The sequence below is a fragment of the Bos javanicus genome, chromosome 4 (assembly GCF_032452875.1).
Source record: "Bos javanicus breed banteng chromosome 4, ARS-OSU_banteng_1.0, whole genome shotgun sequence".
In the NCBI taxonomy this organism is placed as follows: Eukaryota; Metazoa; Chordata; class Mammalia; order Artiodactyla; family Bovidae; genus Bos; species Bos javanicus.
In genome coordinates this window covers 100124438-100196526 of record NC_083871.1, presented here as the reverse complement: position 1 = coordinate 100196526, position 72089 = coordinate 100124438, and the positions used below count along the sequence as shown (strand labels likewise).

At 45.0% G+C, this 72089-nt stretch overlaps 1 protein-coding gene and 1 long non-coding RNA gene across 2 annotated transcripts in view; both read left to right on the top strand.

The window, feature by feature from the left end:
* The first annotated feature begins 28692 nt into the window (after positions 1-28692).
* On the top strand, positions 28693-43942 carry LOC133246464 (uncharacterized). Its single transcript, XR_009736047.1, has 2 exons — positions 28693-29152; positions 41085-43942. It is a non-coding gene; the product is annotated as an uncharacterized LOC133246464 (long non-coding RNA).
* A 25743-nt stretch (positions 43943-69685) lies between these two features.
* Positions 69686-72089, top strand: part of FAM180A (family with sequence similarity 180 member A) — a 16342-nt gene continuing 13938 nt past the window's right edge. The window contains exon 1 of the mRNA XM_061414822.1: positions 69686-70007. Coding sequence (XP_061270806.1) covers positions 69932-70007 — 76 coding nt within the window. The 5' untranslated portion in view covers positions 69686-69931. The remainder of the gene's footprint in view (positions 70008-72089) is intronic.

Here is a 72089-nt window from a genome sequence, read left to right as displayed (position 1 = left end):
TGGTTTTTCCAGTAGTCATGTATGGATGTGAGAGTTGGACTATAAATAAAGCTGAGTGCCAAAGAATTGATGCTTTTGAACCGTGGTGTTGGAGAAGACTCTTGAGAGTCCCTTGGACTGCAAGGAGATCAACCAGTCCATCCTAAGGGAGATCAGTCCTGGGTGTTCATTGGAAGGACTGATGTAGAAGCTGAAACTCCAATACTTTGGCCACCTGATGCAAAGGGCTGACTCATTTGAAAAGACCCTGATGCTGGGAAAGATTGAGGGCAGGAGGAAAAGGGGATGACAGAGGATGAGATTGTTGGATGGCATCACCGACTCAATGGACATGAGCTTGGGTAATCAAGCTCATGAGTTGGGTAATCAAGCTCCAGGAGTTGGTGATGGACAGGGAGGCCTGGCGTGCTCTGGTTCATGGGGTCACAAAGAGTTAGACACAACTTAGCAACTGAACTGACTGACTGACCCTTAACCAAAACTTGCTGCACAAAGTTCTCAAATGCCTTACGATGGCGTGACTGATGCGTCATCTGATAACACTGAGAAGCTGTCTAATCCAGCTGAAGGTTAACATTGCGACACTGTTGAGTCTGCATTAAATTTAAGCTGATTATTGACCATATTAGAATAATTCTGTATTGTGGGCTGCCCAGGTGGGTTTGATCCCTGTGTTGGGAAGATCCCCTGGATTACCTGGAGTAGGAAATGGCAACCCACTCCAGTATTCTTGCCTGGGAAATTCCATGGACAGAAGAGCCTGGTGGGCTACAGTCCTTGGGGTCTCAAAGAGTCAGACATGACTGAGCACACACATTGTAAATTTACTACAATACTTACTTTTAATAACTATAGTACTCAACTCAGCTGAGTCATATAATGTATCTGCTTATACATGGTGATGGTTAATTTCATGTGTCAGCTTGACTGAGCTAAGGGATGTCCAGAGAGCTAGCAAGACATTATTTCTGGGTGTGTCTATGAGGATGTTCCCAGAAAAGATTAGCATTTGAATCAATACACTGAGTAAAAATGATCGTTCTCACCAATACAGGCAGGCCTCTTGCCATCCATTAAGAGCCTGAATAGACCAAAAAGGCAGATGAAGGGCGAATTTGCTACCCTTCTCCTGCCCTCTTGTATCATGCTGCTGACTCTCAGGCACTGGGACTCAGATTGGGACTTACACCATGAGCTCCCCTGGTTCTCAGGTGTGTGGGCTAAAACCATAGGACCAGTTTCCTTGGGCCTCCACCCTGCAGTTGGCAAGTCATGGGACTCCTCAGTCACCATCATCCATGGGGCCCTCCCCTCATAATAAATCTCTCAGTGTATCTGCCCACACGTGATTCTGCTTCTCAGGAGAAGCCTGGTTGATGCATACATGGAGCTGCCATGCGCAGGCGCAGTTCTCTGCCTGCACCACCTGAGCCAGGAGATGACTCAGGCCTCCCACCTTGCTTCTTTATTTGAAGCATCTACAGTCAAAGCTATGGTTTTTCCAGTAGTCATGTATGCATGCAAGAGTTGGACCATAAAGAAGGGTGAGCGCCAAAAAATTGATGCTTTCGAACTGTGGTGCTGGAGGAGATTCTTGAGTCCCTTGGACAGCAAGGAGATCCAACCAGCCCATCCTAAAGGAAATCAACCTTGAATATTCATTGGAAGGACTGATACTGAAGCTGAAGCTCCAATACTTTGGCCACCTGATGCGAAGAACTGACTCGCTAGAAAAGACCCTGATGCTGGAAAAGGATGAGGGCAGGAGAAGGGGGCAACAGAGGATGAGATGGCTGGATAGCATCACTGCCACAGCGGACATGAGTTTGAGCAAACTCCAGGAGATACAGTGAAGGACAGGGAGGGCTAGTGTGCTGCAGTCCATGGGGTCACAAAGAGATGCGCATGACTGAACAACAACAACAACACAGTGAAAAACCGACTGTGAAGAAGCCATAACCCTCGAGAAGGCAGAGGTGCACTAGTAACCCTCCATTATGACCTTCTCTGTCCCCTGTGGCCTCAGGCCAGCTGTACAAGGTATGCTCATGAGAATTAGGTCAATGAAAAGAATGAACTAAATGTTGGAGGGGAAGGGATAAAGCTGAGTACTAAATATTGGGCTGGCCAAAAATTTTGTTCAGGTTTTTCTGTAACATCTTATGGAAAAACCCAAACGATTTTTTGGCCAAACCAATAAAGGGGACTTTACTGGGCTCCAAAGGGACAGCATCTGAAATGTTAATACCTCCACATAGGTGACCCTTGGGGTGCAAATTTAGCCCCTAACCTGGCTCCCAGGAGTAGAACTCCCATATCTCCCCTCAAAGCATCTCCTTTCATCAAACCTCCCCAGTGGGAATCTCCAATGACCCTTGAGAGAACCCAATCTCTGTGCATCAAAAGGGACCACGATGCCACCACCATCTCCTTTCTCCCACCCCTCCAGTACATTTCTCAGGGCTGAATCACCTAGCCTGGAGAGGGTCCTGGACTTCTCCTAGATTAGCCAACATCCACAGACCCCCAGATCCCACAAGCATCCAGTGGGCATGGTTTTGGGATGCCTGCTTTCCTTTGGGTCCAGAAGGACCTTATGGGTCAGATTGCCTTTGTGATCTCGCATCTGAATGGTTACAGGCATGACTGTTTCTTTAGCTGTTGCACCTGTTGAAACAGGTCCACTCACACGCACACACAGAACAAACATTAATTCTCAGAGACAGTAGCTTCTACTTGTAGTTGCTGTTTAGTTGCTAAGTCGTGTCCAACTCTTTGAGACCCCATGGACCAGAGCCTGACAGGCTCCTCTATCCATGGGATTTCCCCAGCAAAAATACTGGAGTGGGTTGCCATTTCCTTCTCCAGGAGATCTTTCCCATCTAGGAATCGAACCCATGTCTCCTGCACTGGAAGGTGGATTCTTTACTGCTGAGCCACCAGGGAAGCCCCAGCTTCTACTAGGAAGGAAATATTTCCTGTTTAATAATCTCCAAGGTGCCATCTCCACCCACAAGATTAGAAAATCCTATTTTTTTTTTTTTTCTCCACCATGAATCCTCTGCAGGCTTACAGAATGGGAAACAGAGTATGTGTTCCTTACAGCTTTTCCCTCGGGTGCGACAGAAGCTTTTAATTGACAGTTCTGATGAGGACTCATCTAAATTCTCTGCCATCGCCTTGCCCTCTAGAGACTGGTCACTGAGGGATGGGAAGGCTGTGAGACTCACTTTCAGTTCCAAGTGTTACATGTTCTCACAACACAGAAACATCAGCATTTTCTAGAGATACCAAGGAGGCTTCATGGGTGAGGTGAGGGCTGGGTGGAACCTTGCAGGGTCAGTGGGCTCAGCACAGGTGGAGTGGAGATGAGCAGAAGGGCAGGTGGGCAGGGAAGTGGCAGCGAGAGGCACAGACTGGCAAAGGCCCAGAGCCTGGCCCACGCCAGAGTGTGTGGGAAATGGTATTGTTGTTATTGTCCAGCCACTGTCATATCCGACTCTTTGCAACCCCATGGACTGCAGCATGCCAGGCTTCCCTGTCCTTCACTATCTCCCAGAGAGATCTCCCACGCTCAAACTCAAGTCCTTCAAGTCGGTGATACCATCCAACCATCTCATCCTCTGTCGCTAGGCTGGTGCAGGTTATAGGGCTACTAAAGGACCAGACAGAGCTGGGCTTAGTCCAAAAGTCCTTGGAGAACCACTGGATTTCCTTGAGTAGAGAGAAGGGAACTTAGAAGTGAAGTGTGTTGGGGACAGATAAATCTGGCAGCGGTGGGCAGGATCTGGACTTGAATTTAAGAGTCACTGTAATAATCCAAGTGATGAAGTGTTATTGCTAGGCTTTAGTTCCATATGGAAAGCGCTGTATCACTTGTGATAAACCCAAAGTCCATGCAGGAGTTGTTCCTTTCTTCACCTAAACAGGCTGAATAATGTCTGGTTACCAGGAAGTGTCAATAACAGAGCCCAGGGAAGGATGATAAAGGTCCCTCCCTATATTCAGATAGATAGCACTCCTACACACATCTGGCTCAAAGAACCATGATCCTCTGTGTTCTTTCTTAATGAAAATATGTCACCAGAATCTCTCAACACTTTCCCAATCTACTCCCAGTAGCCTAGAACGACAGAAAGATGAGGGAAGAGGTTCCATCACTCCTAGAATCTCCAGGTGACAACACCTCTGATGGCGCTCACATTCTATGCCAGGACAACTCTCTATGGCCACAGTATTGTTGCATAAAAACAACCACAAAATCTCAGTGGAGTGCGACCTTTCTTTCTGCTCCTGAGCAGATGCATTGCTGGGCCATCCTGCAGGTCAGCTGAGGACTGGTTGGTTTAAGAGGGTCTTGGCTGCTGCTTCAGCTCCATAGCCTCTCATCCTCCAGGAGGCTAGTCCAGGTGTGTTCACGTAAAGAGGCGGGAGTTGGAGACGGAGGAGAAAGCGGGCAAGTGTTTCGTACATCTGCACTTTCATCTGGTTTGTTCCTGCCCTGTTGGCCACAGCAAGCTCTGGGTCCCAGAATCAGAGTGCATGGAGGCTACACAGCTTCCCAGCAAAGGGCAGAGATACAGACAGAGCACTCACAGGGGCCAGTCATGCCATCAGTGTCACAAGAAAAAAGGCTGGAAGAGATTGGAATCAAGGGCAGGTGGAGATCTGGATTGAGGAAGGGAACTGCCACAGTAATGTTAGGAAGGAAATGACAGGGCTGGTCCTCAGGACACATGAGCCTTACGTGTCCGGAAGGCTGAGGAGTCTCAAACTGACCCCATGGCCCATTCTTGCCTTCTCTACACCTGTGAGCTGTAAGATCTTGGGTGAAGGATGGCTATTTTGTCTTCACTACAGGCAATCACAAATACTTATGCTTTCCCTACCAACTGGATCCTTCTCTTCAGCATTCAGATCTGATCTGTTCACCTTGAATAAACTCTCCCTTGATTTCATGTGCCTCTCCAGCTACTGGCTGTCTTGAAATAGAAGGACTAGATGGGAAGCAAGGAATACTGGCGACCTTACATGGCAGTTCCCTTCAGATCAGCCTAGTAAGAAAACTTGGAAGCCGAAGGACTTCGTCAGGACCAGGCAGAGAGAGGCAAGGTGGGGTCTTGGTCTATCTACGTCATTGACAAAGGCTGCAGAGGTTAAAACTGTGTACTGTGTACATTTGACTCTGATGTCTGGCATAATCTGACATGCACAGGATGTCGGCAGCCTCCTCAACATTTAACAGAGAGATGAGAGATTCATTTCATGAGATTCCCAAGACTCTGCTTCCCCAGGGTGATTCCTGCTGAGAGGGCGATGCTGAGACCTTTTGGAAGGTGCTTTGTTTGCTGGTGAGGCAGAGGAACAACTTGAGAGGAGCTGGGATAAGCAAAGGGTTTGGGGAACAGGACCAGAAGTGCCCAATGGGCAGGTGAGGAAACTGGGAGCCCAGAGACGGGCAGAACCTCTGGCGAGGACGGTGGGAGCAGGCTCAGCTCAGAGAAGTGAGGAGACCGAGGGGCCGTGTTCAGGAGACAACGCTGGAGGTGACAGCTGGAGGGAACGCTAGCCAGGCCAGCAGGACAAGTGACCTCCAGCAGAGGTGGTCAGGAGCGAGAGCTGGCGTCTGTGAGTGCAACGGGCCAAAGGGCAAAGATGGCCTCAGGCTTGGGGGTTCAGGCCCGGTGGGCTGCCAGGGAGAGGGGGAACTCCAGGGCCTGCCTGAGGAGACGACTGACCAGAAAGCTCAAGTGGATGGCCAGGGCTCACATCACATCTGCCCTGTGGTGTACCTCATCTGATCAGCGCCGCTTCCTTCTAAGCCCTGCAGCTCACAGCAGGATTTCATCAAGGCTGTGAACTGGTGATGTGCAGAGGGCGGAAGGAGGGACCCCAGAGACGAGGGGAGCAGGAGGGGACCCTGGGTTCAGAAGCACGCTCTCCAGAGATCTCTGACATCTTCTTTACCTTCCATTTGGAGACAGAGGAACCCTCTGGTTCCTTAAGAGAACTAAAGGCTCAGTTAGAATTTCCTCTCCTGGTGGGATGATTTGAGAGAATAGCAGTGAAACACGTATATGACCAGATGTGAAATAGATCACCAGTCCAAGCTGGATGCATGAAACGGGGCACTCAAAGCCGGTGCTCTGCGACAGCCCTGAGGGAGGGGACGGGAGGGAGGTGGGAGGGGTTTTCAGGATGGGGGACACATGTAATGTACACCCATGGCTGATTCATGTCAGTGTATGGCAAAAACCACTACAATATTGTAAAGTAATTAGCCTCCAATTAAAATACATTAATTTTTTTTTTTTAAAGAATTTCCTCTCCTTCGTTGGTGAACATAAGACTCATCAGCCAGGGGCCACACCCCCCACCCCACCTCCACGGCTGGGAGTTTTCTGCTCCTCTTCCTCCAGGGGCAGAAATAATGAACGCGGATTCACAGGATCACAGAGACGGATTTGCAAGGCAGCGGGCCAGTGACTTTAACCTTAGCATTGCTCAGCTCAAACCAATTGCGCTAAGGCGATAGATTACAATGTGCATATGAGCCCAATTCTCCGCGGCTCGTCGGCGGTGAGCATTTGTCTGATAGTTCCCGTCTCTTGAGAAGAGAGCGCCACCTTGTGGGGAAATACTGAAGTTCAGGATGTGCCGGCCCATTCTTTTCTATGAAAACTCGACTTCACCTACTTTCTGTTAGGTCTGTACCCTCCCGTTTCATTTCCAGAGTGCACTGAGATGTCGGGTTATAAGAAACAGTATATTAAGCTATTTCCAGGTTCAAAAGGTAACACGAAAGATGTACCTGGTCCCCGGAGGGTGCCTTTCAAGTGTAGTTTTTAAGACCTGTCACTTGTCTTCCTCAGTTTGGAACTGAGAATCCCATAGACAGAGGAGCCTGGCGGGTGACAATCCATAGGGTCGCACAGAGTCAGACACGACTGGAGCAATTTACCACACACACAGAAGTGGATTGAAGGCGAAAGGAGAAGGGGGCAGCAGTGGACGAGAGGGTTGGATAGTATTACCGACTCAATGGACAGGAGTTTGAGCAATCTCTGGGAGATGGTGAAGGACAGGGAAGCCTGGCGTGCTGCAGTCCATGGGGTCGCAAAGAGAGGGACACGACTTTGTGGCTGAACAACAACAGAAGTGGAAAATCTGCCTACCTGAAATTCTCCATTTAGCGCATGTCTGTGAATTAAAGGTTTCCTACAAGCACCTCCACTAAAGTCTGGAAAAGCCTGTTGAGTTTTATCCAGCCCCTGAGTTGCTGTGAGCAGGCCAGTGGGGGGTCGGGAGGCAGCCGACCAACTGGCAGGGAAAGAGGGGCTGGTCCTAATTTGTAGAATCTGCTCTCTTCCATGCTGCCAAATAGTTCTGTGATGGCTGATCTCAAGGTTCAGACCGACAGAGGAGATGCAAACCGTGAGCTCCGGCAGGGGGCGCAAGCCGGCTCCAGCACACCACCATCTCCTGGACTCGTGTCTCACTGCTCATCTCTGGAGTCCCGCTCACTTCTCCAAGTGAGCTCCAAGGTAATTATCAAAAAGGACAGACGGGCTGATGCAAAAAGACCAGATTTGGGGACCCAAAGATCTGCATAAGTGCCGGGCAATGCCAGAAGCGAGTTGGAAAGCAAAGAATTTTTTTTTTTTTTCCCATCCTTTGTCAAAGACACAGAATTCTGGTGACAGGGTCTGGGATGCTGTGTCCCAGAAGAGTTGATTTTCACCAGAGCAATAACCCGTGGAGATGCTTCAGACAGTGCCTAACATTCAGGAAGGGCTCAATAAGTTGTCCTTTCTGATGTTCAAATTGCAACTTTTGGAACTTCCCTGGTAGTCCGGTGGCTAATGCTGTGTTCCCAATGCAGGGGTCCTGGGTTCAATCCCTGGTCAGAGAACTAAACTTCACGGGCTGCAACTAAAGTATACATATATACATATATATTAAATCCCACATGCTGCAACTAAGAAATGGCACAACCAAATAAGCATAAATATATATAGAGAGAGAATATAGAGAGAGAATATAAATATATATATATTTTTTTTTTAAAGATGGCAACTTTCTGGAATGTCCCAATAGGCCACATATCTTAATTTCTTATTTTCCTCAATTGAGCTTCAAGGGAAATCATTGTATCTTTTTCCTCCTCCAACAGATATATCCTTGCCATTTCTCGAAGGCCCTATTTATTTTCACTTGAAAAAGGGCCAAAAATGAGATTGGCAACCACTCCTTCAGTCAGCCAACTCTCCTGGGAAAATAGCATCTATGGAGCACCTAATATATGCCATCTGATCAATATCAGGTCTCATTTCTTTCTCACAGCCATTCTGTAAAGGGGGTGCTATCATATTCCTTTACAAATAAGGAAACTGGAGTCTGAGATGTTATGAGAGTTTTCCAGGACCATTTAATGGGATGATGACAGAAACAAAGGGATTCAAATTGGGATCTTCTGGGCTCAGAGCACATCACCCTCTCCATGCCTCCATATTGCCCTCAAATAAGAGAAGGCAGAGCTCAAAGAAAGCAATTTCATCCGGCAAACCCCATTTTTCATATCACATCACAGTCCATGTGAACAGGACCCTGGATTTGTGCAGTGCACACTCTGCACACTACCATGGCTGTATATGTATTTCTCTTCCCTCTTCTTTTTCACTTGTACCATGGGGCCATCTTCTCTTCCCCAGGTTACACCAAAGTGGAAATGAAAGGCCAAAGAAATCACTGACTTCCACTTAAATAAGAGATAAATATTTCCTCCTCAGAGGCCTAGGAGGGGGAGAGAATAGATGGTGGCCACTGAACAGGAGTGGAGGGCGGCCAGGACTCTGGAGGGATGAGGAGCACTCCAAGCAGAAGAAAGACCCTTCTATGAGAGAGGTCCAGAGGGGAGGACGAGCTGCCCCAAGTGGAAAGGCTTCTCCAAGATCACCTGAATGACATCCTGACATAGGTAAGTCCCTCTGATCTGCAGGTGGAGAGCTGGGCTGAGGGAGCCCTTCTGTGGGGCAGAAAGGGATAACTGGGTCCCTGACCAAGGGGTGCCTGAGCAGAATCAGAGGCGGGGTGTCCCCGTGAGCAGGGGCAGCATGGAGCCCCCAGCGACCTTACAAGAACTGCAAACCCCACCATGTGGGCAGGAGACTCACTGTATGGATGGTATAACTGATGCTGGGGATAAAACTATCATCTTAAACAGCTGCCACCACCCCTCTTCAGGAAGAAACTCCTTGTCTGGGAGAGGAAGCTGGTGAGGACTCGGGCTGCATATTGAGCCCGTGAGAGTGGGGGATATAGGGGGTACACGAGCGTCCAAGGAGGGGACCCAGGGCTGTCTGCTGGGCGGGGGAGGTGGATGGGGTGTGGGGGAATGGAGGGGAGGAGGGGAGATGGTGAGAAGTCATAAGATGGTAGGAGGCTGTGCAGAGAGGTGAGACGCCCCCTCTCTGCAAGCGCCCAACTCTAGGAACCATTCAACCAGGCTCAGTGGGGCTTTCTGGTCACTGGAGCCGTGGCTGTGGTCATATGTGGGCACCTGAGCTGAGGGCAGGGATACATCCAAAGACTTGGGGGCCTGGAGGCTGCAGTGACCCCGACCGACTACATCATCCCGTCTCCCTCCTGGAATTTGAAGAATTGGGAGATTCCAGCCAAGGGCTGTGGTGTGACACTGGGAAGCCCCAGCAGGCCCCCGCTTCGCAGAGGGTTCCATGACAAAGGGAGAAATGTAACTTCCACGTGGGAGGTTCCGAGAGCACGTCCTGGAGCAAGCGTTGACTTAGCATGTGAGCTTCCTTAGGCTACCCACTCCAGTATTCCTGCGAGAAGCCCATGGACAGAGGAGCCTGGCGGGCTACAGTCCGTGGGGTCGCCAAGAGTCGGACATGACTGAGTGACTAACACACACTTCGGGACACACTCTCAGAGGCCCTTCTCCCCACCTCACCAACTGGGTGCCACCCCACCTCTTTCCTGTGGAGATCGGCAGAGAAAGGGAGAGGAAGGCAGCTTTCTCCCTGGTTCTTCAGAAAGTATGGAAGTGCTCAGGGAGAAACGGGGGTGAACAGTAGAGATTATTCTCACACTAAAAGGAAGCCTGGTTGGGTATGTTTGCCTTTAATCAAATGACAAGCTAGAGGGCTGTTTATCTTACCGCTTACAAATGATTGGGGAAATATTTAAATTTTAAAGACTCAGGGATTGAGAATTTACTCCCATGCTGTTGGAATAATTTGACTATTTTGGCAATGTCTACATATAAGCACTTTAAGACACTTGTCCGCCTGAGACTAATATATTCACTGTGGTATAACTAGCACTGGATCCATTAACTCGGAAATGCAACTCCAACCAGTTGGCTGATGGCAAGGTTAGCCCATGGTTGGCACACTCCACACATTTGTGGAGGGAGGGAGTCCCCATGAACTGAGATTGACAGCGATCATGAACTTGGAAGAAAACTCAAGGGTTTTGAAGGCAGAGGGCACTGTCCCACAGGAGACAGAAGATGGCGCTTGAACAGAGAACTCCTCTGCTTGGCTGAAACTGCTGAAGCTGGAATAAGGGGCTCAGATCCAAGCATCCACAAGGCGCCCAAACCTTCCCAGCCAGCACAATGGTCTTCTTTGGGTCTCTTGTTTGCTTTCCTTTGATTCTGCCCTTCAAAGGAAATAGGGTGTGTTGATGTTCTGGATAAAGAATGTGCCTTCTGGGTGATCTAATTCATCCTGCAGTAGAATGAAAAGGAAATGAAGGGGCAGAAAGAAGCAAGGCTCGTGGAATATATCAGTAGAGTGAAAACCTGTGAGTTTGTTACACTGCTCTGTGCACATGGACAGGTCCTGCAGCTGTGCTTCAGCCCCTAAACCAGGGACAACAAAACAACTGGTGTGAAGAATAAATGTTACATGGGATCTGGATGAGGGGTGAAACAAGAGGGCCTGATGTGCTTGACACAGAAAAGAACTAATACACACCCTATCTCATTTAATCCTCACACCAGCCCAAAGGTAATGGTATGTAAGCAAATAAAAGCAAAACATACCAAAACAGGCTCACAAAGAAAACAGGCTTCACACCACTGAGAAGCATTAGGCTCAAGACTTGGGGGTCTCCTAATGCCAGAGCCCCTTCTCTTTCCACTGACTCCCAAAGCAACAAGCACTCTGAAAATTACAAAGAGCACTGGAAGTCCCCTGTCTATTGCCCAGAGGCCAAAGATGCTTACTCCTGAAAATCACCAGCTTAATAGAGGTCTCAGATCTTCAGAAGATGCAGTATAGATGAGATGTTTTCAGCTAGCTACTTCTACTGGTCTACCAGGCTATACTTTTCCAGTTTAGCGATGGACAGGGTGAGTCACGGGATTTTGCTTTTAAGAAGGTTAAATTTCCACAACTAAGTAGCTGTGGTATGTCGGGCTAAGGGAGATGTTTTGCCCAAGAAAGCTGGTTACTGGGGCCATGCAAGTTGATACATGCCTCTGAGTCCAGAAGCTTGAAGTAGACAGGTGCCCGAGAGGCAGGTATTAGATTCTGCCCATCCCCCCACCCCACCCTCCTACCCCCTACCTCTCCACCTCAACCCTGTTCTTATTTTATTCAACTTAATTGGTCTTTAGTCAGCATCTGTGTTGATACAGAAATGCAGACTCTCTGTAGCTTTGACAACAGTCAGCCATTCAACCTTCTCTCCAAATGCCTGTGGTCTCTGCATTTGCTGAGTGGGTCACCTTCATCTAAATATGTGGGTCTCTGTATGTTTAATGAACACAGGTGTTAGGGTTCCCTTAGAGTCAAACATGTGGGTCATAAACCATTGAGGACATGCACACAGTTGGTTTTTCACTCAGATATTTGACACTGTGTAAAGACTGCTTCCCAGGTGGCGCTAGTGGTAAAGAACTGCTGCTGCTGCTGCTGCTAAGTCGCTTCAGTCGTGTCCGACTCTGTGTGACCCCAGAGACGGCAGCTCACCAGGCTCCCCTGTCCCTGGGATTCTCCAGGCAAGAACACTGCAGTGGGTTGCCATTTCCTTCTCCAATGCATGAAAGTGAAAAGTGAAAGTGAAGTCATTCAGTCGTGTCCGACTCTTAGTGACCCTATCGACTGCAGCCCACCAGGCTCCTCTATCCATGGGATTTTCCAGGCAAGAGTACTGGAGTGGGGTGCCATTGCCTTCTCCGGGGCAAAGAACTAGGAGATGTGAAAAACATGGGTTTGATCTCTGGGTCAGGAAGATCCCCTGGAGGAGGAAATGGCAACCCACTCCAGTATTCTTGCCATGGACAGAGGAGCCTATAATCCATAGGGTCACACAGAGCTGGACATGATTGAAGTGACTTAGCATGCGCACACAAAGACATTTAAGCATATTCCGGTCTTCTTAAGACTGGAAGTGTAAGCAAAGACCTGCTCCACTCAAAACTGCTAGAAAGTTCCTCAAAAAGTAAAACATAGAATTACCATTTAAACCAGCAATTCCATAGCTAGGTATACACCCCCAAAGAACTGAACACTGGAATTCAAACAAATACTTGTACGCAAATGTTCATAGCAGAACTGTTCACAGTCCAGTGCTCACCAGCAAAGGAACGGATGAAGAAAATACGGTGTCTCCACACAATGGATAATGATTTGGCCTTGAAAAGGAATGACGTGCTGATACGCGCTTACAACACAGATGAGGTTTGAACACATGCTAAGTGACAGAAGCCAGACACAGAAGGCCATATATTCTAGGGTTCTATTTGTATGAAACATCCAAAATAGGCAAATCTATAGAGACAGAAAGCCAGTCAGTGGTTGCCAGGGACTGGGGGTGCCAGAGAATGGGGAGTGACTGCCTAATGAGTACAGGGTGTCCTTTGGGGTTGGGGGAAATGTTCTAGGACCAAAGACAGGTGATGGCTGCCCAACACTGTGAATATACTAAAAGGCACTAAACTGTACATATTAAAAAGGTTACTTCTGTGCTACGTATGTCTTGCCTTACTTTTTCTTCTAAGTGCTGGGAGCATGGAGTAGGGAGCAGAGAATAAATGGATGGATGGAAGGCATGAGAGAAAACAGCACCATGGTGAGAGAAGCCAGAGACCAAGATACAGATGACAGCAACTTTGCTACAAGCTGTGTGATGGTGGGCAAGTCACCCACCCGCTCAGGGCCTCCCTTCTCTCCTCTGTGAGAAGGAAGAGGCTCGGGACAGCCAGTTCTGAGGACACGCTGTGTCTGTGTCAGTGTCAGTTAGGGTTGCAAATACACTTGTTAATTTCATGGATATACACATTCTTCTCTAAGGACCTTCTCCTAGATGCATTCTATTGTTGTTGTTTTTTAAATATACCCTTCTAATCATTTTTTAATTTTGTTTGTTTCATCACTGCTGGATGCAGACTTTCTCTAGTTGTAGCCCCACCCCCACCCCACTACTCTCCAGGGCTTCAGTAGCTGTGGCTCATGAGTTTCGTTGCCCCACAGTGGGTGGGATAGTCCTGGACCAGGGATCGAACACATGTCCCTTACATTGGCAGGTGGATTCTTAACCACTGGACCATGGAGGAAGTCCCATCCTGGTTTTTAAATCAGTTCACTCATTCAACCTTCACCAACTTCCAAGAGAAAACTCAGAGAATCCAGAAGAACCTGCTGTGCTGATTTAAAAAAAAAAAAAAATTCTGTGTTGAACAGGGGGATGTGAAAGGCAGAGTAGGGCCTGCAGTTAGTGAATACAGGGAACAGATGACATTAATGCTTCTGGCCAAGGCTGTTAAAGAAATATACACTTTCACTTCACCGCCCTGCAAAGTTAAAACTACCCACTATGTGTGATTCACTATGACACTGCATGTAATCCTGAGGCCATCTACTCCAAGGGAAGATCTGATTTGTAGCCAGGGGAGCATCATGGCTGAGCACACTGGCCGTGATGAAGCCAGTGCCCCACCCCTGCTGGGTGCACCCAAGGTGAGAGCCATGCTGCCAAGGAGGCTGCGGGTCTGTCTTCTCCATGACCACAGTCCAGATGGGAAGGGCTACAGGCACTGGAGGCCCTGCAGGACACAACCCAGGGGGCTGTGATCAGCAGGACATCCCGGGCTGTGGTGTGACACTCTGCTCCACCTTCCAGAGAACAAAGCACCAGTCTCCCCTCTTTTGGGCCACCCATTAAGGGAGGGCCCCAGCTCCCCTGAGCAGCGCTGGCACCAGCAAGCCAGCAGGGCAGGGCAGGCCACAGTTGGATGGGAGGCTCCCCTGGAAAGATGAACCTGCTCCAGGGTGTTACCCACTCTTGGCTGCCAAGAGAGCACTAGCCCTGGGAGCTCCGTGCACAGGGAAGAGAAATGCACAGACTCATTCATCTAGGTGTGTTCCCCTGGACCAGTGGTCCCCTACCTTTTAGCACCAGGAATGGGTTTCATAGAAGACAATTTTTCCATGGACCAGGGTGTATGGGGAGGAGGGCGGGGGGAGGGGTGATTTCCAGATGATTCAACTATATTACATTTATCGTGTACTTTATTATTATTACATCAGCTCCATGTCAGATCAACAGACACTAGATCCCAGAGGTTGGGGACCCCTGCCCTAGACCCTGTACCTTCTGATGCTGCCTACACAGGCTTTGCCTTGACCAAAGAACTCTCCTATAAGGCAGAAACCCAAGCACAGTCACCTGGGGTTCACGGTGCATTCAGTCTTCTCAGTATGCCAACTCTTATACTGGCAAAAATGATCCGTAGGTGTCCACTTCACAATCAAACACTTATCAGTATGAGCTGTGTTAGCACACTTCTGCTCAGTGCAGCGAGAGGTTCATAATAAACAGAAGGCCAGTTCTCTGCCTTAGGGACTTTAATTTGTTCACTCATTGATTCACTCCATTTTTGAGCCATTCATCAAGTTTCAGGCACTGATTCCATCTTCAAAGTCAATGGAGAGGAAAACTGCTCACATATAAAACAGCTAGAGAATAATCCCAGACAGACATAGAAAGTAAGAATTTTAGTCGCTCAGTTGTGTCCAACTCTTTTCAACCCCATGGACAGTAGCCTGCCAGACTCCTCTGTCCATGAAATTCTCCAGGCAAGGATACTGGAGTGGGTAGCCATTCCCTTCTCCAGGGGATCTTCCCAACCCAAGGATTGAATGCAGGTCTCCTGCATTGCAGGCAGATTCTTTACTGCCTGAGCCACTAGCTGCTGCTGCTGCTAAGTCACTTCAGTCGTCTGACTCTGTGCAACCCCATAGACGGCAGCCCACCAGACTCCCCCATCCCTGGGATTCTCCAGGCAAGAACACTGGAGTGGGCTGCCACTTCCTTCTCCAATGCAGCAAAGTGAAAAGTGAAAGTGAAGTCACTCAGTCGTGTCCAACCCACCTGAACCACTAGGGAAGCCCCCAAATAGACATAGCATGGAGGCAAATCATGACAACTGCTGACACTCAGTATAAGTTTAGCCATTCAAGTTTATCTTTATATATGCATCCTTATATATTCAAGTTTATCCTTATATATGCATCTACTTTCAAGCTAGAAAGAGTCCAAGTCACCACTGGGTCCAATGGCATGGTACCCTACCCAGGGACTGACAATTCCAGGATCTCCTGGACAGCTTATTAAATGTACAGATTCCTCAGGCCCATCAGGGCTGCAAGGATGTGGAGAAGCTGGGGCTCTAAGGCAGTATTGGTGGGAACGTAAAGCAGCGCAGCTGCAGGAGAAAACACTTTGACGGTTCCTCAAAAAATTAAAATTACCATGTGATCCAGCAATTTCACTTCTGTGTATGTCCAAAAAAGCTGAAAGTAGGGTCTCAGAGAGATGTATGTACACCCAACTTCATAGCAGCACTATTTACAATAGTCAAAAGGTAGAGGACTTCCCTGGTAGCAGAGTGGATGGAATCTGCCTGCCAAAGCAGGGGACACGAGTTCGATCCCTGGTCTGGGAAGATTCCACGCGATGAGGGGCAACTAAGCCAGTCCAAGGCTTACCTTGGACACCTAGAGCCCAAGCTCCAGAGCTCTCAAGCCGCAACCATTGAGCCCATGTGCCACAACCACTGGAGCCTGCGTGCTGAGAGCCCAAGCTTCGCAACAAGAGAAGACGCCACAATGAGAAGTCTGAACACTGCAATTAGAGAGTAGCTCCCACTTGCCACAACTCGAGAAAGCCCATGCAAACCCAGTGCAATGAGAACCCAGCGCAGCCAAAACTAAATAAAAGGTAGAAGCAACCCCAATCCCCACCAACAGATGAAAGAATAAACAAATGTGGTCTATACCTAGAGCAGAATGCTGTTCATCCTGAAAGAGGAAGGAAATTCTGACACCTGCTTCATGATAAACCTTGAAGAGCTTATGCTAAGTGAAATAGGCCCAGCATAGACAGACAAATGCCATATGATTCCAGCTATTATGAGAGTAGTCAGAGTCACAGACACAGGTGGTTTCCAGGTGCTGGGGGAGGACAGAATGAGGAGCTGTTGTTTAATAGATACAGGGTTTCAGTTTTCCAAGATGAAAAATTTCTGGTGATTGGTTGCACAACAATTTGAATATACTTACCATGACTGCACTGAATTAGTAAAAATAGTCCAAATGGTAAAATGTGTGTCATGCATTTCACCCCAATCTTTAAACACACAGGTTCCTGGGCCCTGGGCCCAAAGATTCAGACTCGGCCATCTGGAGAAGGACTCTGGAATCTGTGTTTCTAAGGCTTCCTGGGAGTTGCTGACTTGTGGCCAGTTTGGATACCTCCAATCCAAGTTCTTATTTTAGAGATGAGGAAACTGAAGTCCGGGGAAGTAAAGTGATTTGCCAAAGGTCACTCGGCTCCCCGGTGATGCCTTAGGACAAGCCCAGACTGGCACTGCCTAACCCTGGCTGGACATCTGAGTCATTCACCGGGCCCCAACCCAGACCCACTGAACGAGGATGTCTGGGGGAAGCGGCCTGAGCAACCAGAATTTGTAAACACTCCATCAGTTCTTAAAATTTTGACGTGTGGCCAGAATTGAAGATGCCTGACCCAGTCTTCTGGTTCTTTTTCACTCTCACAGGCTGGACACCAGACGTTGGCTGGAAAGTGGGGACCATGTGTCTGCTGTTTGAGAGGGCTGCTACCGGCAGAACTTTCAGCCAAACTTGGTGGTTTAGCAACGGAAGTTTCTCTCTGTCGCATGTTTTGCATGTTTCGGGGTCTAGTACATTGACTCTCTCTTCTCAGTGCAGAGGAGAACACAGCCCCCTGGAAAAAACACGTTGAAGAAAAGGCAAAGTGTAACCACGGTGCTTCACTTCACTAGTCAGGGATGCAAAACAAAGTCACGTCTCTTATGAAGTCTCAAGCCCCCAACTGCCCTAGTAAGAAATCAATACCCACTTCCAGAACTTCCTTCCAAAAACCACTCCAAAAAACCCCAGGCTTGCGTATGCAAACCAAAGGGTAGCCCCTCCTACACTCAGCACAGAGTGACAAGACATACACCCTTCCCGCTTCAAGCAGGTCCAGTTCCAAAGGGCCGTGAGTCTAAAATGAAGAAGCCACCTCTGGATTCACTGCCACCAATAGGACTGTGACTCAACCACGCAGAGCTTTAACACCACTTGTGGATGACATGTGTCCTTTGGGGCAGTCTTCTACAGAAGAAGTCATCAAAAAGATAAGAGATAATGAGTGTTGGGAGCCTGTGAAGAAAAGAGAACCTTTGTGCACCTCTGGTGGGAAAGTGAATGGTGCAGCCACCATGGAAAACAGTATGGAGGTTCCTCAGAAAAATTAAACACAGAACTACCATACAATCCAGCAATCTCATTTCTGGGTATACATCCAAAGGACGTTAAAACAGGATCTCAAAGAGGTATCTGTACCCCCCTGTTCACTGCAGCATTATGTACAATAATCAGTACATGGACACAACCCAAATGTCCATCAACAGATGAACAGATAAAGAAGATGTGGTGTACACACACACAATGGAATAGTATTCGGCCATGGAAACAAAGAAATCCTACTGCTTGCTACAACTTGGGTGAAACTTGAAGGCATTATGCTAAATGAAATAAGTCCAGCAGAGAAAGACAAATGCTATATGATCTCCTTTACATGTGGGATCTAAAAATGCTGAACTCAGAGAAACAGAGAGTGGAATGGTGGTTACCAGGGGCTGGACATGGGGAAAATAGGGAGGTATTGATCAAAAAATACAGACTTCCAGTTATAAAAGTAACAAATTCTGGGGATCTAATACCTAGCATAATGATTATAGTTAATGATACTATAGCATACATCAGATATTGCTGAGAGAGTAGATTTAAATGTTCTCATGACTAAAAAGAAATACTAATTTTGGGGGATGAAAGTATTAGGTACTACTAACATGGTAATTATTTTGCAATATTTAAGTGTATCAAAAGAATACATTGTGCACTTTACCTTTTTTTTTTTTTTAACTTTGAAAGGAACAAGATTTAGTATTTACAGGTCCTGGAAATTACACAGGATGCCTGGGGGCCACACAGCAAGGTTGCAGGTAGAGAGAAGGTGTCATTGTACACATTAAACTTATACGATGTTATATGTCAATTACATCTTAATAAAGCTGGAAAATAAATACATAGGCCAATATTACCCACACCAAACACCTGTTGAGACAGGTAACCTACTCCCCCCCACCACCATGATCTCTGCAAGTATCCTAAGAAAATCCTCAGCATCTGTGGTCTTCAGGCCAGTGTGTCTGCAGTCAGCCCCTCAAATTCACTCTGTGATGTGAAGCAGATTGAGCAGGCCTTAAACCTACGGGCCACATGTGGCTTGTGATGGTTCAGCAGCAGCATTTTTTACCACCTATTGGCTTTAAGGTCCTGAACAAACTCCTAGCTCTCATCTGAACCAACGTTAAGCCACGACTTCCGACAATGGTACTCCTCCTTTCATCACAGCAGTAAGTGTCTTTGATTCCATCAGTCACTCTTCTTGCTCTCCTTTGACTTGGCAAATACCTCATGTGTTGCTTGATCTATGCTTTGTCCTTCTAACCGTCCCTACTGTCTAGAAATAATTCACTCTACATACACAAAACACACTAAACAGAAAAACAGCATGGCTGCTATGCAAGGGCCTCGTCTGATCACCTCTCCTGCTACCTGTTGGGGGCAGGCAGAGCTGGTGCACTCCAGTTCTGAAGCAGGGTTCTGCAGGTTGGAGGTTTCTCTGGAGATGGAGAAGCATCTATGCTCTTCTCAGTCCCCCAATATCCTCATTCTCCATCCTTGATGCCTCTGCTCCTAAAACATGTCATCACCTCCAATACAATGGGCCTGGCGCCCAGAACAGGCTCATTCACCCCAGGAGTCACCAGGGGATGCTGTGAAGGCTACAATCCACAGGAAGAAAGGCAGCCCTAGGCACAGCACTCCCTGCAGCTGAGTACTATGGAGGGGTCCCCCAGCCCCCAGCCCCACACCCAGCATCCCACGGAAGGAGCGTAGCAACTTGGACTTCAAATGTTATAGGTCCAATAACCCACTCTTGCCATCTATGCATGTAGGAAGATACACACACATGTACACACGGTTGTTTCTTTCCCCAAAGTCACATTCACGGCTTCGTAAGAGTTAAACCTAGAGGAGTTCCTAAAAAGGCCAAATACTGTAACCTCTCTGAGCCCTAGGCTAGACTCCCTAAACCCTATGTGAGCTTCCTCTCAGAGATGTCTGTTATTCTTCTTGCCATCTAACCTGCTGGGCAACTGAGTTTGTAACTTATAACAACATTGAATTTCCTAAAGAGGGGATTAGGGTCTCAAACCAGTCCCTCCTTAGTAGACACCTGTGCTGCATATGTAAATATGCCCAGGGGTTCTCTGGTGGCTCAGTGGTTAAGAATCTACCTGGCAATGCAGGAGACATGGGTTTGATCTCTGATCTAGGAAGATCCCACATGTCCTGGAGCAACTAGGCCTGTGCACCACAATTACTGAGCCTGTTTTCTAGAGCCCTGAAGCTACTGCAATGAGAAGCCTTCACACCGCAACTGGAGAGTAGCCCCTGCTCACCAAAACCAGAGAAAAAGCCCGTGTAGCAAGAAAGACCCAAAGCAGCCAAAAATAAAATAAATAAATAAAATTTAAATATATATATATATATATATATATATATATACACACACACACACACACCCACCCAAACTCTCCCCATTACAATAACCTTACTCTGCACAGGTATTGCTGAAGAACCATTCCATTAACTTTCCTATCACAAGACAAAAGAAAGTCTTTTGAGACTTTAAAGAGATATAAAGAGATATAAAAACAATTGGAAAGGAAGAGGAAAACATCACCATTTACAAATTCTATGATGATATACCAGACAACCCCCAAAAAGCCGACAGAGAAACTATCTCAAAACAATAAGAATATTTAGTAATGTAGCAGGCTCCAGAACTAATAAACAATAAACCTCTGAAGATAAAATGGGGAAAACAGGCACCATTTACAATAGGAACTAGAAAGAAAAAAGATAAAATTAACCAAAAATCTCAAAACCTATAGGGAAAAAAACCTTGAAAACAGTTCTGAAAGGAAACAAAAGAGGATCCGAACAAAGAGAAAGGAATACTGTGCTGTGATATGTCAACATTCTGTAAAGGAATTCATAAGCTTAATATATCAACATAAATACCAACAAACTTTTTTTTCTGGAGTAAGACAAGACGATTCTAATGTTCTCAGAGAAAATTCTGGAAAAGGTAATGAGTAGTATTTATATTTGGAGAAGGCAATGGCACCCCACTCCAGTACTCTTGCCTGGAAAATCCCATGGACGGAGGAGCCTGGTGGGCTGCAGTCCATGGGGTCGCTAGGAGTCGGACATGACTGAGCGATTCACTTTCACTCTTCACTTTCATGCACTGGAGAAGGAAATGGCAACCCACTCCAGTGTTCTTGCCTGAAGCATCCCAGGGACGGGGGAGCCTGGTGGGCGGCCGTCTCTGGGGTCGCACAGAGTCGGACACAACTGAAGCGACTTAGCAGCAGCAGCAGTATTTATATTAGTATTATTAATTATCACAGTAGTATTATTAAACTTCAAAATTTTAATTTAGTAGTACTAGTGAATAAATAAGCAGAAAGACTAGTGAAATGGTAGAAAATCTAGAAATAGTCTGGAGAATACCCAGAAATAGTCTTCCTTCCAATGAAGGAATTTGGTATATCAGAACGCTGGAAAATCTGTGGGGAAAACATGGACTTTTTGAATAAAGGTGTTATTACAACCTGGTAGGCCATCTGGAAACAATTTGTAAACCATACCTTCTGCCAAAAGCCAAGAAAATTTTTAAGTGGGTCAAGATTTAAATGTGATGACAAAAAAAAAGAAAAAAACATCAAAAAACATGAGAGAAATCTTGCACAACCTTAGAATGGTTAAAGCATTTCTAAAATGATTCAAAATCCAGATGAGAAAAAAAGGTTAAAATTGTTTACTTCATAAAAATTGAAACTTCTGCATGGATAAAAACAAACAGCCAAATGAACCATTATAAAACCAAAGACCAGTGACAAATAGAAAAATATTTTCAGTTCACATTCCACAGATAAAAAAGGCTCTTACAAAATGACAGGTAAAAAGATCAATGGCCCAAAGTTACATGGGTGAAGGATAGCCCATAAAAAGGAAATACAAATGTTCTACCTCACTCATAATAAAAGATGTAAATGAAAGACACTGAAATACCATTTTCTTAATTAACAAATGGACAAGAATCCTAAAGTTTAATAAGGCAGAAGACTGTAGAGGAAGCAGGATCTCTCACTTATGGCTGGTAGAGGTGTAAATTGATACAATCTGTTTGGAAGTAATTTGGTAATATTTCTTAAAGCACAAAAGTATGTTCCCTTTGATCCAACAATTCTACTGTCAGGGATTTATCCCTGAAAAGTTGGATCCCTTTGATCCAACAATCCTACTTTCAGGGATTTATCTCATTCTTTAACACATGCAAAATGAACCTGTGTACAAAATTATTGACTGAAACGTTGTAGGCAACAGTGAAAGATTAAAATCAACTTAGATTGGAATCAACTTTAATCAACATCTAAGTTGATTAAATAAGTTAAATGCAGGAAACGCAGGTTCGATCCCTCAGTTGGGAAGATCCCCTGGAGGAGGAGATGGCAACCCACTCCAGTATTTTTGCCTGGGAAATCCCATGGACAGAGGAGCCTGGTGGGCTACTGTCCATGGGGCCACAAAGAGACGGACATGACTGAGCACATTTATAGGAACTAAAAATACACACATTCACAGTTAAAGCAATTATGAACAATAAGATACAAGAAAGCCACAAGCCAATTGCCACTTCAGAGGTGCTGGGAGCAAAAGCAGGGAACTGCATGTGATCCCTGCGCACAGCACCACCATGAGGGCAAACAGACCACCTAAGCCACCCCTCTCGCCTGACCCACCAATCTGCCTCTACCTTCGCCCCACGAACCTGCCCTCCTTGGAGGGCAAGCAAGGGCGCCTATTACTTGTTTTCACTACCTCGTGCTACAACACGAGTCCCAGGAAAGCCTTGCCTGAATTTTTCATCTTGCCTCTTATCAATTTCTACTGATGAAAGAGTCTAAGGACCCAAGTCAGTAAGACAGCCACTAAATGGAATATTATACAACTCCAAAATGGAATGGAAAACTCTTAAGGAACTGCTATGGAAAAGTCTCCTAGAGAAGACATTAAGAGGGAAAATTAAGGTACAGAGTGTAGTGAACACTGTTGGTTGTTTTTAAAATTTTGGAGAGGAAAGCCTATATATTCATATTTGTTTGCACCTGCTTTAATAATACATCTTAAAGAATGTTTGTACCTATTTTAATAATACCTCTTAAAAATACTATGGGACAGCTGCTGGAGGAAGAGAAACTGGCAGGACAAGGGAGAGAATGGGGAAGGAGCCATTTTACTCTATTTAGAGTTTTCATTTTTGAACTATGCAAATGTATCACCTGTTTTTGAAAAACAGTAATTTTTTAAAGAACATGCTGAACAAGGGGGATTAAATGGTATTTCCCTTGATTAACAAAGGTCGTTAAAGCCACTCTCATGAAGCTTCCTGCTACAAACATCAATTAGACTACTCTCTGCATAGTGCATAGGGGGCCACTGTGCAATTCCACTCCCAACCTACGGGTTTCAGTCCCCAGGGTGGGGACATTGAACGGTCAGCCAAACCCCAACCATCCCTGAATTGGTGGGAAAAAAAATAAAGAATGCAAAAATAGATAACTTATTTCCCAAACCATACAGTAAATGTTTAATGCTGCTGCTGCTGCTGCTTAGACGCTCAGTCATGTCTGACTCTCTGCAACTCCATGGACTGTAGCCCGCCAGGCTCCTCTGTCCATGGGGATTCTCCAGGCCAGAATACTGGTATGGGTTGCCATTTCCTTCTCCAGGGGACCTTCCTGACCCAGTAAATGTTTACTGAGTTAATGCAAACTCAATATTCATTGTGGAGATACAACAAAATAATCTGTGATTATATTTTAAGATAAAAATTGCTTTTAGAGGCAAAATACAAAAGAACATACAGCCTAAATACATCTGACGCCACCCACTGGTTCACCATAATTGTTCTTTTATACATGATGGTGTGTGCTAAGTCACTTCAGTCATGTCCGACTCTTTGTGACCCTATGGACTGTAACCTTTCCAGGCTCCTCGGTCCATGGGATTCTCCAGGCAAAGATATGAGAGTGGGTTGCCATTTCCTCCTGCAGGGGATCTTACCGACCCAGGGATCGAACCCATGTCTCTTATGTCTCCTGCACTGGCAGGCAGGTTCTTTTCGACATGTAGCACCTGGAAAGCCATACATGAGGAGGCCGACAATTCTCTCAGAAGCAACATGTCAGGCTCTACTACTTGCCCACTTACTATATGATCTGTTAAGCTCAATTCTTATCTCAGAGACACCATGGGCATAGACAGATTTTTAAATTACTTTCTTTCCACTAGAACTGTGGCTATTTAAGCAACACTATCACTCTCTGAGTTAAAACAAAGAAGTGGGGGCCCTTCCTGCCTGCCCACTGTTGACGTATCTATTCCTCTGACTTGTGCGCAAAGCAAGAACGTGTTTGGAAAGGAGACTTTGCTCTATTTTCTGGGTGGCTAAGCTCCTGAATACTGCCTATATTCTCAGCCAGACTGGAAGCTGTGCCTTATTTATCTGAATGCTCAAAGAATAAGACGTATAAACTGGCACACAGGAGGTGCTCAGCAAAGATTTGGTAAATGAATGATAAGGTCAGAGAAAGGAAATTGAGCTACCAGTGGTTAGAATACAGCAGAGTCCAAGCCTTTCTTCTACTCAGTTCAGTTCAGTTCAGTTCAGTCGCTCAGTCGTGTCCGACTCTTTGCGACCCCATGAATCGCAGCAAATACAGGAGGGTTATTTAGGAAGCCTGAGAATTCTCCAGGGACACGGGCAATCCATGCAATTCAGTCAGAGAAGATGTACCCAGCGTGGGTGAAAGAGCTCAGAAGACTGGGAAGGAAGGTGCTACTAATAGCAAAGATCCCAATGGGAAGCTGAGTCTCAAAGAAAGGAAGTTCAAGGCCTGGATTATTGGAGAATGGAGGGAAAGAAAGGACAGAGGCAAATGGCAGAGTGGGTAGGACAGTCACAGCGGTGGACATGAGCCTCCATTTCCCTACCACCTTCCTTCTCTTTCCCCTGCTCCTCCCTTGAAAAGCTGGGCTGTGAGCTAGAGGGGGATCCTAATGTTGAGAAATAAAGTCCACACAACAGGTAACCACAAAAAAATTAAGATGAACAGGTAGAGCAAGAGCCATCCAAGGAAAATCGGGTGGAGGTGGCAATAGGGAGCTATTATGAGTTCTTGAGTAAGGAGATGACAAAAGTGATGGTTTGATAAAATCAGTTTGACCAGACATGCGAGATTTACTGGGGAGACTGCCAGACTGATCAAGCAGGATCCATGAATCGTTGGTAGAATGCTGAGAGCTGGAGTAAGAGTCAAGGCAAATGTTTCATTTCTAAGGAAGAAGACAGTTGCTGCCTGGAGGATCAGGTGTGAAGTGCAGGGAGATTATCATAGAAGACTCTGAGACATCTGAAAAACAGACAATGAGTTCCCCTGGTAGGAACTGGGTAACAGGGAAAAGAAGCTAGGATTCAGGGTGGGAAGATGATCAGTGAGGTTTACTAACGAGATGAGTAAGATTGTGGGGAGGAGCCCATTGAGGGGATGGCAGAATCATCTTCCTAAATACCCTCATGCAGATCTTCAGCTGGAGGGGGGTGCCCGTCCTGTCTTTGTGGTCCCACGGTACTGGACTTCCCCACATCAGTACATGTTCTCATATTTCAACTCAATGACAACTTCTATATTCTATGATAAGTCCATTGTCTGTAAGCTCGGGAAAGGCATAAAGGCTGTCACTTGGGAAGTCCCTTTTCTTGAAATCAGGGTCATCGAGTTCAGTGAACTTGAGACTTAGAAGACCTAAATGAGCTGCTTTCAGGTGACTCTACTCGCCAATCTGCCAAGGGGTCCATTTCCCTGGTAGCTCTCCCATAATAACTTTGCCTGTCTGAATTTGCACCACTGACAGGACCCAGCCTTTGACTGAATTGGTTTTGAGTCAGGTGCTCAGACTTGGTAGAACTCATGAATCTTTCCTTACTGAATGTCTCACTGAAGATAAGTGTTTTCAAGTTGCCTTCCTTGGAAGGAAAAGGCCGCTCAGAATAGAAACACACCACAAATCGTCTTCATCCAGAAATACGCTCCCCTCCCCGAATGAAGTCGACTTGCAGAGGGAGTCCCTGGAAAGCGCAGGGCCCAGGGTGGGACGTGGGTGAGGCGGAGGCTATTTTTGGGCGCTGATGTCGCCTCCTGACGGGCATTAGCGTCAGTGGGCGAAGGAGGGCCGGCCCATTGGACTGCGTCCTGCAGCCCACATCCCAGGAGCTGCTGGCTGACAAAGGTTCTTTTCTGCAAGGAAAAACGTACTGTGCAGATGAATAGTGGGTCTGTCTGAGGACTTGCTGGAGGGTGTTGGTGTGTTTCAAAAGCAGTCCTGGCTCGGGGACTGAAGAGCTTCATTCCCAGGCCAGCCTGGGTCTCCTCCCATCACACTCCCCCATCTTCCCACCTTCCTGGGCCTCCTTTGCTTTCTTTTGTCACCTGTCCTCCTTCCTTCCTCATGCCACCGGACAGCTGCCTTGGCAAGGAGGGAAGGGGCGGTGGTGAGGGGGCGGGGGTGGAGAATGCATTAGCCCCTCACCAGGAGGCAGGAGCAGCTGGGCCCACAGTTTTCAGGATCCCTGCCCAGACATGTGGCCAGAAACTGGGTCTTTCAGGACAGGAAGGACTGGATTTACTGCCTTTCACCCTGCTTGAACCCAGCGTGTTCTGGTGCACCTCTCAGATCATGTCCTAGTTTTTGAAATAAAAGGTATGTTGGTATGATGTAGATACAAGATTAAAAAAAAAACAAACCTGGAATCAGGGGAATTGATTGGAACAAGACTAAATTCATGTCAAGCTATCGAATTTGAGTTTTCCGAGTCCACCCTTCCTTGCCTCAAATAGGCCTCGTCCAACCCCAGAGCCCAGCAGTGAGCTGAGAATGGAGGTGGAGACCATCAGCTGGCCTCCCTGTCGGGAAGGCAGAGTTTGGATGGTCAGGAGTTCTTTGTGATGCAGGCAGTCCTGAGGACGCCTGCGCTCCTGACTCAGGGCCCCCTCATGGCTCAGAAAAGCAGGTAAGGGTCCTCTTGTCAAAAATGGTAGGCAGCCGGGGGCCTAGCCTAGCCTATAAAGGTTCATCTGCAAAATATCTCAGCACATATATGTATGCCTGAATGAGACCTGGTTTGGTTTTTGCAAGTCTGCAAACATTATGGAGTCATGTGTTCATTCATGAATGGTTCCTTTCACTCAATATTGTTGCTGAGGGTTTTTCCCCCAAGTTAATGCATGAGCTGTCGTGCATTCATTTTTTGGTACATATAGCACAGTTTATGCATTCATTTTCTCCTGGGTGGATATTGATGTTGTTTCCAGTTTTTTTCTTTTGTTTTTAGCAAGAGTTCTGCTACAAAGATTCTTGCACTCCTCTCCTAGAGTTCATATGGAGGAATTTCTCTAAGGGGTACACAGTGGAATTTCTGCGCCATGCAACGTCTTCAGCTTTTCTAGACACAGTACTTTTTCCCCAAAGTACTGATTTACATATCCACCAGTAGGGCTTTGCTCTCATCCATAGTATTGTCTGAATTATTCATTTCTGCCGGTCTGGTAGCATAAAATCATCATCTCCTCCTTGTTTTAATTTGCAGTCCATGTTTAATCATGAAATTAAGCAATTTTTTAAAATATGTTGTTGTCTGTGTTTCCTTTCCTATAATGTTCCTGCTCTCATATCTTTTGTATTTGTATAGTGTGGTTTAGCTGTTTCTTAGTGATTTTTGTAAGTTTTTTGTATTATATATTCTGGATAATAATCTCTTTTGTTTATATGTGTGACAAATACTTTCTCCCTGTTTGGAGCTTTTATTTTCACTCTTTTTATAGTCTTATAGCAGTTCTTAGGCTTCCAGGTGGCACCAGTGGTAAAGAACCTGCCTGCCAATGCAGCAGACGCAAGAGACCTGGGTTCTGTCCGGGGGTCGGGAAGATCCCCTGGAGGAGGACACGGCAACCCACTGCAGTATTCTTGCCTGGAAAAATCCCATGGACAGAGGAGCCTGGCTGGCTACAGTCCGTGGGGCCACAAAGAGTCAAACACGACTGAGCACTTGTCAGCAGCAGCAGCACAGCAGTTCTTAAGGAGGTAGAGTTTCCAATCTTTTCCTTGCTGCTTTGCACTTTTATGTAACATTTAAAAACTCCTCCCCCCTACCCTGATGTTCGATGTTTTAAAGATTAAAGATGTTCTATGCTTCTTCTAAAAGAGCTTAACATTTTGCCTTGTACCTTTGAGCCCTTAATCACTCTAAAATGATTTTTATATATGGAATGATATAGAGTTCCAATATCATTTACTTTCCATATGGATAATTACTGAAGGAAATTGCAACCCACTCCAGTATTCTTGCCTAGGAAATCCCATGAACAGAGGAGCCTGGCGGGCTACAGTTCATGGGGCCACAAGAGTCAGACATGACTTAGCAACTAAACAGCAATGAAATTATTGAATGGTGTTAACACTTCCCCGCTTTTCTGTAATGCCCCTTTTGCCAGATCAAATTTCCAAAATTGCTTAGGTCTATGTCTGGGCTGTTTTGTTCCAGTGGTCTTTCTGTCTCTCCCTGAACTAACACCTCACTGTCTTCATTATTATTTTATAATGAAGCTTGACACCTAAGAAGACAAATCCCTTCACTCTGTTCTTTTCCCTTCTAGACAGTGTTGGCTAGTCTCAGACTTTTGCCCTGCCACATAAAAGTCAGAGCCAGCTTGCCAACTTCCATGAAAAACTATGTTGGTATTTTTATTGGAAATGCTTTAAATCTCAAGTTCAAATTTGGAAAAATGCACATACTTTCCTTACACTTGTATTGCTATTATAAATGATAGCTTTATCAAATTAACATTTCCAAATGTTAACTGGTGTATAAAAATGCAATTGCCTTGTTTACACTGTGTTTATAATTGGCAACCTTGCCAACTTTTATTATTCCAACACACGGTCTATGAATCTATGCAAACAATCACATCATCTGTGAGTAATGACAGTGTGGTTTCTTCCTTTCTAATCCTTTACCTTATAAATCTTTCTTTTTCCCCTACTGTACTGGCTAGGAAGTGGTAAAAGCAGAGATTCTTGCTCATTCCTGCTTGCTAAAGGATCTGCTTTTTCAATTTCATCATTAAGTGTGATATTTGCTGTAAGGTTAGTTTTTTTTTTTTTTTCTTTGTACACTGATGTTCTTTATCCAGTTCAAAAAATTCCATTCTATTCCTGATATGTTGACTCTTTATCCTAAGTTGACGTTGGATTATATCAAACAGTTTTCTGCTTCTACTGAGACAATTTTTGTGAAAATTCATGTGAATTTTTTCACTGGATCTGTGAACATGGTAAGTTATATCAGTCTATTTCAAATGTTGAACCAGTCTCGGATTTCTGGGTTAAGTCTTTATTCCAATTTAGTTATGAATTGTTGCCTTATATATTATTCATTCAGTTTGCTAATATTTTGTTTAGGATATTTTTATCTGTGTTCACTGGGTAAAATCAGCCTACAGTTTTCCTTTCTTGTATTGTCCTCATCTGCTTTTGGTTTGAAGATTTTTTTATAGTTACATAAATTGAGCTGGGGAGTGTTCTTTCTTTTTCTATTCTAAGAGTTTGTGTAGTATTTTAATAATCTATTTCTTTAAGTCTAGAGAAACCTACCTATCAAAGTAGGGCTGGCATTTCCTAATGGGAAGATTCCCTATTACCAATTCAATTTATTTGATTCAGTGAGTATAGAGCTATTTCATTTTTGTATCACTTTAAAGTCAGTTTCAATATGTTATATATTCCTACTACTTTTGGTATGAATTTGTTCATAACAGTCTCTTACTATCTTTAATCTCTGCTGTATCTGCTACACATTCCCTTTCCTATTCCTCGTATCTGTTTCTATCTTTTTGCTTTGTCTCATCAACCTTTCTGGAAGTTTGTTAATTTAGTCATATCAAAGAACAAACTCTTTGTATTGATCATCATTTTATTCTCTATTTTACTCTATATTTGTTTTACTACTTCATTAATTTCTTCTCATATCTTTGTTGCTTTCTTTATTCAACTTTCTTTGAACTATTTAATGTTCTTTTACTAATTTCTTAAATTGAATGCTCAATTTCTTGATTTTTAGCCATTCTTATTTTGTAACATAAGCATTTAAAGCTATAAATTTCCCTCCAAATACCTCCTTACCTGCATTAACAAATTAAGATACGTAATACTCTCATTAGTTACAAGTCAACGTGTGTACTTCATTTTTCACAAAGCAGCCTATAGTTCAATGATTTTTCTACCAAACAAACACTCAAGTAACCATCAATTAGGTCAAAACATAGAATATTACTTGTATTCCCAGAAACCCCAGTGTTGGTTCCCAGTCACAGCACTATCCCACTCGACCTAGGCTAACCATTATCGTGACTTTTATGGTTATCTTTTTTCCCTAGTTTTAACTCCAAGGTGTTTGCCTCTAAACACAACAGTTTTGTTTTGTCAAACTGTTTGGTTTTTGTTTGTTTGGGTTTGTTTAAGATGGCTTCAGAGACCACATTCTTTTGAATTTGGTTTCTTTCAGTCAACATTAGGCTTGTGAGATGCACCCACTCATTGCTTATAACTGGAGTTTGTTATAATTGCTATACATCTCCATTGTATAAATACATCATGGCTAATCATCATTCTACTCTTAATGAATATCTGAGTTATTGCCAGTTTGGGGCCACTATGAATAATGTTGCTATGAATAGCTTTGAAAGTCCCTGAATGAATACATGTCTGTATTTCTGTTAATTATACACTTACCAGTAGAATTATAAACTCAAAGGGGGTGAAGAGCTTCAACAAGAGTAAATAATGACAGTTGTTTCCTAAAAGTGTCATACCCAATTACATTCCCACCAGTAGTGTAACAACTGGTCTATAATAATATATATAATGGGAAGAGGTAATATTTAAGAGATATTAATAGAATTTTTCAAAGAATTGATGAAAACCACAAATCCTGAGAATTAGGAAGCCCTATGAATTTCAAGAGATGTAAATTTTAAAAATCCACTTTGAGATTTTTTTTTTTAAGTCAAAGAATACTGAAGGAAAAAAAAGAAGATCTTAAAAGCAACCAGAGAGAAAATAAAAATTACCTATGACAGAATAACTATTAGATTTATTTGACCTCTTAATAGCAACAAGTGAACCCAGAAGACAGTAGAATATCTTCAAAGACCTAAGAGAGAATCTTAGAATGTCAACTTAGATAGTATATCCAGTGGTAGTTCCTTTCACGAACAAAAATGAAATAAATGTATTTCAGACCAAAAAAGACTGAAAAAATATACCAACAGCAGACTCTCACTAAAGCAAAAGACCAGATCACTGGTAAATTGTTGTGGAAGTCATTAAAAAACAGGAAATTCAAAGGAACCAAAATAGAAGCTATTGTAGATAACTTTGAAGTATCAACTCAATCCTCCTCCCCTTTATTCTGAAAACTGAAAAAAATATAATGTTCAAAAAGTTAACAACATGCCTCTCATACAAATACAAAAAAATAAACATATGTCAAGATGTGCCCAATTTGTTTCTCAGGAAATGAACAGGATAGTGAAGCTAGTTCAAAGGAAAAGTCATTAAATACACAGTCATTAAAGTAAGAAAATATTGGAATAAGATTACTAGGTTAGGTACAAAACTAGTTAACATGATTATTTTTTTTTATTCAGTGCTATTCTCCCAAATCTTCCCACCCTCTCCCTCTCCCACAGAGTCCATAAGACTGATCTATACATCAGTGTCTCTTTTGCTGTCTCGAACACAGGGTTATTGTTACCATCTTTCTAAATTCCATATATATGCGTTAGTATACTGTATTGGTGTTTTTCTTTCTGGCTTAATTCACTCTGTATAATAGGTTCCAGTTTCATCCACCTCATTAGAACTGATTCAAATGAATTCTTTTTAATGGCTGAGTAATATTCCATTGTGTATATGTACCACAGCTTTCTTATCCATTCATCTGCTGATGGGCATCTAGGTTGCTTCCATGTCCTGGCTATTATAAACAGTGTTGCGATGAACATTGGGGTACACGTGTCTCTTTCCCTTCTGGTTTCCTCAGTGTGTATGCCCAGCAGTGGGATTGCTGGATCATAAGGCAGTTCTATTTCTAGTTTTTTAAGGAATCTCCACAATGTTCTCCATAGTGGCTGTACTAGTTTGCATTCCCACCAACAGTGTAAGAGGGTTCCCTTTTCTCCACACCCTCTCCAGCATTTATTGCTTGTAGACTTATGGATTGCAGCCATTCTGACTGGCGTGAAATGGTACCTCATAGTGGTTTTGATTTGCATTTCTCTGATAATGAGTGATGTTGAGCATCTTTTCATGTGTTTGTTAGCCATCTGTATGTCTTCTTTGGAGAAATGTCTATTTAGTTCTTTGGCCCATTTTTTGATTGGCTCATTTATTTTTCTGGAGTTGAGCTGTAGGAGTTGCTTGTATATTTTTGAGATTAGTTGTTTGTCCGTTGCTTCATTTGCTATTATTTTCTCCCATTCTGAAGGCTGCCTTTTCACCTTGCTAATAGTTTCCTTTGATGTGCAGAAGCTTTTAAGTTTAATTAGGTCCCATTTGTTTATTTTTGCTTTTATTTCCAATATTCTGGGAGGTGGGTCATAGAGGATCCTGCTGTGATGTATGTCGGAGAGTGTTTTGCCTATGTTCTCCTCTAGGAGTTTTATAGTTTCTGGTCTTACGTTGAGATCTTTAATCCATTTTGAGTTTATTTTTGTGTATGGTGTTAGAAAGTGTTCTAGTTTCATTCTTTTACAAGTGGTTGTCCAGTTTCCCCAGCACCACTTGTTAAAGAGATTGTCTTTAATCCATTGTATATTCTTGCCTCCTTTGTCAAAGATAAGGTGTCCATATGTGCGTGGATTTATCTCTGGGCTTTCTATTTTGTTCCATTGATCAATATTTCAGGTGAAAAATTGAAAGCATTTCCTCTAAAGTCAGGAACAAGACAAGGGTGCCCACTTTCACCATTACTATTCAACATAGTTTTGGAAGTTTTGGCCACAGCAATCAGAGCAGAAAAAGAAATAAAAGGAATCCAAATTGGAAAAGAAGAAGTAAAACTCTCACTGTTTGCAGATGACATGATCCTTTACATAGAAAACCCTAAAGACTCCACCAGAAAATTACTAGAACTAATCAATGATTATAGTAAAGTTGCAGGATATAAAATCAACACACAGAAATCCCTTGCATTCCTATACACTAATAATGAGAAAACTGAAAGAGAAATTAAGGAAACAATTCCATTCACCATTGCAACGGAAAGAATAAAATACTTAGGAATATATCTACCTAAAGAAACTAAAGACTTATATATAGAAAACTATAAAACACTGGTGAAAGAAATCAAAGAGGACACTAATAGATGGAGAAATATACCATGTTCATGGATTGGAAGAATCAATATAGTGAAAATGAGTATACTACCCAAAGCAAATTATAGATTCAATGCAATCCCTATCAAGCTACCAACGATATTCTTCACAGGGCTAGAACAAATAATTTCACAATTTGTATGGAAATACAAAAAACCTCGAATAGCCAAAGCTATCTTGAGAAAGAAGAATGGAACAGGAGGAATCAACCTACCTGACTTCAGGCTCTATTACAAAGCCACAGTTATCAAGACAGTATGGTACTGGCACAAAGATAGTTAACATGATTATGAGCAATAAAGTCATAATCTTTGGTTATAATCTCTACAAGATAAAATTAACTGAATATCTACAGATAAACATTTATCTAAAAGTTTACCATGTAACTGCAGAATCTGGGTCTTGCATCAGTAGTAGAAAGTGAGTCATATAAATATACATTCCTCAAGATAATTAAAGAACCCTAAGGTGGTTAAGGAAGACTCCAATGTGACATTAAAAGGACAAGTTATCTTTCTTTTGCTTTTATTTCCAAATGTGAGATAATTATTCTTAACAGAATAAATCCCCACCTTAGTTAGAGAGTTTGGGATGGGCATGTACACACCACTATATTTAAAATGGATAATCAGCAAGGACCTACTATACAGCACTATAGTTAAAATATAGCCATTTTGTGGCAGCCATATTTGTCATTCTTATGCCAAAGAAGTATAAGCTGGTCTACAGACACAAAGAAGCATGAATCAGTCTAGAGAAAGAAGCAAAGAGTCCAGCTGGCCACAAGTGTGAGAGAGAAAAGTGAGAATGAAATACCTCCTGGCTCTTGATGGCTTTGCACCCACTTCCTAGTCCCAGGCCTTCATGAAGCTCAAGCTATTGTCTTGGCCTTGGATTCTTGAGATATTCCAATATTCATCCAATAAATTCCCTTTTGTGCTTAAAGTGAGTTTAGGGAGCTTAAAAATACAAGCAAAAACAAAAGAGTAACCCATATTTTGAAAACCTAGAGAATCAAGACAGAGAGCAATAAAAGACTTTGTCCAAGCAGTGCAGATCCACAGATCCTGGTGCAAGACCCCCTTCTTATGTCAAAAGACATCAGTTCTTATGTGTTTCTTGTTAGCCCAGGGTAAGGGTTCTCTGCTATGCGGCTAAGTACCATGCAGTAGACAATTAGTTAGGACTTACCATGAGCCAAGAGCTGCACTGGGCTAAGCCCGTGAACATATTTACATGACGTATGTGGCAGATCAAGGAGGACTGTCACATCTCTGTACTTCCCAGCACCTTATCAGCCAGACAGCTTATAGCTGAAATCTCACAGTCTGTGGCATGTCCTCTCTTGTCTACATTCATATGAAGAAAAGCACAAGAAAATCTCCGTAGCTCTTTGGTTTATCAGGTTAACTCAGGGGGTGCAATTATGAAATTAAAATACCAATATCTCCAGTAGGAATTTTCACTTTTATATTGGATTTTTTTTTAATATGTTCAAGCATTCAAGCTAATACTAGACACTAAGACCTCTCTAGAAAGATGCAAAGAAAAAGGAGAGAGAGTCACAGGGGCCAGAGAAGGCAGGGCAGTGATGAATGGATGGGAAGGTAGCTGCAGTGGGATAGGCCCCTGTGAGAGAGGGAAAGTGGGGCTGAAATGGCAAAAATTAAATCCGTTAATCTATGACAAACATGGGAAAACCAGACACTACTAATTGCTTGCTCTGCGTAAATCTTTATAAGTTTACCCTGGTGCATGTGATAGCAAATAAGAACCTAGAGAGGGGCTTTTATGAAAAAGCTTTTCTGAATACGTGAAATAACAAAAGGTCCAGTTCTCCACCTCAGCTCTTTTGTGCAATCACATCAAATAGAAACTCAGCAGGCCCGAGGGCCACTGCTGCTTCTAATTAAGGCCTCAAGGTAAGGCAGCGCTTTAGGGGGTATCTTCCCAGCAAAACAGAAATTCCACCTCTGTCTCTAGCAGCAGAAGGCTGTGTTTGTTCTCAGCTTGCATTAAAAGTGGCAGGCTGCACCTGCCTTCCAGACACCCTGCAAGCAAGCTTATTCTAACGCTGATGCTCTTGTTAAAACAACTCAAAGCCCGGGTAACAGATGTTAGATAGAGGAGGAATGAGAAGCAAAGCATTTTTCCTTTTTCTGTGTATTTTTTGTGTGTCTGTGTGTGCTGGGGAGGGGTTTCATACGTGAAAGAATTACTATTGCCTTCCTTGGCAAAACTGATACACCATCTGTCATAGAGGTGTCAACACTGAAATCCTGGGTGCTGGTGGAAGGACTTATTTCAGTCACCAGTCTCGAGAAGAGGGGTTCTCAAATGTCAGTGATCATTAGAACCACCAGAAGAGCTTATTCAACCACAGGTCAGCAGCCTTACCCTCAGAGTTGTTTTTTTTTTAATTTTTTTTTAACTTTTTGTTTTATATTGGAATATAGCTGATTAACCATGTTGTGAAAGTTTCAGGTGGACAGCACAGCAGCTCAGCCATGCATATACATGTATCCATTCTCCCTCAAACTTGCCTCCCATCCAGGCTGCCATATAATACTGAGCAGAGTTCCCTGTCCTATACAGTAGGTCCTTATTGGTTATCTATTTTAAATACAGCAGCGTGTATATGTCCATCCCAAACTTCCTAACCATTTCTTGCCCCCCCCCTTTCTCCCCTGACTCCTTCACAAGTAATCTTAAATTCATTCTCTAAGTCTGTGAGTCTGTTACCCTGAGAGTTTTTTATTCTGTAGGTCTGGGGTGGTATCCATGAATTAGCATTTCTAACAATTTCCAAGGTAAGGCTGATGTTGCCAGTTCAGGAAGCTCACCTTGAGAATCACTGTTCTAGGAGGGCAAAGAGAAAGCGAAAAAGTGAAGAATCATCGGCTATGGCAGCGCAGACCAGACTGATTGGTTTTTTGAGACACAGGTGGTAGACAAAGAGGAGACAGCTGTGTTTGGATCTGAGCCCGTCTGTGAAAGGGCAGGCTGACAGCAGGCAGAAGAGAGTTTTGAAATGATCACCAAGTGTGGAACAGCTCGTCCTGACAAGAGGATACTGAGCCAGAGAGCGGGATACACATTTGTTGTAGGAGGGGGCGGGGGTCTCCTTAACCCCTGCCCCAGCTTCCTAGGCTTCTATCAGGCCGTGGGTGGGGTCTAGCTCTTCTTTTCTCTCTTAGAGAGTGTGGGTGCCTAGGCTCCCCAGGCCCACCCCACCCCACCCCTCCACTTCCCTGTTACTGCCACCACTCTTGAACCTTGTAGGAAAACTGGGCTGGTGAGAAAGGATCCTCCTTAGTTTGGCTCCTAGTGATGGACGGCTGAGAAAGCATCTGGGTTTTGCTGTTTGGGCCTGAGCCACAGGGCACCGTCTGCCTCCAAACTCATGCCCTGCCAAAAGTCCCTCACAGTCAGTCCGGCCCGAGGTGGTCCTTTTGTCAATAGTAGGGGGGTGAGGAAGGGGTCCTGTCTTACAGGGGATGTTAAATGAATTAAACAAGGAGGCTGTTAGATTGAGGAGGCCCTAATGCAGAGGGTAGCCTACTTAAGCAAACCAAAGTCTAACCTGTAAATGCCTGAAAGTCAAGACGCTGCTACTGCTGCTTCTGCTGCTAAGTCCCTTCAGTCGTGTCCAACTCTGTGCGACCCCAGAGACGGCAGCCCACCAGGCTCCCCTGTCCCTGGGATTCTCCAGGCAAGAACACTGGAGTGGGTTGCCATTTCCTTCCAATGCATGAAAGTAGAAAGTGAAAGTGAAGTCGCTCAGTCGTGTCCGACTCTTGGCGACCCCATGGACTGCAGCCTACCAGGCTCCTGCGTCCATCGGATTTCCCAGGCAAGAGTACTGGAGTGGGGTGCCATTGCCTTCTCCAGGTCAAGACGCTAAGGACCACCATTCACAAACAGCTAACCAGGCTTCACGTTACAGCCAATCAGCCAAGGCTTCACACTATAGCCAATCACCAACCAGGCTTCAAGTTACAGCCAATCGGCCAACCAGACTTCACGTTACAGCCAATCAAATAGTTTCCTTACTTTTCTTCCTCACTTTCTCTCTCTGTCTCTCCTCAGCTCCTGCAGGTCAGAGGGCTCCTAACCACTTCCAGTTTGGTGCTGCTTGATTCCAGTCGATTTTTATTCAAATAAACTCTTAAGAGTCTTAATGTGCCTCAGTTTATCTTTGAACATGGGAATCAGAAATACAGCATTCATTTTCCCACATGGCTTCCCTTCCTCGCTTTCTTCCTCCCCCCACTCACCACTTTGCATCAGTCCTCAGTGAGACAGCACAGGGCTGTACTAAAGAAACAGCCTCGGCCCCTCATCTCAACCATGAGGCAGGAGTATGAGTGAGTCACAGCATAGCTGCCTATGTAATTTTCAGGCCCAGTATAAAATGAAAACGCAGATCCTCTTTTTCAAAAGTATTAAGAATTTCAAGATGACGCCAGCAGAGCTTTAAACCAAGCTTGAGGTTCCTCTGTGTACCGGACCTGGTCGTGAATCGTCTGTGGAAGCCTCAGCATGCAGGTAACAAGCTCCAAGCTTTCCCTGCTGCCCCCCACTGGGCTGGAGGGAGCCTCTCCCGTGGAAGGAATGGGAAGGGGAGTGAAGTCAAACAGGAAGCACAGTCCCTGTGACCTCTGAGACTTTGCGGGACCCTGGGAAGGCAGACACCAACTGCTAAAGAATAGATTATTGGAACAACTTCCCATGGCCAACACAATGTGGCTGACCATCTATATATCTGACTCTGCTTGCTGGCATTTTTCCAGCAAGGTTATCCAGGAAAGGTAAACACAGGAAACCCCTCGCTTTCAAGGGCAGGAAAGCAAAACTTAAACTAGGAGGCCCAGGCACTTTCTACTGTAGGATCACGGGGCATTTTTGACATCAGTTTCTGGATTCCTCTTCCAGTACTCAGAATTTTCATGTGCACATCAGACAGCTGAAGTACCTGGTCTCTAGTCTCTCCCAGTCCTATGAATATGTGCCCAGCCCTCTTTATAACAAGTTCCAAGTATCTAGCAGGGATAACAAACTACCCTAAACTTTGGTGACTTAAAACAACCACTCTGTTACTATCTCACAATTCTGTGGGCTATAAATTCAGAGAGGGCTCAACCATTCAAGTTTTCTGTTCCACATGGTATCAGTAAAGGACCCAAGGTGGCTACACTCACATGTCTTCATGGGGATGGCTAGAAAGCTGAGCCCAACTGCGACTGTCCTCTGGAGCACCCATACGTGGCCTTTCAAGCCTGGGGAACTCAAGGTAGTGAATTTTTAGATGGCAGTTCCCATGAGCTTCCAGAGCTCAGGGCTCCCAAAAGAGCATTCCAAGGTGCCCAGAAGGGAGTTTCAAGTCTAACCATGGAATTCCCAGAATGTCACTTCCACTGTGTTCTGTAGGTCAAGAAAATCACCAAGGTAAGCTCAGATCCAGGTAGAGGAGAATTGGGCTCCACGCTTCAATGAAGAAGTAGCAAAGGATCTGTGGCCATTATTGATCCATTGTGGATGCTGATTATACAAGAAAGAAAATAGGAAACTCCAATCAGTATCCCCCAGGTCAGAGAGAAAAGTCTAAGTTCAACAATGAAATATTAGTCCTGAGCTGTGCTCAGTTGTGTCCAACTCTTTGCTACCCCATGGACTGTAGCCTGGCAGGCCTCTCTGTCCATGGGATTTTCCAGGCAAGAATACTGGATTGGGTTGCCATTTCCTCCTCCCAGGGTTCCTCCCAACTCAGGGATTGAACCCGCGTCTCTTGAGTCTCCTGCATTGGCAGACAGATTCTTTACCACTGAGCCACCCGGGAAGCCCAAAATGTTAGGGAATGTACATTTTATCTTTTAAATTACAGTGCTTAAGTTACAATGCTTAGGTCCTATTTTTACATTGATTTGTCAACATTTTTATTTTGACCAATTGTATGAAATAAGAATCTCTACTGTAAGTTTCTAGAAATTCAAGAACTTAGCTCCATGACAATTTCTTATTTGTCCTTCAGGATTGAAAGCACAAAGCACAGGGTGTGCTTGCTAATTTAGTGCAAAAACAAGCAAACAAAAAAAACAGGCACCCATTATTTTTGCCCTGGAGCCTCCTGCTACAGCCTCCACAGTTAATATTGTGAGGCACCAGTCCCTAGAGCTAAGTCGCCTTTGTTGTCGGCCATCTGCTTGTCTTCTCTCCACTTTATCCTGGCAGAACCTGCCATTTTCCAGAGCACTCTTCAGCCCCATTCCTCTCAAACACAGAGACTCTTTCTCTGACTGCTTCTAACTTCAGCTGGGTAACGTGCCTCACTCCAGAATTCCAAGGAAAGCCAACATTTTCCTGAGATTTTGAAATAGCCACCATCTACCAACCCCTCCATGAAATTAAAAGACACTTGCTCCTTGGAAGAAAAGTTATGACCAACCTAGACAGCATACTAAAAAGCAGAGACATTAGTTTGCCGACAAAGATCCATCTAGTCAAAGCTTTGGTATTTCCAGTAGTCATGTATGGATGTGAGAGTTGGACCATAAAGAAAGTTGAGTGCCAAAGAATTGATGCTTTTGAACTGTGGTGTTGGAAAAGACTCTTGAGAGTCCCTTGGATAGCAAGAAGATCCAACCAGTCCATCCTAAAGGAAATCAATCCTGAATATTCATTGGAAGGACTAATGCTAAAGCTGAAACACTAATACTTTGGCCACCTAATGGGAAGAACTGACTCATTGGAAAAGACCCTGATGCTGTGAATGATTGAAGGCAGGAGGAGAAGGGGACAACAGAGGATGAGATGATTTGATGGCATCACCGACTCAGTGGACATGAGTTTGAGTAAACTCTGGGAGTTGGTGATGGACAGGGAGGCCTGGCGTGCTGCGATTCATGGGGTCACAAAGAGTCGGACACGACTGAGCGACTGAACTGAACTGAACTGAACCAACCCCTCTGGGCTTTCCCGGTGGCAAGTGGTAAAAAAAATCCACCTGCAATGCAGGAGATGCAGGTTCCATCCCTCCCTGGGTCAGGAAAATCCCCTGGAGGAGAGCAGGGTAACCCATGCCAGCATTCTTGCCTGCAGAATCCCATGGACAGAGGAGCCTGGCGGGCTACAATCCATAGTGTCTCAAAGAGTCAGACACGACTGAAGTGGCTGAGCACGCATGCACACCAACCCTGCTCCTGAAGATGTTACTGGTCGGGCCCCTGACAGTCTGGCTAATGATCTCACCCCAGAGGCCATCCCACCCTCAGCTCCTGCTGACCCCATCAATGGTTCATCACGCCCTGCACGCCTCAGAATCCTCGCACCCTCTGTTGCCCTGGTAACCATCTCTGGGCTTCCTCACCCCTTTCCTCACGCCTAGAGTGCCTTCTCCAATAGTCTTTGTAAAATTGTACCTCCACTTTTAGACTATCCTTCCCCATTAAGCCTTTTCCAGTTAGCCTCGTGACTACCCTTGCCTCACTTTAAACCCCAACACTCCTGCCTGTGCTCCACGCCACCTCTCTCCCTATGGCCTGTGTATCCCATGAAGGCTGTTTCTGACTTGTCACACATGACTTGTCATTTCCCTCCAAAATGCAAACACTCTGAGACCAGAGACCACGGTTTGTGTGTGTGTGTGTATGTAGTTTTTATTATTATTATTAATATGCAGTACAGAGAATAGGATCGGGCTTCACAATATATGCTCTAAAGATGCATATCGAAATTAAAATGTCTAAAAAATGTTTTATAAATTGTGCCAGACATGTTATTCAATTCACACATTTAATTCTCATCTATCCCACTCATTAATTCTTCCTCTCAGGTCTAATTTTAACAAAATTCCACCAGAAGGAAAGAATTTGGATGCCCACACAGTTTATTAGAATGGGATTTGGCATCTGGGACAAGTTCGCGAGGCTCAGCACGTCAGATAAAGACATGAACATTGTCAAATGGGTCAGTGGCAGTGGTTGCCTGATATGTGAGCTGCAGTTGCATTAGGAAGAATGGAGAAGGAAACAAAATCGCCTGAGCCATGGGAACCAGGCATTTGTGAGCCCCAAGAAGTCTGTTTCCTGTTCTGGAGGAGGGGAGCTGTCCTGTGGAGGAGTTGTGAAGGAGGAAGTTGTGGAAGTGAGGGGTAGACCTCCAATCTCACACCCTCACAAAGGTCACACTTTAATTATTTTATTGTATCTTTTACAAAAACTGGAACCAGACAGAATGAGAACAAGCCACAGAAACTCAATCTTGGCTCCTCTCAGGCAACTGAGCCCCAAACCACAACCCTAAAGTCTATTTGCTATTGAACAGGAGATTCAAGGACCAAAAAGCACTGGCACATCGAGTGGGCTCGTTGGCTCAGTTGCCGAATTGGAGACTTGGGGACATTTGCCAACAGCCTGCTCCGGAACACTCTGTCCCTGCCCAAATCAACTGCAGTAATTAGCTTTGGTCATTAGTTTCAAGTAAATAATCTCCTTGTCACAGCTGGGATCCTTTATCAGAACGGCGGACATGAGGGTTTGCAGAAGCAAATGATTTTTCTTCCCCTCTGAATTCCCCGGAACACTAAGTCATGACCCAGAGATCTGAATAAGGCATAGAAACTCCCAAAGATGCCTAAAATTTGGAGGAATAGCTCTGCCTAAAGGGCGGAATCACCGGGTATTAACAACAAATGTAAAACAACAACAAAACTTTTGAAATGGTTATTGATCTTTTCTTCGACTCAAAGCTCAAGTTCAGATCAACAAACTTGCTGAAGTATGTGCTGTATACATGCCAGGAAATGTACTTGCTACATGCCAGGCTCCCAAGGAGCCTAGGAGGAGACTGACAAGGAAACTGGTAATAAGTGCACTGGTGATGTACTCTGATAGCAGAACGCAGAGAGGGAGGGCGCCCTAACCCAGCCTGCTTCTTCAGGGAAGACTTCCTGGACATGTGACTCCAACACTGATTTAAGAAGGGAAGTAGCCATCAGGAGCACTTCTGTAAGACTCACATAGGAGGGAGGCATGGGGTTGATTCTGAGCCTTCTGAAACAACTGGCAAAACACATGTTCTCAACCTTCTATGCCTTGGTATCCCATCATTATGGGGCTTCCCAGATAGTGGGTTAAAAAAAACCCGCTGTCAATGCAAGAGACATAAGAGACTCAGGTTCGATCTCTGGATCAGGAAGATCCCCTGGAGGAGGGCATGGCAACCCATTCCAGTATTCCTGCCTGGAGAATCCCATGGACTGAGGAGCCTGGTGGTCTACAGTCCATGGGGTTGCAGAGTCAGACACGACTGAAATGACTTAGCAAGCACACATGCATGCATCCCATCATTATGCCCATTTCAGAGAAGGAGGAAGTGAAAAGAGAGACTTCAGCTCTGTCCTTGGATTGCCTGTGGGGATGGAGTTAGAGGCACAGTGCTGGTCGTACCCCCACCAGCCTCAGGAGTGCCCATGGTGGCAGAATGGCTGGTCCCTGAAACTTTAAGGTCTGTCCCCACCCCCAAGCACTGCCAGGGGCATATGCTGCACCCTTAGTGCCAGGGGTATGGTCATTGCCAAAGAGAGGGCCAGATAGCTTAATACCTCAAAGCCTGCCTGGGCGACTTCCCTGGTGGTCCAGTGGCTAAGACTCCACACTCTCAGTGCAAGGGGCTTGGGTTTAATCCCTGATCAGAGAACCAGATCCCACATGCTGCAACTAAGACCCGGCACCGCCAAATAAATAAACATTTTTTTAAAATAAAAAGGACATTAAAAAAAAAAAAACCTCCCTGGGCCAGAGCACAACACCAAAGCCCAGTCTCCTTTCAGTGCAGCATAGGCTCACTGTGGGATTCAGCCCAGGGCTGCACGACAGAAGAAAAGAGACATGGATAGTTAGAGGGCAAAAGGGACGAGTGGTCTCTTATGTTGATTGGAAATCACAAGTTGGGGAAAAAAGGCAAAGAGGTTAGTAATTCCATGGTGGTTAAGAGTATGGGTTTTGCAATCAGACAGCTCTGAATTTAAGCCCCAGCCCTGCTACTTCCTGGTCTTCCCCGGTGGCGCAGCAATAAAGAACTCATCTGCAATGCAGGAGACACAAATTCAATCCCTGGGTCAGGAAGAGTCACGACTGACTCGTAGCGACCCCATGGACTGTAGCCCACCAGGCTCCTCCATCCATGGGATTTTCTAGGCATAAGTACTGGAGTGGCTTGCCATTGCCTTCTCCGGGAGAAGGGAATGGCAACCCACTATTCTAACTTTGGAAATCCCATGGTTGGAGGAGCCTGACAGGCTACAGTCCGTGGAGTCACAAAAGAGTTGAACACAACTCAGCAGCTAAAACAACAAGCTGTAGGGATACATCCCCCCCATCTCCCTGCACCTCGTTTCCTTATCTGCAAAGTGGTGCAATAGTAGTTACCCAAGTGGGTTGATGTGAAAGTTAAATGCAGTAACACATGTGAACACTTCATGCAATGTCTGGAACATAGTAGCTACTCAGTAAATACTAACCATTGCTTATTCTATCCATTTTCATTCCCCACGACCACACACAGGATGCCTGAGTTCACTAAGTTTTTTACCAGAATCATCTGGATGATTGCCTTCTTTTGATAAATTTGGAGACAACCAATGATATTTCACACTAACATATTTTTTTGTAATAAAAAAATGAAAAATTACTTTCTAGTAGCAAAGAAGTTGGATGTCATCACCGACTCAATGGACATGAGTTTGAGCAAGCTCCAGGAGATGGGGAAGAACAGGGAAGCCTGGCGTGCTGAAGTCCATGGGGTTGCAAAGAGTTGTGCATGACTGAGTGACTGAACAACAACAAGCAAAGAAGAGTTCCTGGAGAAGATCAGAGCTAGAACAAGGGTATCCAACCAGGAAGTGGTTCTCATGTCCTTTGAGGCAGAAAGGACTCCTTCAATTGGACTGTGCCTTACTGGTGGCCAGCCCTGGCTCACAGGCACATTTAGTGATGTGTAATGTCTTAGAACAGATAACCTCTTTGAAGAGTCTGGCTGGACCACAGCAATCCTAGTCCTGGGGTGAGATGAAACAGGGCAAAAAAGACATTTGCCATTTGTTCATCTGAACTAATTCATATCACTTTTACTTTGATTAGCACCTGATCCATTCAAGGCACTGCTTCAGAAACCACTGTCTTGGTCAGGGACAATCAGGGGTCAAGCTGCCAAATGGACTGTCCCTTGATTATGAAATTAACCCTCTACATCCACAGTTGTGATCACAGTCAGCAATCTATACTTATTTAAGGCTGTGTAATAGGTCAGCACTTGAAATTCCCATTCATATCCACGACCCTCCTATGAGAGCAACAACTCAGGATTTTTATCCCTCTCTCTTACAGAGGAGGAAACAGTCTGAGAGCTTAAGTACCTATCCGGTTCTGTCCACCTAGCTACTGCTACTAAGTTGCTTCAGTCATGTCCGACTCTGTGCAACCCGATAGACTGCAGCCCACCAGGCTCCCCCATCCCTGGGGTTCTCCAGGCAAGAACACTGGAGTGGGTTGCCATTTCCTCCTCCAATGCATAAAAGTGAAAAGTGAAAGTGAAGTCGCTCAGTCGTGTCTGACCCTCAGTGACCCCATGGACTGCAGCCTACCAGGCTTCTCCATCCATGGGATTTTCCAGGCAAGAGTACTGGAGTGGGGTGCCATTGCCTTCTCCGAGGTGGAGAAACCAGGGCTTTACATCCTGGCCTCCTGATTCCAAAACTCATTGTCACTAAGTCAGGCAGCTTTTGCCACATAGAAGGGACATGCTACCCATTGTTTATCCTTTGGAACCCAAAGGACACATTTCTAGGACAGCTGGCTCTGATCAGAATGTAGGCTATGACCCTGGAGCCATTCATCCCCATTTATGTCATACTCTGGCCATCCACAGAGAGAATTTTGCAACTGGCTTTATCACAGTCCAAATTCTGTGGTTATCAGAATGATAAATTTTATTCTTTCAGCTGGCCAAGACTGAGGAGAGGGCAACCTTGGGGATTTACAGACCTGCTCAGGAGAGGAGGAATGTTCATTCCCAATGGAAAATTGCATGCACTGCTCCAGCTAGCCCAAGCTCTCTGACCTTCAAGACATACACTGTATCTTTTCTCAGGCTCTAGTTATGACCAACCTAGATAGCATATTCAAAAGCAGAGACATTACTTTGCCAACCAAGGTCCGTCTAGTCAAGGCTATGGTTTTTCCTGTGGTCATGTATGGATGTGAGAGTTGGACTGTGAAGAAGGCTGAGCACTGAAGAATTGATGTTTTTGAACTGTGGTGTTGGAGAAGACTCTTGAGAGTCCCTTGGGCTGCAAGGAGATCCAACCAGTCCATTCTGAAGGAGATCAGCCCTGGGATTTCTTTGGAAGGAATGATGCTAAAGCTGAAACTCCAGTACTTTGGCCACCTCATGCGAAAAGTTGACTCATTGGAAAAGACTCTGATGCTGGGAGGGATTGGGGGCAGGAGGAGAAGGGGACGACAGAGGATGAGATGGCTGGATGGCATCACTGACTCGATGGACGTGAGTCTGAGTGAACTCCGGGAGTTGGTGATGGACAGGGAGGCCTGGCGTGCTGCGATTCATGGGGTTGCAAAGAGTTGGACACGACTGAGCAACTGAACTGAACTGAACTGAGTCTTCAGGAATGAAATGGAATGGTGGCAAAAGACTTCTTTGGATAGAGGAGGCAAAGTTGTAAGCATTGCTCTTCTGGAAAGTAGGTTTTGGATGGAAAGCTGAGGAAAAAAAAAAATCATCCTGTGTCCAGACAGTCTACGGAGATCCCTGCACCCAACTGGCCCCTGCAGTGTTCTTGAAGCGAAATGAAAGTCGCTCAGTCGTGTCCAACTCTTTGCGACCCCATGGACTTCTCCAGTCCATGGAATTCTCCAGGCCAGAGTACTGGAGTGGGTAGCCTTTCTCTTCTCTAGGAGATTTTCCCAACCCAGGGATCTATCCCAGGTCTCCTGCATTGCAGGTGGATTCTTTACCAACTGAGCTATCAGGGAAGCCTAGTGTTCTTGGCACCCTCCAAAATAGAAGGGAAGACACAGGGGGTGCCTAGATGGGGTCAAATATCTGTGGGGGAAATGAAACATTCAACCACTCATTGAGATGAATGGTACTGGATGGAACTTCCCTGGTGGTCCAGTGGTTAAGAATCTACCTGCCAATGCAGGGGTCATGGGTTTGATCCCTGGTCCGGGAAGATCCCACATACCCCAGGGCAAATAAGCCTGTGAGCCCCAACTACTGAAGCCCTCAAGCCCAGAGCCCATGCTCCACAACAAGAGAAGACATCACAGTGAGAAGCCTGTGCACTGAAGCTAGAGAGTAGGCCCCACTTGCTGCAACTGGAGAAAGCCCTACTCAGCATCAAAGACCCAGCACGGCCAAAAAATTTTTTAAAAATAAAGATGAATGGTGCTGGGAAGCACAATCTCGGGATGGTGAGCTTGTCTCCAGGTGGCAAAGAGAAAGGCCCAGAATGCCAGGGCTACTTGCATATCTGCCAGGGATTTTCTTCTAGGCCACTGCAGCTCACTGAACACCAACCCCCACGCCATCTTCGACCACAGGCTGACAGATGTAGTCCATGTCCTCAGTGACATGCTCAAGCTTCACGTCAGCCCATACTGACTACTTGCTGTCACATGAGAAAAAGAAACCCCATTAAGGTTCAATCCACTGGATATGAGCTTTCCCTTCCCTGCAGCCTAATGCACTCCTCCAGGCTATAGCCAGACAGAAACTTCCCTCTCTGTGCTTTCATTTGTCTCCTGGCATTTGGGAGGAATGGGTAAGAAAATCAAATAGAACTGACTGACTCTGACTCACACAGAGCAGCAAGACAGGAACTCAGGGTCCTGACCCCAGCCATGCCCAACCCAAATTTGTCTGGGATGCTTCTATCCATGGAGCCCCAGTCAATATGGCAGCAAGTAAAGTGGGTAGTTTCACCCCATCCTCTCCTCGGTCTCTCCTGTCTCTTGTTCCTCCCCTCCCCACCTTCCCCAGTCCTCCTGAACTGCCCAGTCCCTTAATTTCTAGGTTTTTGTCATAATCTCCCTCTGTGGATCAACCTCTCTTATCTCTTAGGCCCCCAAAGAATTGCCTGGCCTAGAATCCAACAACACTAAGACCCTGCTCTCAGCCAAATGTGGGTTTAGGAAGACTCTAGGGAACTAATTCAATGAGAAATAAGTTTCCCTTGTTTATAAGCTTTAAAAAAAAAATGGGGTCAATTCATTCCAAGAGGATGTTTTGATTCACAGAGAAATACGCATTTTTTATGGTCAAGGTCATTAACCTTAAGACTTATGGCTGACCTTTGGGCATTAAGACAGCCAGTGGGGAAAGATTTGCAGCAGGTTTTGCAGCAGGGTCTTTGTCACCACAGGGGGCTCCCAGGTGTGGTGACTCTCCCTGCCCCCTCTGTCCAACATGACCAGCCCCAGGTCACCCATTTTCGTCAGAAATCAGAATGTCCTCATCCAGCTGCTGGGAAAAGAGAACAAAACTGCCAACTGATTATTATTCAGGAACAAAGCAGGCCATTTATTTTAGCAGGGCGAGAGCCATTATCTCCCCAGGACACATGCTCCAGAGTGCAGTAGCTTTATCCAGTCACATTTCCTTCTGTCCACAAATCCTTAAAAGACTGAGCTGTTCCTCTTGCTGGAGCAAGACAAAAGGGAACTGGAGAAAGAGCTTTATGGTAGCAATGACCTACAAATGCTGTTCTGTCCTTCCTTTACTGCCTGGACATCTACAAGCCAAGAGGACTTCCTGGCTTATCTAGAAACCCCAGGTGAATGGGAAAAGGCGTGAGAGAAGGGGACCTGGGCAGCCATCTTCCATCTGATACAGAAGCATCACAATGCCCTCAACATCATTACCATCATCAAGGATCCCGGCTTCTTGGCTGCTGAGAGTCCCAAGAAAGGGTCCCAGATAAAACACAGGAAGCTTAGTTAGATTTGAATTTCAGATGAACAGTGAATAATGTTTTAAGTATATAAATATATCCCATGCACTATAGGGGATATGACTACCCTGGTGGCTCAGACGGTAAAACGTTTGCCTGAAATACAGGAAATCCAGGTTCAATCCCTGGGTTGGGAAGATCCCCTGGAGAAGGAAATGGCACCCCACTCCAGTATTCTTGCCTGGAAAATCGCATGGACAGAGGAGCCTGGTAGGCTACTGTCCATTGGGTCGCAAAGAGTCGGACATGACTGAGTGACTTAACTTTCACTTTCACGGGGGATATACTTATACTTAAAAAAAAAAAAGCATTTTTTATCTGAAATTCAAGTTTAACTGGGAGTTCTGTGTTTTTATGCATTAAGTCTGACAACCTGATCACATCATCCCTCCCCACCTCATCTGCTGTACCCTCCCCACAGCTGGCTCTGGCTACCACAGACTTTTAAACTGCTGTTGTTCAGTCACTAAGTTGTGTCCAACTCTTCTCAACCCCATGGACTGCAGCACACCAGGCTTCCCTGTCCTTCGTTATCTTTCGGAATTTGCTCAAACTCGTGTCCATTGAGTTGGTGATGCTATCTAACCATCTCATCCTCTGCTGACCCCTTCCCCTTTTGCCTTCCATCTTTCCCAGGGTCAGGGTCTTTTCCAATGAGCTGGCTCTTTGTATCAGGTGACCAAAGGATTGGAGCTTCACATTTAGTCCTTTCAGTGAATATTCAGAGTTGGTTTCTTTTAGGATTGACTGGTTTGGACTTGTCACCTGGAAAGGAGCATCTATGTGCATACACACCAGAAGCATACAACATGATATGGGTCTACGTTCAGCACTGAGAAGCATCAGAGATAAATCTCCCTGGGAACATTTCATGTCTGACTGCTTCAGACTTGTTTGCCTAAGGTCATGTGCTGTACTGTGCTTAGTCGCTCAGTCATGTCTGACTCTTTGCAACCCCATGGACTGTGGCCCAACAAACTCCTCTGAGCAAGAATACTGGAATGGGTTGCCATATCCTCCTCCAGGGAATCTTCCCAACCAAGGGATCGAACCCAGGTCTCCTACATTTCAGGCAGATTCTTTACCAACTGAGCTATCAGGGAAGCCTATATATGTATATATAACTGAGTCACTTTCCTGTACAGCAGAAATTAAACACAGCATTGTAAATCAACTATATGTCAATAATTTTTTTTTTTAATTAACAGTCATATCCCTGATAAAATTTAGGCTGAAGAGCTATCATATAAACGCTAACAGCATGTAGCCAGACATGATGGTTCTATGGTCCTGGATGCACTTCAGCAACTTCGTAAAACCCACCTTTAAAATCATCTTAGGCCAATAGCACCCAATTATTCTAACAAAATCATTCTTCCCTCTCACTGCCACTTCTTTATTTCCCTTTCTGTTTTTATTTCTGTTTGTATCCTCTTTCACCATTTACATTCAAGTCAATTTGTTCATTTGAATTAATTTCCCAGGAAAATCTTTGGAAAGGTCAGTCTTTTTTAATTAATTCCCCTATAAGATCCACGTAACCCACAGCTTGTTTTTTCTGTTACTTCCATTTTTATTCTGCCCAAAGTAAACCATAAAACATAAAGTTCCAGTCACAAGAATCCAGTGACTCTTAAAAATGACTGGAATTTATACTTTATGACTTTGAATATAAGGTCTTCTGAAAGCTTTTTTTTTTTTTTTTCCCATCTTACCAAAAAGAACTCTACCCTCTCAAGTAACTAATTGTTTGGAAAACAGGCACACAAGAGTCCAGTCACTTGCCCAAACACAACACCGGTGAAAATTTCTGGGATTTTAAGAGAAACAGTAGGAGTTTCCTCTTAACTTTAAAAACAGTAGCAATGTTTCCTCTTAAACTTTACATATGAATTTTCCCAATGTCAGAATTTCATGACTCCATAGTATTTAGGGACTTCTGGGTTCCAAATGTGAGAATCTGGGGCCTAACATTCCAGAATTCTGGCTTAACCCCCAGTGAGAAAAGTCTCTATGATACAGTATCCATTTCTATTGTTTTGCAAGAATGAAAAGAAGCCACATAATTAAGCCTGGAGCAAAAGGAAAGGAGCTCAAGGAGAAGACACTTCTGTGGGGCCAGGACCATGGATGACAAAGCAAATGAAGAACAGGAGGCCCCCCCTTCCCGCTGATGGAAGGTCATGCAGGTCACTGTCCTGCCCCTCCTCTCCCCTCTGCCTGGCTGATGCTTAACATAATACAAGATATCCAGGGAGTGGAAGTTTATATTTCAGGGTCTCTCAGGGAGTTGGTTCATTCACTCATTCAAAACCCTTGATTGCCTGTCTCTCACCTGCCAGGTACTGTCTCAAGACACAGGAAACATCAAGGTAAATCAGACCCTGTCTGTGCCCTCTAAGAACTTACAGACTAATACCCAAACAGCTTTACAAAAAAGTAAGTGGACCACAGTGCATCTTTGCGTGTTTCCGTTGCACTGCTTCTCGTTGTTGTCCAGTTGCTAAGTCGTTGCTTCAGTTGCTAAGTCCAATTCTTTGTGACCCCCATGGACTGCAGCACACCAGGCTTCCCTGTCCTTCACTATCTCCCAGAGTTTGCTCAATCTCATGTCCACTGAGTCGGTGATACCATCCAACCATCTCATCCTTGGCCATCCCCTTCTCCTCCTGCCTTCAGTCTTTCCTAGCATCAGGGTCTTTCCAACGAGTTGGTTCTTCACATCAGGTGGCCAAAGTATCAGAGTTTCAGGTTCAGCATCAGTCCTTCCAATGATTATTTGAGGTTGATTTCCTTTAGGATTGACTGGTTGGATCTCCTTGCAGTCCAAGGGACTCTCAAGGGTCTTCTCCAACACCACAGTTCAAAAGGATCAATTCTTCGATGCTCAGCTTTCTTTATGATCCAACTGTCTCATCTGTACATGACTACCAGAAAAACCATAGCTTTGACTCTATGGAACTTTGTCAGCAAAGTGATGTCTCTGCTTTTTAATACACTGTCTAGGTTTGTCATAGCTTTTCTTTTGAGGAGCAAGCATCTTTTAGCTTCTCAACCATGGACAATTCCATCCCCCAGAAGACATCTAGCAGTGTCTGGGGCATTTTTGGTTATCACAACTGGGTTGAGGGGTGCTACTAACATTTAGTTGGTAGAAGTCAGGAATACTGCTAAACTTCCTACAATGCACAGAACAGTGCCCCAAAACAAGGAAGTATCCAGGCCAAAATGTGAGTAGTGCCAAGGGTGAGAAGCCTGGTCTACAGGACAAATATGCTATGATCTGTTCTATCCAGTTGGCTCAGGAATTTGAGTCCACATGGCCACTTGTGTTCTTTTCCTGGTTCTATCATTGATTGGCCTTTGCCTCTGAGCAAGTTACTTCCCAGCTTATGTTTCCTCATCTATAAAATAGCCCTGGAGTCTCTGATCTCCATTTTCCTTCCTGCCTAAGAATCTATGGTTTTCACAGGGTCAATATTTGTGCTTTCACTGAACTCTGCTCCTGTGAGAAGAATATCTAGACCAAGGTCTGTTGATTCTGCTCCCAGTCGAGACGATAAGCTGCCTTCCTGTGTGGATCCTGAGTGTAAATTGGGGAGGGCGAGTGTGACCTCTGCCCAGGACCTCCACTAGGAGGTCTTTATCTAGGAGCTTAGTTTTCCCATCAGCAAACAAGAGACACAACCTGTCTGCCTCCCTACATCATGAGGAAAAGCTTGAGTAAACGAAGCAAGATGGAAAATTACCCAGATGCTACTCTGGTGACCAAGTCCAAATTATACACCCCACACACACACACACATTGTCCCCCCCTTCTGGGGGGCTCTGAGGCAGTGAAGGGATAGGAGGGACCCCACTCAAAGCCAGCTCAGTGGCCTGGGGTGCTGGACTGGGGAGGGGAGGCATCAGTCCCTCTGTATGGTCTTTGGAACTACCTGAAGGAGGACCTTTGTCATCTGTCTCTCTACAGGGAAGAAAGACTGGGATTCTTGGCCACTTATTTTAGGCACTGGGACTGGATGTGAGGCAAGTGCCCTCAGATTCATTCTCTCTCTTTCTGTCTCTCTCCCTCCCTCCCTGGCTTCAAACGCATTCCCCAAACAGAAAGAGCCTTTCAAAGCTGTTGGGCTGGAGGACAAGAGCGGCTCTGGATCACAGGAGAAGCAATGCTCTGGGAGGAAGGAGAGAGGCTCCTGTCTGGCCCTAAATACAGGTCTTTTCACAGCTCCTGCGGTGCTGGCCTTAACCAGAAAAGCAGGAGAGGGAGGCAGGGCAGGGCCGGCTTTGGCAGCAGCACTGGGTTCTGTGTGGCTGCGCTTCCTCCGCTGGCAGCATCACCTCAGGTCTGCAGTTGGAGTCTGTGTCCTCCTCCCGCTAACCCAGTGCCATCTGACGTGGCAGACTGTGTGTAATGAACAAATGAGCCCTCTCTTTTTTTAATGGAAGAAAAACAAAAATTCAGAGACACTAAGTAACAGGTCCAAGTTACTCAAACTGCTAGGCAAGTGGACTTCTATTAGTTCTGTTTACTATTCAGTTTTCTTCATCGAGCTTATCAACAATCAATGTTCCTTAGTCAGTTAATCACATATTTTCCATTCTGTATTGTTCATTTTTGATTTTGATTTTTTTTCCCTTTCTGGTATAATTTACATTCCGTAAAATGTACAGCTCTTAAGTATACAGCTCAATGACAGACACACACCCATGCAGCCTGCATCTGGATAGAAGTAGAAAACATTTCCATCATTTCAGAAAGTTCTTGCATGACTTGTTCCAGTCAATAGCCACCCTCACCACAACAGGTGACCACTTTTTTTTTTTTTTACTTCTATCACCATAGTATAGTTTTGCCTATTCTTCAACCTCTTATCAACCTCATATTCTTTTGCTCAATATAATAATATTTTTTAGGTTTATCCATGATGTATCAGTAATTTGTTCTTTTTATTTGGGGATGGCATTCTATTCTACAAACAGACCACATTTTGTTTATCCGTTCTCCTGTTGATAGATATTTGCTTTGTCTTCAGTTTATGTTCACGTGATTTTTAAAAAATTAGTGTTATGTGCCTATCTCAATTCTCCACTCAGATGAACTTTAACAAAAGTCACCCTCCACAGGTCACAGCATGTGAGAGAAAAGAGCTGACCTTGGCGTCCTCCAATTCAACCTCTTCTCTGATTAAGAGCTGCTATCAAGCTCCTATATTATGACAATGTTTTCTCTGAACTGCAGAGCAGACAGTGGTTGCTTCCACACAGTTATAACTCCTGCACCAACAAAGACAACAGGTCTCATTCAAGTACAAGAAACACACCCATTCCATTTCTTGTCATCAGGCAGGAATCCCTCAGAAGAAATGGAGTAGCCGTCATGGTCAACAAAAGAGTCTGAAATGCAGTACTTGGATGCAATCTCAAAAACGACAGAATGATCTCTGTTCGTTTCCAAGGCAAACCATTCAATATCACAGTAATCCAAGTCTATGCCCCAACCAGTAACACTGAAGAAGCTGAAGTTGAATGGTTCTATGAAGACCTACAAGACCTTTTAGAACTAACACCCAAAAAAAAATGTCCTTTTCATTACAGGGGACTGGAATGCAAAAGTAGGAAGTCAAGAAACACCTGGAGTAACAGGCAAATTTGGCCTTGGAATACGGAATGAAGCAGGGCAAAGACTAATAGAGTTTTGCCAAGAAAATGCACTGGTCACAGCAAACACCCTCTTCCAACAACACAAGAGAAGACTCTACACATGGACATCACCAGATGGTCAACACCGAAATCAGATTGATTATATTCTTTGCAGCCAAAGATGGAGAAGCTCTATACAGTCAACAAAAACAAGACCAGGAGCTGACTGTGGCTCAGATCATGAACTCCTTATTACCAAATTCAGACTTAAACTGAAGAAAGTAAGGAAAACCACTAGACCATTCAGGTATGACCGAAATTATACAGTGGAAGTGAGAAATAGATTTAAGGGCCTAGATCTGATAGACAGAGTGCCTGATGAACTATGGAATGAGGTTCGTGACATTGTACAGGAGACAGGGATCAAGATCATCCCCATGGAAAAGAAATGCAAAAAAGCAAAATGGCTGTCTGGGGAGGCCTTACAAATAGCTGTGAAAAGAAGAGAAGCGAAAAGCAAAGGAGAAAAGGAAAGATATAAGCATCTGAATGCAGAGTTCCAAAGAATAGCAAGAAGAGATAAGAAAGCCTTCCTCAGTGATCAATGCAAAGAAATAGAGGAAAACAACAGAATGGGAAAGACTAGAGATCTCTTCAAGAAAATTAGAGATACCAAGGGGATATTTCATGCCAAGATGGGCTCATTAAAGGACAGAAATGGTATGGACCTAACAGAAGCAGAAGATATTAAGAAGAGACGGCAAGAATACACAGAAGAACTATACAAAAAAGATCTTCATGACCCAGATAATCACGATGGTGTGATCACTGACCTAGAGCCAGACATTCTGGAATGTGAAGTCAAGTGGGCTTTAGAAAGCATCACTACAAACAAAGCTAGTGGAGGTGATGGAATTCCAGTTGAGCTATTTCAAATCCTGAAAGATGATGCTGTGAAAGTGCTTCACTCAATGCCAGCAAATTTGGAAAACTCAGCAGTGGCCACAGGACTGGAAAAGGTCACTTTTCATTCCAATCCCAAAGAAAGGTGATGCCAAAGAACGCTCAAACTACTGCACAATTGCACTCATCTCACACGCTAGTAAAGTAATGCTCAAAATTCTCCAAGCCAGGCTTCAGCAATACATGAACCATGAACTTCCTGATGTTCAAGCTGATTTCAGAAAAGGCAGAGGAACCAGAGATCAAATTGCCAACATCCACTGGATCATGGAAAAAGCAAGAGAGTTCCAGAAAAACATCTATTTCTGCTTTATTGACTATGCCAAAGCCTTTGACTGTGTGGATCCCAATAAACTGTGGAAAATTCTTCAAGAGATGGGAATACCAGACCACCTGACCTACCTCTTGAGAAATCTGTATGCAGGTCAGGAAGCAACAGTTAGAACTGGACATGGAACAACAGACTGGTTCCAAAAAGGAAAAGGAGTACGTCAAGGCTGTATATTATCACCCTGCTTATTTAACTTATATGCAGAGTACATCATGAGAAACGCTGGACTGGAAGAAGCACAAGCTGGAATCAAGATTGCCGGGAGAAATATCAGTAACCTCAGATATGCAGATGACATCACCCTTATGGCAGAAAGTGAAGAGGAACTAAAAAGCCTCTTGATGAAAATGAAAGAGGAGAGTGAAAAAGTTGGCTTAAAGCTCAACATTCAGAAACGAAGATCATGGCATCTGGTCCCATCACTTCATGGGAAATAGATGGGGAGACAGTAGAAACAGTGTCAGACTTTCTTTTTGGGGCTCCAAAATCACTGCAGATGGTGACTGCAGCCATGAAATTAAAAGACGCTTACTCCTTGGAAGGAAAGTTATGACCAACCTAGATAGCATATTCAAAAGCAGAGACATTACTTTGCCAGCAAAGGTCTGTCTAGTCAAGGCTATGCTTTTTCCAGTGGTCATGTATAGATGTGAGAGTTGGACTGTGAAGGCTGAGTGCCAAAGAATTGATGCTTTTGAACTGTGGTGTTGGATAAGACTCTTGAGAGTCCTTTGGACTGCAAGGAGATCCAACCAGTTCATTCTGAAAGAGATCAGCCCTGGGATTTCTTTGGAGAGAATGATGCTGAAGCCGAAACTCCAGTATTTTGGCCACCTCATGCGAAGAGTTGACTCGTTGGAAAAGACCCTGATGCTGGGAGGGATTGGGGGCAGGAGGAGAAGGGGACGACGGAGGATGAGATGGCTGGATGGCATCACTGACTCGATGGACGTGAGTCTGAGTGAACTCCGGGAGTTGGTGATGGACAGGGAGGCCTGGCATGCTGCGATTCATGGGGTCGCAAAGAGTCGGACACGACTGAGCGACTGAACTGAACTGACATGCAGGAAACATGCTCTCCTCTTCTACCCACTGGAAGCAACTTGAGTGAGGCCAGCTACCGTGGTAAGATGTAAATAAATGTGTCTACTCTAGCCAGCTCTCCTGTCCTCCATGGAAAACTATAGTAGTTTCTCCTTTGAGGTGTGTGGGAAAGAACCAGGCTCACAGAGGGACTGTGGACCAGGTCTCTGAAACATTTCTGGCAAATGGAGCTGCCAGTTCCTTCCATGAATTCCCATCACTCATTCTTCTTCCTTCTGCTGTTTGTCTAACACTGGCTCTAAACACGTCTGCACCACACCTTGTGAGTCTAAGTGTAGTGTGCACTGAAACTCCAGCACAAAGTCAGGCATCTGTTTAACCACAGAAAAGGTCTTTCTGGGCCATGCAAAGAGAAGACTGGAGGGAAGTTCCCTGGGAGTGTAGTGGTTAAGACGCAGCACTCTCCCTATCGTGGGCCCAGGGTTTAATCACTGGTCAGGATCTAAGATCCTACAAGCCAAGCGGAGTGGCCAAAACACAAAAAGAAAGAACGAAGATAAAAGCTTGGGAACAATCATTTGGATGATACACATAAAAAATAATCACTCTGCCTTAAGATTTATTCAACAAATACTGTTTGAACCCACAAAGACGTGAATTCCTAATGGCCTGAATGATTACTACTGTGCTGTCTAACATCCAGCCTGAGCACCCACCAGTGAAGTCCTCCTGTCTTCACACATTTCCTGGGATAGAACAGACCACAGGGAAGGATGGGGGCTGGGGACACACATTCCACCTCATTCCCTCTTGCTCTTCTCTCTCAGCCCTTGATCTCACCTTTCTTCCACACCATACCTCCTCTTCCTTTTCCTAATGAGTTTCATTTTCTCTACTAAGAAAAGGGAAGAGGACAATCAGGTGTAGATTTCATTGCTAAACAGCCTTTACTCGAGCCTTTCAGACCTCCCATCTTCCCTTTAAGCAGTCTGTCCCTCCAAGTACCCCCATGTGTACCCCAGGAACACCTCGTCTACACCAGCTGACCTAATTCATCACTGTTTCCCCAGCTCCTTCAAATCGAGACACACACCTCCCACATCCCACCCACTTGGCTTTTCTAAGATAGGGAGGAGGTCTTCACGGATAGCTCAGTTGATGAAGAATCTGTCTGCAATGCAGGCAACCCCAGTTCAATTCCTGGGTCGACAAGATCCCCTGGGAAAGGGAAAGGCTACTCACTTCAGTATTCTTGGGTTTCCCTTGTGGCTCAGTTGGTAAAGAATCCATCTGCAATGAGGGAGACCTGGGTTCGATCCCTGGGTTGGGAAGATCCCCTGGAGAAGGGAGATGGTTAGTTGGCACCACCGATTCAATGGGCATGAGTTTGTTCAAGCTCTGGGAGTTGGTGATGGACAGGGAAGCCTGGCATGCTGCAGTCCATGGAGTCACAAAGAGTCCGACACAACTGAGCGACTGAACTGAACTGAGTCAGATAAGTTGAAGATAGGGAGACTCTTCCCTGGGGTTCTAATGAGTGCCCCATGGGGTCACAGGTCACATCTCTCTCAACCTCACAACAGGCAGGAGTGGTGCCTATCTGTTACTTGAATTCCTTGTTCCTTTCCCTGGACGGGTCTCCCCCTTCTCTTAAAATGACGACACTGTGTATAATCAGCTGCCGACAGCCTCAACCCACCCCAGTCAGTCCCATTCCAGCCCCTGGCCGGCACCAGCTCTGATGGCGCCATCCAAAATCCGAAGCATTTTTCTAACCTCTCCCAGCTCTCCACCCACTTCTTAATCTTTCAAGAACAAATTCTCCCCGACCCCAGAATTTCTTTAAAAAGAAGGAAAAGAAAATGAGTTTCTTCCATTTTGACAGTTAATGAAATAAACTAGGTGTCAGGTTTTTTTTACTAAAATCTGATTCAGAAATGAACAAGCCCTGAACTGGGTTTGGATTTTAAGGACAAACCCAAAAGAGCTTGTGAGGGTTTTTTTGTGTGTTTTTTGTTTTTAAATTCCCCCAAAGTAGCCAGGAGGTGGATTTGCTAAGCTGTGGTTATTGGCATGAAGGATTGCGAAGGCAGGAAATTCCCTTCATAGCTACCTCTCTTCCTGAAGCCTGCTGGGTTCAGAGACTAGCCTCCTCCATGGCTACCTCTCCAGGGTTCCAGCCCGGCTACCCACTGGCTCCAACAATGACAGGCTAGGCCGATGGGCCACTTACTGTAAATTACAGCTTCATAGTGTAACTTCACACCCATTCATCAGATCCCTCCCAGGCAAGAGTTCAGGGAAGAAGATGGGATTTAACTCACAGACAAACTAACCACTTCCTCCATAAAATTTCAGCACTGTCCTCCTTCTGCGGAATCTAGTCAAAGAGCAGCCAAGATGCCCACCCCAGAGAACTTTCCATTCTGAGAAATTCCTTCTAAATCTTTCATGCCTACCTCCCCAGAAAACACACACACACTACATTCGCCTAGCTGTAACAAACATTCCAAAAACCTCAGTGGATTAACATACTGAAGAGTTATCTGTCTCTCATGTTTTAACACCTGCTTACCAAAAATTGCCTTGATTGTGAATTTCGTTCTAAATTATATGTCTTGCCTTCTGGTCATAATTCTTGGAGGAATTGTGACTTATACATTTTCATGTAACTGAGATGTCCCTCTTTACAGTCTGTAGTCCAAATAGCAAACCTCAACCACGCCTCAGGTGGTAGTAGCTGGAAATCCAGTTTGTATTTTCCAAAGCCCCAACTCCTTTTCTCTATATATCCAAAAACATCTGAGTTCTTATTAGTATGTAGGTAGGGGATAGAGGAAGAGAAAATGCAAAGGAAATGAGAAGCCTTGGGAAAGTTGGCACGGGTCAAACTTTATTTAGTCCACTCTAGCTCTGCTAACATCAGTGGCAGCCTAGTGGCTGGGGAAGAGTTTTATTTCCATGATTGTAGAGTTAAAATAAGCAAAGTGCCTCTTGGAACCCACCCCTGGACTAGGCTCAGTCAAGAAACTACACCAGAGGGAGGAAGATTTGGAGGAAAGTGATCAGAAGATACAAAATTTCAGTTATAAAACAAATAAATACTAAAGATGTAATGTGCAACATGATGACTACAGTTAACACTGCTCTGTGATATATGGAAAAGTTGGTAAGGGAGTCAATTCTAAGAGTTCTCATCACAAAGAGAATATTTTTTCTTTTTTTTTTTCTTTTTATTGTATCTACAAAATCACTGCAGATGGTGATTACAGCCATGAAATTAAAAGACGCTTACTCCTTGGAAGGAAAGTTATGACCAACCTAGATAGCATATTGAAAAGCAGAGATATTACTTTGCCAACAAAGGTCCATCTAGTCAAGGCTATGGTTTTTCTAGTGGTCATATATGGATGAGAGAGTTGGACTGTGAAGAAAGCTGAGTGCCGAAGAATTGATGCTTTTGAACTGTGGTGTTGGAGAAGACTCTTGCAAGTCCCTTGGACTGCAAGGAAATCCAACCAGTCCATTCTGAAAGAGATAAGCCCTGGGATTTCTTTGGAAGGACTGATGCTGAAGCTGAAACTCCAATACTTTGGCCACCTCATGCGAAGAGTTGACTCATTGGAAAAGACCCTGATGCTGGGAGGGATTGTGGGCAGGAGGAGAAGGGGACGACAGAGGATGAGATGGCTGGATGTCATCACCGACTCAATGGACGTGAGTTTGAATGAACCCTGGGATTTGGTGATGGACAGGGAGGCCTGGCATGCTGTGATTCATGGGGTCGAAAGGAGTCGGACACGACTGAGCAACTGAACTAAACTGATATGAGATGATAAATGTTAATTAATTGTGATAATCAGTTCACAATATATATAAGTCAATTATGCTGTACACCTTAAACTTATACTGTGATGTATGTCAATGGCTTCTCAGTAAAACTATGAAAAAAAGAAAACCACAGCATCAGGAATCTGTACTCAATGCCCTGTGGTGACCTAAATGGGAAGGAAATCCAAAAAAGAGGGAACATATATGCACATTAAAAAGCAGAGACATCACTTTGCCAACAAAGGTCCATATAGTTAAAGCTATGGTTTTTCTAGTAGTCATGTATAGATGCAAGAGTTGGACCATAAAGAAGGCTGAGGGCCAAAGAATTGATGCTTTCATACTGTGATGCTGGAGAAGACTCTTGAGAGTCCTTTGGACAGCAAGGAGATCTAACAAATTAATCCTAAAGGACATCAACCCTGAATATTCATGGGAAGGACTAATGCTGGAAGCTGACACTCCAATTTTTTGGCCACCTGACATGAAGACCCAACTCATGGAAAAGACCTTAAAGTTAGGAAAGACTGAAGGCAAAAGGAGAAGGGGCAGCAGAGGATGAGATAGTTGGATGGCATCACCGAATCAATGGACAGGAATTTGAGCAAGCTCCTGGAGATGGTGAAGGACTGGGGAGCCTGGTGTGCTGCAGTCCAGGGGGTCACAGAGTCGGACACGACTTAGCAACTAAACAATGAACAACAGCAATATGTATATGGATGACTGATTCATTTTGCTGTACAGTAGAAACCAACACAACACTGTAAAGCAACTCCACTCCAATAAAAATTAATACATATGTAAAAAAAGAAAACTACACCAAAACTCTGAGCTTGTCTCCCAAGTACTCCTTCATCTGCTTCTCAGCTACTACTGGAGAACTAAGTCAGGATGGGATCCAGCAACCACCTCTGGACCCAGAACCATTACCCCTTTGTCTCCAGCCTAACTCGGATGGACCCATCAGATCTCTCTCTCTCTCTCTCACTTTGAGAATCCAGTTGCCCACCCCTGCAACTGGCTGTGATTAGAGCCTCATGGTGCCAAACACAGTGGATCTCTCTAATTCTGCAGTCAAGTGCTCTGCCTTGAGCTATACCCCTTTCTCCCTAATTCTGAATTTCAGGAGGAAGGCACAAATATATACAACAGATTGTATTAATGTTTACCAAACATTCCATTCTTCCATCCTATGGGAGAATTACACATTCTTGCCCTGCTGAACTCAGGAATTTCCCCATGACTTGTTTTAGCCACTGAAATATGGGAGGAATTGAAATGTGGGATGTGTGTCCCTTTGGAGCAGAAACTGTAAGAACCAGAGTGTGGTTTACCTGAACCTTTTTTTCTCTGCTATGATGGCCAAGGAGTGCTTCATATAGAAGCTGCTCCACTAGTCAGGATCCCCAGACATCAAGAAGTCAAGCCATGGCCAACTCAGGATATATAGGTCACATGAATGAGAAATAAATTTGTATTATTGTTGTTGGGAGTCACTGGAAGTTTGGGGTTATTTGTTAAAGCAGCATAACCTTGCAAATTCTAACTAATATCCAGTTCTTCCCTCCCTGAGTACCCAGGGATCCTTGTGCAAATGAGACCACCTTCTCCCCAGAGCATTTCACACCAAAAGAGGCTTCTCCAAGAATTCATTTTGCATCTCCTCTCCAAGTCTCCTGCCTGCTTTACATCTGTCTAGTAAATGAGGAGTCTCAACATGTGCCTTGAGGTACCCTTCAGCTTCAACTTCTACAGAAAGTGTTTGGTGGTAAAATTTGCTAAAAAGGGGAGAAAAATAATCTCTCATAAGGCAGAGCCACTGCTTCTGTTTTCCCCAGAGTGGCTTGTACACAGTGGACACCAATGAATGCTTGTCATCTGGGATAATTCTGAGAAGAATTCACAGCATTCTTAGCATAGTTAGAAAACTTGAGTGATGGATGGGAACACCAAGAATTTTCCATCCAAATCTCTACTCACGCCATGGCCCTATTTTAACAACCTTCCTTCTGGCACTGGGAAAAGTTGAGGGCAGGAGGAGAAGGGGGTGACAGCAGATGAGTTGGTTGGATGATGTCACTAACTCAATGGACATGAGTTTGAGCAAACTCCAGTGTATAGTAGACAGAAGCCAGGCGTGCTGCTGTCCATGGGGTCACAAAGGGTCAGAAATGACTGAACAACTGAACAACAACTCTAAACAAACAAATAATCCTAGAAGCAAAGAGTATGACTAGTTACTTTTGATCTGAGAAAGACAAAGATCCCAGACAGGGCAGGTCAAGCTACCTGATGGAGAATGGAGATTATGCAAGTCATCATGTGTACACAAAGCTGAACCGATCATCATACAGCAGATGTGCTCATGACACAGAAACCAGCATCAGAAGCTCTGCCAGTACAGCCTGGTCTTGACAGTATTTACACCAGAGAAGAGGTCTAGCCCCTTTGGTTCAACTAGGCCATCAACTGGCCTAGTTTGATGCGCCTATGTCACTCACTGCTCTGGCTGGCAGCACCTGGCCGCTGAGGCCCCACGTGGACACGGGAGCTGAATCAGCCCAGTGCTCCTCTCGGCCAGTGCACATAGCTGGGGGCGGTGAGGGACCAGCCTGGCCTGCCTAGCACGAGCCTGCATGTACGACTGAGTCACTCCAGTTGGCATCCCTCAAGGGCCAACAACGTTTCTGCTTCAGAGGCTGGCACTTCATAATTACAGCTGTGTTTCTGTTGTACCAAATTACCTCACTTAAGAGCCTGAAAATAGCATCCAGACTGAAGGTGCTGGTTGCACAAAGAGGGAAGCTTCGCAAGACTCAGAACCTGGGTGCTGAGCCAGAGGGCAGGGCTGGAAGCTACACCCAAAGTCCTAACGGAGAGAATCCTATGACTCCTCTCTTCTCTCCTCGTGATGGAAACAGAACAGTGCCACGAAATCGTCCACTCCCAAACTGGAAATGAGAACTACCCTGCAGTTCTGTCTCCGTCTTCATTCATTCACTCATTCACGTATTCAATATCTTTATGTACTTCCTCTATGGAACCTACTCACGTTGCCCTCCAGATCACTCCCCTGACCCCTTTGCCCTGTGCCTGGGAGACTGACTTCCACAGACCACATCACCAAGCTCCCTTGCCCTCTAACTGCCAGATGGGCTAGGCTAATGGGAGCAGGAGAAGGAAATTAGGAAGTGGGAGAGGTGCAAAGTCAAAGTGGTAACTCCCCTGTTCCCTTCCTGCTGGGCCAGGTTTTGCAGTAGTTGAATTCTGCTACCTGGGCCACAGCTCCTGGCAGGTGGTCCCTCTGCTAAGATCACTGCAGAGTTCAAATCGTCATCTTCTCCCTTCAGGCCCAGAAGGAGTATATGAATTGTCTAGGGATGTTATAACAAAGTCCCACAAACTAGGTGGCCGAAAACAGTAGAAATGTAAAGCCTCACAGTTCTGAAAGCTAGAAGTCTGAAATCAAGTTGTTAACAAGGCCATGCCTCCTTGAAACTTGTAGAGGAAATTTCTCGTGTCTTCTAGCCTCTGGTGGTTACCAACAATCTTTGGCATCCCTGGCTTATAGGTACATCATTCCAATCTCTGTCCCCATTACCACGTGGCTGTCTTCTCCCTGGGTGTGTCTGTGTGAGTCTCCTCTTATGAGGACACCAGTCAGACTGGATGAGAACCCACCCTAATGACCTCATCTTCCCTTGACTACATCTGCAAAGGCCCTATTTCCAAATAAGATCACATTCACAGAACCTGGGACTTAGGACTTCAGACTTTCTTGGGTGACCTATTGGGATAACAGCCTCCCACCGTGGCCAGTCCCCAACCTGGGACTGTTCCAATAGCCCTTTTACTCCTTTATAAACAATTCCTTCATTCTCATCTTTTCCAATTCCTTTTTAGAAAGTGCCATCTGTTTCCTGCCAGGACTCTGACTGAGACCTCTATTGCCTGGCTGCCCTAGGGAACCTAGTAGGTGCCAGAAGGTACCAGAAATACAAAGATGGGCGAACACTACACTGTCCTGCCTTCATAGGGTGCACAGTCTGCCATTTAATCAGCTCAATCAAAATATCACAGAGTAACAGTGCAGCTGGGATGCGATTCAAAGGAGAGGTTCACAGCGCCTTGGACATGCTTAATCGGGAGAGAAAATGTAGTCAGGGAAGTCAGGCAGGTCTTCCCAGGGAGAGGGCCCCTGCTGCAGCCAGAATGTGGAGGATGAGTGGAGTCAACCTGATAAAGAGGGGGCCTTGCCTACACATCCCCACTGGGGCCAAAGGAGAGGACCCAGAAGAGGGGAGTCAGTGTCCCCATTTCCCTCCAATGGCAGATCTACCTTCACTCATATCCCAGTCCAGACACAGGTGACTTCTCTTCAGGAAGGATAAACACCCTCTTCCATCCTCACAGCTGCAGACCTCAGCAGAGAACCCCGGGGCAGTGAGAGCACCCAAGTCAGGGAGTAAGAGCCCACCCCCAGGGCTACAGGTAAAGAGCAGCAGCATGTCACGGAGGGCACAGCAGGGAACAAGCACCCCAGAAACCAAGAAACAGAACCAACAGAGACGCCCAGCACGCACCTCAGCCTCGACAGGTCCAGTATTAAAATCACAGCATCCGTCTGTTCCCAGTTTCACTGGGGTCACCCCAGAACTCCTCATCTGCTCCTCCTCTGAGAAATCATATGTGTTTCTGATTTTACCTCCTCAATCTTTTTTTAAAGTGTATTTTTATTTTCTATTTTTGGGCTGCACTGTGCAGCATGTGGGGTTTTAGAGCCCAAATCAGGGATTGAACCCACATCCTCGGGATTGAACCCATATCCTCTGGATTGGAAGCATGGAGTCTTAACCACTGGACCATCAGGAAAGTGGTTACCTCCACAATCTTTCTCAAACCCGCACCTTCCTCTCCTTCGCCGCTGGCTCCTGCCCTGTTTCAGACCCTCACCATCTCACCCTAGAACTTGCGTCTGCTCCTTCCCTGTCTGACCTCTACTCTGGCAAATCCACCCATAGAAAACAAGCCATCCCACTTCCCTGAAGGTGGCCCTCCCTGATGCTTCCCTCCCAGGAGGGTACAGTCCAGGTGTCACACACAGGGCTCTCCTTCCCACCAACCTGCTTGCTCTGTTCATCCTCGATCTTCCAACAAGGCCAAGCCACTTTTATTTATTTGTACACATCCCATCATCTCTCCCTCTTTGTGCCATTTTTCAGGTTGTCTCATCCTTCACCATACCCTCTCCCACAATCTAATTAAATCCAACTCAGGCCTAAAATCTTAATTCAGGTGTCAACCCCTCCAAGAAGCCTTCCTTGACACCCCTCCCCTCTCATTTCCTACCATAGGCTCTTCCATCATTAAATCTAACATCACATGCTCTAAATCTCTGTGGAGCTACTTCGCCCACCAGAATGAAGATTCTTGATGGTAGGGTCCATGTCTAACTTGGTTTGCGATATCTATTGCCTGGCATAGAGGAGATGCTTTAAAAGTAGATAAATGAATGAGTACATGACAACCATATGTGGGTAGACTGTGCCACTTCTGTGCTGGAGTCAGAAGCCCTCAAAATGAACAGAATTTCCACACACACACACACACACAACCATCACTATTAGTGGGTCCCACCCAGTATTCCATCTACTGATCATGCTTCCAACATACAGAAGCTGCTTTAATGGTGTTTGTTTTGCTCCGCCCCTACCCTAGTAGGTAGTATATGGAAGCGTCTGCCTTGCAGATATTGTGTGATTTATCCTTTTTAAGCTGCAGTTTTCCATGTGTAAAATGGATGCTATTACAGTATCCACTGAACAGAATTACTGTGAAAATTGAATGAAATAAAATAAAGTGTATGGTCAGAACTTAGTAAACAGTAGATATCACTACATTGGAAAATGCTGCTGATGAGAGACACACAGGTAAATGCAGTGGGAATTCAGAGGTGAGAATGCACGTGAACACTGTTGTTTTTAGTAAAACATCCCTCCCCCTCAAAAAAAGGTTTTTTATACATAATCGATAGCTCTGGGAAATTCCACTGTTGTAGGTTTACTGTGTTGTTATAAAAGGCAGTGTTTGCATTCACTTGCCAGGCTTAACAGATGTGCATGCAATGGCAGCAAGAACCAGAAACGCATGGAAAGAGAAAAAAATCAGTGCGTTAGGCCAAGATTTCCCAAGACTTCGGTCAGGCTCCTGGAGAAATTGTGCACGTTCACCTCCTGCTGCTGGGCGAAGTGGTGGGAGGGAAGGCCTGGCTCATCATCTTACAGAATCAAAAGCGTTATAAACTCATTTGTTCCCAGCCCAGGTCCAAAAGCTAATCCTCATCCTAGTGATAGTAGGTGATCATTTGATGAGTCCCATCTGCAGATGAGAAAGTCCAGGACTGGAGGCCAAGATCATGATTCCTGTTGTGGTTTCCCGGGGCCCAGGCCAGTTCCTGTTCATCTTCCCTCCTCAGCAACCTCCTCGCTTACAGAAGTCCTCTTGGCAAGACAATGGGAGGAGTGGAAGCTTTTTCAGCTTCAGCATCAATCAACAAATATTCAATGGGCAACTTCAGAGCACCCAGTCTGTGCCAGATCCATTGGGCAAGTTTTGCAGATTTAAAAAGCATGTACACTGAACAGCAAAGGAAACCATCAATAAAAGGAAATCTACAGAATGAGCTGGAGAAGGTATTTGCAAATAGTGTATCTGATAAGGGGTTAATATTCACAATATATAAAGAATCCATACAACTCAATAGTGAAAAAACAAACAACCTGATTAAAAAATGGGCAGAGGAAATAAATAGATCTTTTCCCAAAGAAGTACAAATGACCAACAGATCCATGAAAAGGTGCTCAACATCACTAACTGTCAGGGAAATGGAAATCAAAACCATAAGATATCACTTCATATCTGTTACAATGGTCATCATCAAAGAGACAAGTGATCAAAAGTATTGATGAGAATGTAGAGAAAAGGTAGCCTGAGTTGGTGGAAATAAAAAGTGGTTCAGCCACTACAGAAAACAGTTTGGAGGATCCTCAAACAGTTAAAAATAGAACTACCATAGGATCCAGCAATCCCATTTCTGGGGATATATCTGAAGAAATGAAATCACCATCTCAAAAAGATGTCTGCACCCCATGCTCACTGCAGCATGATTTACAGTAACCATAGAAACAACCTAAGTGGCAATCAACAAACAGATGGATAAAGAAAATGTGGTGTGCATATACACAGTGGAATGCTATTCGGCCATTAAAAAGAAGGAAATCATGCCATTTGCCTCACCATGGGTGGACCTTGAGGATACTATGCTACGTGAAATGTCAAAGAATGACAAATACCATATGATCTCACTTGTACGTGGAATCTAAAAAAGCCAAAGTCACAGAAACAGAAAACAGACTGGTGTTGCCAGAGCTGGGGGAGAGGGGAGTAATGGGTGAAGGTGGTCACAAGGTACAAACTTTCAGTTATAAGATAAATCAGTTCTGGGATGTAATGTATGTCACGGTGAGCACAGTTATCTGCCTCTTACCTTCCAGCCCTGCACTGCCCGATGCAGTAGCCTCTGGCCATATGTGAACTGTTACTCGAAATGTGACTGAGCTGAACGGAGATGTGACACAAGTGTGAAATATACACTGGCTTTCAAAGACTTGGTGTAAAAGAAAGGAATATAAAATATCTTCTTAAACTTGTGTTTATTACACATAGAAATGGTAATATTTTAGATATATTGGGTTAAATAAAATGTATTATGACAATTGATTTCCTATGTACTTTCTCAGCATGACTACTGGAACATTTTGAATTACATTTGTTTTTCAAATTCTATTTCCATTGGATAGGGCAGTTCTATATTGACCTCACAGTCTGCTGCGAGCATTAAATCAATAAACCCAAGAAGAGCACTTAGCACCGAGCCCAGAACAAAGCACACAATAGCTAGTCTGAATGTTAGAAAGACCAGTGTTTTTCCAAAGTTATAGAGCCACGTTTCCTTTTTCAAGCAACTTCCTCTAACAGATTTTTTTTAAAAGCACTTCTGATTAAAACAAAGGGGTGTCCTCTCCAGTCGCCCATTCACCGTGGGCACCACCTCCACAGCTTGGAAACCCATGGGGTGAGATCAGCTACACCTATGGCTAATTCATGTTGATGTGTGGCAGAAATCAAGCCAATGCTGTAAAGCAATCATCAATCAATTAAAAATAAATAAATACAGTTTCTTAAAAAAAAATAAATGTCCTGCAGGCTTTTGCATCACACATCTGTAATTTCAGAGAAGGTAAGAACGTGGTACTGGGCAAAATCAAGGTGTCTGTGGCAGAACTTTCCAAATGGTCATGGAGAGTTTCCCTGGTGGTCCAGTGGTTAAGAATCAGCCTGCAAAGCAGGAGACGCCAGTTCGATCCCCAGTCTGGGAAGATCCCACGTGGGGCAGGGCCATTAAGCCCATGCACCACAACTAGAGAAAGCCTTTGTGCAACGAGCAAGGCCCAGCACAGCCAAAAATAAACTAAAAAAACAATTTTTTTTACTGGTCACAGATCTTAAATGTTCTCACCACAAAAAAAGAAACGATGATTCGGTGATGTAATGGAGTTGTTCGCTAAGGCTATGGTGGAAATCATGTTGCAAAAGAGAAGCATATCGAATCAACATGTTGGAGGACTTCCCTGGTGGTACGGTGACTAGGTAACCCACTTGCCAATGCAAGGGACATGGGCTCAATCCCTGATCCAGGCTGATCAGGAAGATTCCACATGCTGAGGTTAACCAAAGCCCGTGTGTCACAGCCACTGAGCCTGTGCTCCACAACAAGAAAAGCCACCGCAGTGAGAAGACCAGGCACCGCAACAAAGAGTAGCCCCAACTCACCGCAACTAGAGAAAGCCCACACAGCAGTGAAGACCCAGTGAAACTAAAGGGCGGGGGGGAAAGAATTCAACGCGTTGTACACCTCAAACTTACTTACACGATGTTATATGTCAAGTATATCTCAATAAAAATTAATCAAATGCCAAAAGTATGATCATGGAAAAAAACTACTAGTTTGCTTGGGAGAATCAAAGTGGTTTGGCACCATGTCTAGACAGTCCAGAAATCAAGGTGTCATGAATGCAAACGGGGTCACCTGTGGGCCCCTGGATCATCACCTGCCCACACAATACCTACACACCACAGCAGCTCTCTCCTGCTTCTCACGAGGGCTAGCTCCACAGAAGGGTAACAGGGGACGCTCAGCCCAGACTCCACAATGACTCTGCTGTTCTGAAGGCAGCTCTGGGTCCAGTGGGTCCTGCTGTCTGCCAGGCAAGTCTCCCAGCTCTCGCTGTAGCTCTCGTCCCTGGCGCTGATGTGAGTGTGTGTGTGTGTGTGTGTGTGTGTGTATGTACAGGGACAGCAGCCAGCTCTTTGCCGGGCTCTCTAACAAGTTCCGCGAGTCTGTTTGTTAAAGAAAAATTCCAGTGGGTGCATCCAACACATGGAACTCAAGAACAGAAATTATATTTATCCGCCCCACTGCCAAAGAGATCACATGCCCCGTGAGTCACTCCAGATGTGCTCAAAAACAGAGTCTCTCTGTGGAAGCCCAGTGCCCCAATCCCAGGGAGAGTAGGAGTAACAGAGGTCCCACTCCTGTCCTCCCCAGGAGTAACAACCACTCTACCCTTGGGAGGCAGGAGAGGGCGTCTCTGCACATCTGAAGACGGAGGGGTGGTAAGAACCTCACCACTGGCCTGGGAGGACCAGGACAGGCATACCTGTGGCTCCTGGGGTCCCCTTGGGTTCGAGGGCGACGTCTCCCTTTTTGGAGGAAAAGATGTGTTGGAAGACATTGCTGCTTCTGCTGCTGTATTCCGATGCTCAGGCCACTCTGTCTCACAGGTGGACCAGGGGTGAGTTGTCTTTCCTTTATTTGTTTGATGCTTATGATTCTTTCTTGAATATCATTAGGAATCTTGAGGGGTGGAGGGAACAGAAGGAAATTAGAAGCCCTGTGCCCTCCTTTGATCTCCTCTCTATCAAATGCTTTATGCTTCTCAACAGGCTAGAAGGTGTTAGAAGGTGATGGGGGAAATGACACCCCAAAAAATCAAAGCCACTGAGAAAATGGGATTGAGGTGGAGAGTGCAGAGAGCATCCCTCCCTGACAGGCCGGGGAGAAGGTCATCTTTGTTTTGTAGAATGTGGACAGACTCCTGCAAGTGCCCTCCAGGCTGCCAGCTGGGCAGGGCATGGGGAGAGCAGGTGCCCAGGGCTGATGCTAATATGATGGCAATGGGGGTGCTCGCCGGCCAGAGTTCTGCTCCCTGGGGACGTGGCGTGTCCACGTGGAGGGCTCCACACTGCTTCCTGAGCAGGAGTGGTCACACCTTTCCAGCTGGAGACAGCTGGCCCAGCAACAGAAGAGGAATAGTAATCCCCTCAGCAACCTCGTGTCTGCCTGGCTGCTCCCACCCCGGCCAGGCTCCCCTGGAAAGGAAGAAGCCCAGCAAGGCTTCTCCCCACGGCCGACTTCCTTCCCCTCGGGACGCGGCTCCTCAGAGCTGGCCTGGCATCTTTTTCTGGTTCCCGTGGGCAGACACTGGCAGCACCTCTGGTCAACTAAGGTTTATCACTTAGGAAACGAGGGGCCCATCACGCTGACCACTGCATGCCGATCTGAACTGAAATCTTTCTGCTGCCTAAAGTCAGTGAGATCTCTGTCCTGGAAAGAACTGGAAAAAGAAGTCAGGTTCGCTGGTATTCCCAGAGATCCAAAGTGGGGTGAAGATGGCACAACAGCAAGGGGATGAGCCCCCTCTGGTTCTCAAGGAGAGAGTCAGGGAAGGAAGAAGGGGCCAGCTGGGGCACGGAGCAGCATGGAGCAGGTGGATCTGATATGGGGAAAAGCAAGAGTCAAGGCACTTATTAGGGTTCTTACTCCCTCACTTGTAAACCTGAGATTAGGGACTTGTCAGTTCTCTATACTGGGCTGTGAAATGATTCTTGTCTATGGGGTCGTACAGAGTCGGACACGACTGAAGCAACTTAGCAGCAACAGCAGGGACAAATAATTAATGAAGCATTTCCCCCTTTTTTTTTTTTTCTGGTAAACATCACCCACACACACACACTTCCCTGCTCATCATGTGCACAAATTTGGGGGGCAACACTTGGAAGCACAGAGCAAAGAGACCTTGGTGTTGTGTTCTGTCATTTACCCCTGTGTGACACTGGGCCTACCTTAATTTGCCTATTAAAAAAGGATGATAATATCCACTCTTCCTAACACACAGGCTGTTAGAAAGCCAAATGAGATGATTTGATTTTTTTTTTTACGAGTCTTGTAAATACAATATAGCTGCATCATGAACTGCAAGGAACTCAAAAAAGTTCTGCCTCTAATTGGCTGTGTGATGTCTGGCAAGTCTCTTGACCTCTCTGAGCTTTAGTTCATGAACACATAACATATTATAACATATGTTATAACATAATAACATAATATTAATGTTAATAACAACATAACATAATAACAAAAAGTGACCCTCATTGCGTTGTCATGTGAGGGTCATATTCAAATATGTAAATAAAACGCTTCCTAGATAATGAGGAGCTATATCAAGGTCAACTATTACCTACCACTTAAAAAAATTTAATTAAAGAAAGTGTGAGGTTCTCAACAGAAAACCTACAGGTTCTACAGCAACATCCAGAGAGCAGTTGCTCCGGCCCTCTAACTCACTCTTCCCTGGGGAAGGTCTGCACCCCCCCACCCCCATATCGATAACAATCTATGTAAAGACACAAAGCCAACACAGCTGAAATAGAGGCCTCCATGAGCCCGCTGATACTAAGTGTTGGATTAGCGGTTCATGTCAGCGTTCAGAGCCAACAAATGATATGGGAGCCCTTCCAACCATCATCAAGTCTTCCATGCGGTTGATTTTTTAAAATTCATTTTTAACATTTTGTCTAATCATGAAAATAATCCACAG